This window comes from Musca vetustissima, unplaced genomic scaffold, assembly GCF_032173495.1.
Source record: "Musca vetustissima isolate MV318-11 ecotype Yass unplaced genomic scaffold, APGP_CSIRO_Mvet_v1 utg60257, whole genome shotgun sequence".
Taxonomy (NCBI): domain Eukaryota; kingdom Metazoa; phylum Arthropoda; class Insecta; order Diptera; family Muscidae; genus Musca; species Musca vetustissima.
This window is the reverse complement of record NW_026884124.1, coordinates 14,423-86,511: the sequence shown is the minus strand read 5'-3', so window position 1 is coordinate 86,511 and position 72,089 is coordinate 14,423. Positions and strand designations below refer to the sequence as shown.

The 72,089-nt window shown below is 34.0% G+C and overlaps 1 protein-coding gene across 1 annotated transcript; it reads right to left on the bottom strand.

Annotated features, from left to right (window-relative positions):
* Window positions 1-48,035: 48,035 nt before the first annotated feature.
* Window positions 48,036-50,259, bottom strand: LOC133331146 (uncharacterized). The gene is made up of 4 exons (XM_061539541.1): window positions 50,086-50,259; window positions 49,899-50,008; window positions 49,045-49,369; window positions 48,036-48,972 (listed from the first exon to the last, which is right to left on the bottom strand). Exons 1-4 carry the CDS (start codon window positions 50,257-50,259, stop codon window positions 48,040-48,042), a joined length of 1,542 nt encoding a protein of 513 aa, XP_061395525.1. The 3' UTR covers window positions 48,036-48,039.
* Window positions 50,260-72,089: the final 21,830 nt, after the last annotated feature.

The window sequence follows — 72,089 nt, the reverse complement described above, 5'->3', positions numbered from 1 at the left end:
CCCTATATATCTTTCGATTTGCACGAAATTTGACATAACGTATTGAATTGAGCCTAGAGTGATGTCTGCCAAGTTTCGTGAAAATCGGTCCAGATTTAGATATAGCTCCCATATATAGTTTCGTCCGATTTTATGTAAATGGTGCACCAAAGTCCCTATATATACTTCGATTTGCACGAAACTTGGCATAACGTATTGAATTGAGCCTAGAGTGATGTCTGCCAAGTTTCGTGAAAATAGGTCAAGATTTAGATATAGCTCCCATATATAGTTTCGTCCGATTTCATGTAAATGGTGCACCAAAGTCCCTAAATATCTTTCGATTTGCACGAAATTTGGCATAACGTACTGTATTGAGCCTAGAGTGATGTCTGCCAAGTTTCGAGAAAATCGGTCCAGATTTAGATATAGTTCCCATATATAGTTTCGTCCGATTTTATGTAAATGGTGCACCAAAGTCCCTATATATCTTTCGATTTGCACGAAATTTGGCATAACATACTGAATTGAGCCTAGAGTGATGTCTACCAAGTTTCGTGAAAATCCGTTCAGATTTAGATATAGCTCCCATATATAGTTTCGTCCGATTTTATGTAAATGATGCACTAAAGTCCCTATATATCTTTCGATTTGCACCAAATTTGGCATAACGTACTTAATTGAGCCTAGAGTGCTTTATGCCAAGTTTCGTAAAAATCGGTCCAGATTAATATATAGCTTCCATATATAGTTTCGTCCGATTTTATGTTAAAGATTCACAAAAGTTCCTATAAATCTTTCGATTTGGACGAAATTTGGTATAGCATACAGGATTGAGCCTGGAATGATGTGTGCTGAGTTTCGTGAAAATCGGTTCAGATTAAGATATATATATTTCCGTCAGATTTAATGTAAATAATGTACCAAAGTTCTAATATTGCATAGATCGATTGATTTTAAGTAATTGACGATCCAAGGAACCAATATATGGTTGATAGGAACAAAACGTACTGAAATTAGTATAACCCAACCTGTGACAAGTTTTGTTGAAATCGGTTCATATTTGGATATAAATTCCACATATATTTTCGTCCGATTTTAAGTAAACGGTGCAAATGGTGTTTGTCAAATTGACATGAAATTTTGCACAACGCACAAAATTGAGCATAGAATAACGTAGTTGGGTTTTCTAGAAGTACAGACATAGCCCAACGGCCCAACATTTGTCCCATTGTAAGAAACAAATGACATGCAAATAGATTGATATATTTTGATTCACATAAATATCACATATTTTAGTTCATCCAATTTCATGTTAATTGTTCTGGTGAAGATAGTGGTGAAGGGTATCATATAGTCGGCCCCGTCCGACTTTACTACTTTCCTTACTGGTTTTATTTTGAGAATTATTCTATGCACATATCTTTGTAAATGAATGTTAGACAGTTGCTATTATTGTCCATGTGTGTGTAATTTTGGTTAGATTGTATTGGGTATAGAATAAATAAATACTAGGAAGTGGATTAATATGACGCGACGAACATTGTTATTCTTAAAATAGACTTTGTCTTAATAAGGAGTGATGGTCCTGTCCATCAACTAAGAGAAAAGGCTGATAAATTGAAATGGGCAAAGCACACAAAATGAATATTTATAAAAAAACTGTAGATGACACTGAATAGGCGTGATTCATTAAAGACTTTTTAAAGAGCCCTAAAAAGGCGTGGATTTATTAAAGAATATTTTTTGAGGAGCTCAACAAGGCGTGGATTTATTTAAGAATATTTTTTGAGCACCTCTACAAGGCGTGGATTTATTAAAGAATATTTTTTGAGGACCTATTTTTTGAGGACCTCAACAAGGCGTGGATTTATTAAAGAATATTTTGGATTTATTAAAAAATATTTCTTGAGGACCTCAAGAAGGCGTGGATTTATTAAAGAACATTTTTTGAGGACCTCAACAAGGAGTGGATTTATTAAAGAACATTTTTTGAGGACCTCAACAAGGCGTGGATTTATTAAATAAGATTTTTGCAAGGCCTATCCAAAGCGTGGGTTTATTAAAGAAGACATTTTTTCAAGGCCTATCCAAAGCGTGGATTTATTAAAGAAGACATTTTTTCAAGGTCTATCCGAGGCGTGGATTTATTAAAAAAGACATTTTTTCAAGGCCTATCCAAGGCGTGGATTTATTAAAGAATATTTTTCAACAGAATGCATCTTCTTCCAAATTTCCAACATTAAATTTTGGAAATTGCATCCTTTCAGCTTAGATATTAACTGTCCACACACACGCACATTAGAACAGTTTCCCTGAAATCCTTGCTGCACCTGCACATACATTTTTGGTCAAACTAGTCGGACGCATGTTGTACTGGACCAGAATCCCAAAGTCGCATCACATGTGGACAGACAATGTCAGAGGAACAGGAGCACAGCTGAATTGTTTGGAAATGTTGTTAATAGTATGTAACCAATTGCCTCAGACCACCAACCCCCTAGCACATAATTCCCATGTGATGTGATGGAGATGATATCCTCGGTTAGCTTGATTTAGGCTATGGCATGGTCGGAAAGACATTAACAGAAAGGCATTAGAGGAACATTTGGTAAATGTTCTAAGCTCGAACGTCACAATGTGACTGCTGGCGTTTGAATTTGAATGGATACCTTCTGCAGCTGCCCACTCAATTCCACACATCTGCATCAGGATTTGGGGTATTGAGGGTGGTGGTTTCAATCATCATCGATTTGATGGCTGATGTTGTTATGCCTGTTAGACTGGTAAAATATTCTCCAAATATAGATAAAATGATGGTTCTCTGCAGATAAAATTCTGGTCTTATGCATATAGAATGCTGGTATCCTCGCATCCCTACAAAGTAATTATTCTTGATCAGATGAAAATTCAAAAATATTTTTTTTATTCTCGCTTTATTATGGTGCTTGAAAAAATATATTTTTTTAATACACGCCCTGGTAAGGCATCGAAAATTATATTTTTAATAAACATTCGTCTTTGCTGTAGGTCTTGGAAATACGTTTATTTCAAATTACTGTATAAACTACATTCGATTTTTTTTAATTCCCAATTACTGTCATTTTCAACAGCTCATTACGCCAAAACGTAGAGAATAAGATTAATTTTTGGTAATGATCAAACTATTAGGTTGTCATAAATTCGGGAGACCAAAATGTATTTTAGAAAGCATTTGAGGAAGGAAATGTTAAAAATATGTATAAAAAAACTTCTTGCTGTCAGGGAGGCAATTTTAAAGTTTTTGGGAAAAAGTTATGTTTTTATGAAATTTGGGAACAGGTTCGCAGTATTGGCAATAAGTGCCAAATACAAAATTTTTCAGAGACCATTAAATTCAAATAAAGTTTAAATTTGTTTTTTTTTCTGATTTTAAAATAAAACAAAAATTTTAAAATTTTTATTTTTTCCGAAAGTCAAAAAGCAGGGAGAGCAGAAAATTGGACAGCATACACTGCTGTCAAATTTTCCAATTTTTGCTAACATGATTTTTCAATTTCTATAGCCATGAGATAGGTGATGGTGTTTAAATTTTTAATCCCCTAAATTTAGTTTTTTTTATCAAAACATCTTCAGAAAGGCATTCATTTGTATTTTTATTTTATTTTTGGGGAAATAAAACATCTTTGTGTTTTTTATCAGCCAAAAATCGGGATAAAATGATTTTTTTGAAACATTTATCGACCAGGTTAACAGAAATCTCAACAAGCCCTAATGGATGTTAGCATTTTGGCAATGCCAAAAGAAAAACTACACATGTGAATGGTGGCAAATATATGGAAGGGGTGATTTACATCAGGGCCTCGTTATACACATTTGGTAACAAGTACAACACCATGCGAGGATTTCTTAAACACTTTAAATATTGTTTCATGGATCCTAACAAGACATGAATGGATTTATTAAAAACATTTTTTCAAGGGTCTCAAAAAGGTGTGAATTTTTAAAAAAATATTTTTAAGGGTCCTTATCAAGGCGCTGGTTAAAAAAAATTAAGGGTCTTAGTAAGGCGCGGATTTACAAAAAAAAAACCAGTAAGGAAAGTAGAAAAGTCGGGCGGGGCCGACTATATGATACCCTTCACCACTTTGGGTATATTCAACAGATGAATGCTAATAGACGTCGAATTCTGCAACCTATACTAAATTTTTCATTTGTTCAGATATACGGTTGCTTCTTACAATGGGACAAAATTACCAAAACTCGGCAGAAAATATATATAGAAGCTCTATCAAAATCTGAACCGATTTCTACACTTTCCAAATTTCAAAACTTTAGTACGTTGTGCAAAATTTGTGTCAATTTTGTGTAAAATTGGACGAAAATATATATGTAGAAGCTATATCAAAATCTGAACCGATTTCAATGAGAATGGCAGAGATTATCTTATATTAACTTCTGTATTGTACATAATTGTGTGGCAATCGGACAAACTTTGGGTCTTTAGTGCACAATTTACATAAAATCGGAAGCAAAAATATATAGGAGCTATATATAAATCTCATTACACTTAAATCTCCAGACTCATTTTAGTACACTATGCCAAATTTTGTGCAAATCGAAATATGTATAGGGACTTCGGTACACTATTTACATTAAATCGGACGAAAATTTATATAGGAGCTATATTTAAATCCAAACCGATTTTCGAGAAACTTAACGTGCACTATTCTAGACTTAATTAAGTACGATATGCCAAATTTCGTGCAAATCGAAGGATATATAGGGACTTTGGTACAGCATTTACCTTAAATCGGACGAAAATATATATGGGAGCTATATCTAAATCTGAACCGATTTTCAGCAAACTTAACACACATAAATCTAGACCTAATCCATTTCGCTATGCCAAATTTCGAGCAAATCGAAGGATATATAGGGACTTTGGGGCACCATTTACATCAAATCGGACGAAACTATATATGGAGCTATATCTAAATCTGAACCGATTTTCTCGAAACTTCGCAAACATCACTCAAGGCTTAATTTAATACGTTATGCCAAATTTCGTGCAAATCGAAAGATATATAGGGAATTTGGGGCACCATTTACATGAAATCGGACGAAACTATATATGGGAGCTATATCTAAATCTGAACCGATTTTCTCGAAACTTGGCAGACATCACTCTAGGCTTAATTTAATACGTTATGCCAAATTTCGTGCAAATCGAAAGATATATAGGGACTTTGGTACTCCATTTACCTTAAATCGGACGCAAATATATATGGGAGCTATATCTAAATCTGAACCGATTTTCAGCAAACTTAACACACATCAATCTAGACCTAATCCATTTCGCTATGCCAAATTTCGAGCAAATCGAAGGCTATATAGGGACTTTGGGGCACCATTTACATGAAATCGGACGAAACTATATATGGGAGCTATATCTAAATCTGAACCGATTTTCTCGAAACTTGGCAGACATCACTCTAGGCTTAATTTAATACGTTATGCCAAATTTCGTGCAAATCGAAAGATATATAGGGACTTTGGGGCACCATTTACATGAAATCGGACGAAACTATATATGGGAGCTATATCTAAATCTGAACCGATTTTCTCGAAACTTGGCAGACATCACTCTAGGCTTAATTTAATACGTTATGCCAATTTTCGTGCAAATCGAAATATATATAGGGACTTTGGGGCACCATTTACATGAAATCGGACGAAACTATATATGGGAGCTATATCTAAATCTGGACCGATTTTCACGAAACTTGGCAGACATCATTCTAGACTTAAATGATTACGCTGTACCAAATTTCGTGCAAATCGAAAGATATATAGGGACCGTTTACATTAAATCGGTTAAATATATATATGGGAGCTATATCTAAATCTGAACCGATTTTTCCCAATTTCAATAGGGTTCGTCCTTGGGCCGAATAAGTGACCTATGCCAAATTTCATCCAATTCGGATCATAAATGCGACCTGTACTTTGTTTACAATTTAACATGGACAGACAGACGGACAGACGGACGGACGGACATGCTTAAATCGACTTAGAAAGTGATTCTATGCATATTCTCAAAAGGAACCATGTGTCTATCTCGTTTCCTTTTGCCTGTTACAAACATATGCACAAAGACATAATACCCTGTACCACAGTGTGGTGAAGGGTATAAAAAAAAAAAAAAACAAGTGAAAAGTGTTAAGTTTAGCCGAGCCGAACTTTGGATACACTCCATCATAGATATACTGACAGGTACTAAAAATGAAAATATATGGAGCATACCAAAAAGTGGACCTATAGCGACATTTCTAAAAATGGATTATTTAAACCATAATATAATCTATAATACAAATTTTAGAAATTTTTAATGGATAATTATTCTATCAGCCTTATGGCTAATGAGGATGTATACACTTTAACATGGGGAAAATGTGCCTCATCGAAATATTGATTCTAGACCCCATGTTTCTTTGGACCAAATCCGTTTCAGAAAACTAAGATTTCATCCAAACTGTGCCCATCTTATTATTTCTTCCAAGCATAGTTCAAATTCGAAGATGGGGAATATCGGTATACTCCTTCTGGAACTTCGCTATCCTCCTCAGGCTAAATGATTACAACAGAGTCTTAGAACCAAACTCAAAACGCGGAACAAATATTAATAATTTTTGGTAGGGAGATTTGTTACCATATACGACTACAAAATACCAAATTGCAGCAAATTCGGTTCAAAATCGCGCTCAAGAACCCCAAAATACCGAAAATTTAAGGTACCCTTCTATGAGGGCTATCCGTAAAAAATGGACCTATATTCATAATTTTCTGTAGAGAGATTTGGTACCTATTAACAACTCAAAATACTAAATTTCGGCTAATTCGGTGGAAAAATACGATCAAAACCACCTAAATACTGCAAATTAGGAGGTACCGTTATATGGGAGCTACCAGAAAAAGTGGACCTATATTTATAATTTTTTTGTGGAGACATTTAGTACCCCAGAAGAACCCAACGTAGCAAGCGAATTCGGTTGAAAAACGCGCTCAAGAAACCCAAAACGCCTAAAATGGGGGGTACCCTTATATGGGAGCTATGCCTAAACGTGGACCGATAAAGTCCATCTTCGAATTTAACCTGCCTGCAGACAAAAGACGGACATACAGAAGGACATGGCTATATCGTCATAGAATTTAACTATGATCGAGAATATATATACAAAGTTAAAACCAGTAAGGAAAGTAGTAAAGTCGGACGGGGCCGACTATATGATACCCTTCAGCACTATGGGCATATTAAACAGCACTATTAACATGAAATTGGAACAAATAAAATATATGATATTTATCTAAATGTGAATCGACCTAGATCTATACATAAATATATCATTCGTTTGTAACAATGTGACAAAAGTATGTAAATCGATATTTGTTCGAAATATCAATAGGTCATCCGTTGGGCTATGTCTGTACTTCTAGAAAACGCAACTACGTTATTCTATGCTCAATTTTGTACTAAATCACAACTGATTTTCACGAAACTTGCCAAACATCATTCGAGGCTCAGTTCAGTACGTTATGCCAAATTTCGTGCAAATCGAAAGATATATAGGGACTTATGTGGACTATTTACCTAAAATCGGGCTAAATTATTTATGGGAGCTATATATAAATCTGGAACGATTTGCTTGAAACTTGGCAGACATCATTCCGGGCTCAATTCAGTACGTTATGCCAAATTTCGTGCAAATCAAAGTATATATAGGGACTTTGGTGCAGCATTTACATGAAATCGGACGAAACTATATGTGTGAGCTATATCTAAATCTGGACCGATTTTCTCAAAACTTGGCAGACATAATTCCATGGATTTCTTAAAATTAATTTTTAAGGATCTCAACAAGGCGTGGATTTCTTAAAATTAATTTTTAAGGGTCTCAACAAGGCGTGGATTTCCTAAAAAATTAATTTTTAAGGGTCTCAACAAGGCGTGGATTTCTTAAAATTAATTTTTAAGGGTCTCAACAAGGCGTGGATTTCTTAAAATTAATTTTTAAGGGTCTCAACAAGGCGTGGATTTCTTAAAATTAATTTTTAAGGGTCTCAACAAGGCGTGGATTTCTTAAAATTAATTTTTAAGGGTCTCAACAAGGCGTGGATTTCTTAAAATTAATTTTTAAGGGTCTCAACAAGGCGTGGATTTCTTAAAATTAATTTTTAAGGGTCTCAACAAGGCGTGGATTTCTTAAAATTAATTTTTAAGGGTCTCAACAAGGCGTGGATTTCTTAAAATTAATTTTTAAGGGTCTCAACAAGGCGTGGATTTCTTAAAATTAATTTTTAAGGGTCTCAACAAGGCGTGGATTTCTTAAAATTAATTTTTAAGGGTCTCAACAAGGCGTGGATTTCTTAAAATTAATTTTTAAGGGTCTCAACAAGGCGTGGATTTCTTAAAATTAATTTTTAAGGCTCTCAACAAGGCGTGGATTTCTTAAAATTAATTTTTAAGGGTCTCAACAAGGCGTGGATTTCTTAAAATTAATTTTTAAGGGTCTCAACAAGGCGTGGATTTCTTAAAATTAATTTTTAAGGGTCTCAACAAGGCGTGGATTTCTTAAAATTAATTTTTAAACAAGGCGTGGATTTCTTAATTTTTTTAAGGGTCTCAACAAGGCGTGGATTTTTTAAAATTAATTTTTAAGGGTCTCAACAAGGCGTGGATTTTTTAAAATTAATTTTTAAGGGTCTCAACAAGGCGTGGATTTCTTAAAATTAATTTTTAAGGGTCTCAACAAGGCGTGAATTTTTAAAAAATATTTTCGGATTGTGTCCGTTAATAAAGACCTTAGTGTAGTATTCCAAACACATTTGCACTCTATGCCCCCAAATCACATACGATTTGTTATGCCGATTAAATCAACCTACCAAAATTCCATACCTTATACCACTCCAACCCTCTCACTCTCTCCCGCAGCCTAGCAGACATGTATAGTTTACCAAGTCCATATAGTGGTTGGTTGGCATGTTTCATGCCTTCTACATGACAATTGATGTATATTCCCAAAACACACACTTTCACTCACAAACATATGTATGTGTTTATTTTATTCACATCAGATACCCATTCACCCATCTCTTAGTGTAATACTAACATGTGCCTCTATGAATGTTTGTGTGCATGTGTGTGTTTTCCATAGACTAACAATCTCTTACCAATCTTTGCCAAGTTTTTTTTTGCCACATTCACAATGGAACATAACCGAATGTTTCATTCAGTCCATACATGACCGAATCATTCGCCATCATCATCATTATTAACAACCAAAGCCTCTAATATACATTTTGCCAAACACGCACACACACCCTTACATACATACACGTCTGCATGTTATACAATAAAATGGGAATCGAATTTTTGGGAGTTCATAAGCCAACAAGGCTTTTTGACTAGAAAATGAATGTCAACGCCACACATGGAATATATGGATGGGTAAAGGTATGTGTGTGTGTGAGTGTTTGCGTATGGACGACATGTACCTCTGTTGGTATTAATGGTATGATAAGGAGTCTAACAGCCATAACAAACAACATCCATTCTCCAACCACCACGACTACTCCGATTGAAACCACCCACCCATTACTCACAGAAAACCAGCAACTACCCTCAATACCCTCAAATCCTGATGAAAATGTATGGCATTGAGTGGGCCTCGGCAGCAGGTATCCATCCGCCTTAAATCGCCAGCAGTCACATTGTGACTTTCAAGCTTAGAAAATTTGCCAAATGTTCCTCTAATGCCTTTCTGCTAATGTCTGTCCAACCATGCCATAGCCTAAATCAATCTAACCGGGGATATCATCTCCATCACATCACATGGGAATTAGGTGGTGGAGCAGGATGGTTTAAGGCAACTGGTTACGTACTATTAACAAAATTTCCAAAAAATTCAGCTGTGCTCCTGTTCCTCTGACATTGTCAGTCCACATGTGATACGACTCCGGGTTACTGGTCCAGTACGGATGTTGATCCGTCCGTCCAGTTTGACCAAAATCCATCTGCTACTGCCACATGGATTTTAAGGAAAATTTGTTAAAGTGAGTGTGGGTGTGTGTGTGTGCAGAGTAAGATCTAAGCTGAAAGGATACAACTTGCAAAGTTTAATGTTGGAAATCGTTAAACGAGAAGGATGAACAAGAAAATCTATATTGCAAGGAGAGAATATAATTTCAATATTTGAAATGAATTACGCACAATGCAACCGAGGAGAAGCTACAATCAACCTCCAGATGATGGCAGATCCTTCAGGATAGGCTTGGATTTATTAAAGAATTTTTCTTCAAGGACTGTAGACAAGCGTGGATTTTTTTAAATATATTTTTTTAGGCTCATTAGAGGCGTAGATTTGCATCACCTACAACAAATATATAGAGTGGCGTAGTGGATGATAGATACCAAGCAACGGCTTTGACTGGCGAAGTCCAGGCTTATCTTGGTCCCTCTTTCATCTCAATTGTGGACATTGACCTCCCAGCGGTGCCATCTCGGGAGCTACATTAATCACCCGATGCCGCGAGTTCACCCATAAGAAAGAAAAAGAAAACCAAACCCCCCTAATGTTGACGACCTCAGCAAACGTATAAAGGACCACGACCTGCGAATCTACACTTGGAATGTGCCCACGTTGTACAAAACAGGCGCAGTGCTCCCTTTGGCGGATGTACTCAAGAAGTACAAAGTCGATATTATTGCCTTACAGGAAATGCGATGGAAGGGGACTGGCGTAAGTAAATCAGATGATTACGGCCTGTATTATAGCTGTCATGAAACGAGATATGAATTTGGATGCGGATTTATGGTAAACAGGAGAATAAAACATCTCGTCTCCAGATTCACTCCAGTAGATGAGCGAATTGCTATAACCGTATAAAAACGAAGTTCTTCTACATCAGTCTCATTTTCGCCCATACTTCGACCGAAGATAAAGATGAACAGACCAAAGACATACTTTACGAGCGCCTAGAAACAGCATATGATCGTTGCCCTGGCCATGACATTCAAATTCTGCTAGGAGATTTAAATGCAAAAATCGAAAGGGAAAATATCTTTGGCCCCACCTTCGAAAAATTCAGCCTCCATGAAGAAACATCAGACAACGGCATGAGGTTGATTGAATTCGTGGCAGCAAAAAACATGGTAGTTAGCAGCACCAGATTACAAGCACTCGATATACAAGGCCACTTGGATTTCTCCCGATCGATCAATGAGAAATCAAATAGACGGAACGCATTCATCCAGTGTTCTAGACGTCCCATCGATCCGGGGAGGGAATATCGATTCGGACCATTATCTTGTGGCAACCAAGGTACGCACATGTCTTAATTTAGCAGGAAAGATGCGATCTCATGTAACACGGAAATTTGACGTCGAAAAGCTGCAAACACAATAGATAGCAGAAGCCTACTCCGCTCAACTTACCAACTGCTTGACGAAAGCACAATGGCAGAGAATTGCCCACTCCCTACAAACTGCAGCAAAAGCAACACTTGGGTACCAAAGACCACCACCAAGAACCCCATTTTACGATCAGGAGTGTCGTAATGCTACTGATATGAAAAACGCAGCGTATAGGGTAACCCTGCAGACAGTAGCAACACGTAATGCGATGGAGAACTATCGGGAGAAAAGGAGAGAGGAGAAAGGTACTGTCAGAAAAAAGAAGAAAGAGCAAGAAAAACGTGAGCGTGAGCAAATCGAGATGTACAGGAGCCATAATGAAGTCCGAAAATTCTACCAACGGGTAAAACACCAAACCGAAGGCTTTGGTGCAGACACATCCTCCTGTAGGGATAAAGAAGGAAACCTGGTGACAGATACAGACAGCGTGCTGAGGATTTTGAAAAGCTTCCAGAACCAATAAGAGATGACGGCATAGAGTGTATACCACCTAGCCAAGATGAAGTCAGAATAGCAATCAATCGAAGAAGAATAATGAAGCAGCAGGTGCCGATAGGTTACCGCCCGAACTATTCAAGATTGGTGGTCAGATGCTGGTAAGGAGCATGCACCAGCTGTTCAGTACAATTTGGGCAGGTGAATGCATGCCCAATGATTGTAACATCAGCATCCTGTGTCCCATGCACAAAAAAGGAGACAAAACGATATTTGCTAACTATAGAGGAATAAGTCTCCTTCCCATCGCATATAAAGTTCTATCCAGGGTACGGTGTGAACGACTTAAGCCAATGGTCAATGACATTATTGGACCATACCAATGTGGCTTCAGACCTGGCAAATCCACCATTGACCAGATTTTCACTCTGCGCCAAATCCTGGAAAAAACCCACGAAAAACACATCGACACATTTCACCTATTCGTCGACTATAAAGCCGCATTCGAATGCCCTATCCATTCAGAGGTGTATAAAGCCATTGCCGCATTTGGCGTTCCTGCAAAATTAATTCGGCTATGCAGGATAATTTTAACCGGCACAAAATCAGCAGTTAAAGTCGGAAAGGACCTCTCCTAGCCCTTTAATACAGAACGAGGGTTCAGACAATGTGACAGTTTGTCGTGTGACCTTTTTAACATCCTGCTAGAAAAGGTCATACGAGAGGCAAAAGTGAACAGAAATGACACTCTGTACACCAAACAATTCTCGCCTACGCCGATGACATCGACATAATGGGTCGAACATTGAGAGGGATAACAGCCACCTTTGACCAAATTGAGAAGGAGTCTGCCAAAGTGGGTCTGGAAGTAAACGGCGAGAAGACAAAGCTGATGGTATCAACGCGCAAGGCGTCCAGTAGACTCGGACCAACTGTGGAACTTGAGAACTACAGCTACGAGGTAGTCAAACATTTTATATTCCTTGGTACCGCCATAAATAAAACGAATGACATCAGTTTTGAAACTCGGAGAAGGATAGTGGTGGATAAAAAATATGCTATTATGGTCTAAGTAAGCAGTTTCGAAACAAGGCCACCTCCCTCCAGACCAAACTTACAATCTACAAGACGCTGATATTACCCCTGCTGTTATGCGGATCTGAAGCATGGGTACTTGCGCAGGCAGATGAGGCAGCTCTTGGGGTGTTTGAAAGAAAATTTCTCCGAAAGATCTACGGTCCGATGTGCATCGACGGTGAATATCGGTGACGAATGAACCAAGAGTTATACCAGCTATTCTCGGACATCGACATTGTTAGACGTATTGAGCTGCAGCGACTACGTTGGCAAGGCCATGTTGTGAGAATGGATGAAGATGCCCCAGCCCTGAAGGCATATAAAAGCGAACCAGCTGATGGTTCGCTCAGAATACGTTGAAAAGATCAAGTCGAAGACAACATCGCCGAAAATGGTCTTTCAATTTGGAAAAACTGCGCAAAAGACCGACGCGCCTGGAAATCTTTTCTAAGCTCGCCTTAAGATCAAAGTTCGACAAGCCACAAGCTAAAATAATATAATATATAAATATGCATATAAAAATATATTTTTAAGTGAGAGACAGAAAGAATATTTGTATTTTATGTGATGTAAAGGAGTGATCCTTCTTCCTTTTTTCGAAGTTTCAAACTTCATATATACCCTCTTCATTATGATGATGAATAGCCACCACCACCCTGACCAGAATATTTTCTCTAGGCAAGTTCCGCCCTTTCAACGGAAAACAGCAACATATTATAAAATATTTTCCTGGAACATTGCTCCAAAAGGACCGCCTGCATTGCATGTCCTTGGAAACAAAAATGTTCAACATATTATATGAATTAATATGAAATTATAAAGAACTTTTTCCCAGAATATATTTGTATTGGAAAATATACACAGTAAGAAGAGTTAATATAATCATATAAATTATTAATAATCTCCGATCCGTTTTTTCTTTTTGTTTCATTGTTAATGTTAACAAGCAACGAAGGAGAAAAAAACAAAAATTCTGATACCAAGAGAAACAAAAAGACTGCAATGAAAACAAAAAATAAATTGTTTTGTTTGTTCATGATGAGCTTAAGGACATTGCATATTATGCGAAAGAAAACAGGAAAACTCTTAAAAATTGAGATGTGGAGGAAGTTTGCTGACGATAAGGACAGTGGGTACCAACGAACAAAATCAGGAACCACAACAAGGCGTAGAAATTAAATAAAAATATTAAAATTATTTTTTCAAGGTCTCAACAAGGCGTGGATTTATTAAAGAATATTTTTTCAAGGACCTTCAACAAGGCGTGGATTTATTAAAGAAGACTTTTTTCATGGACCTCAATAAGGCGTGAATTTATTAAAGAAGATTTTTTTCAAGGACCTTCAACAAGGCGTGGATTTATTAAAGAATATTTTTTCAAGGACCTCAACAAGGCGTGGATTTATTAAAGAGTATTTTTCAAGGGCCAACTGAGGCGTGGATTCATTAAAGAATATTTTTTCAAGGACCTCAACAAGGCGTGGATTCATAAAAGAATATTTTTTTCAAGGACCTCAACAAAGCGTGGATTTATTAAAGAATATTTTTTTCAAGGACCTCAACAAGGCGTGGATATATTAAGGAATATTTTTTCAAGGACCTTCAACAAGGCGTGGATTTATTAAAGAAGACTATTTTCAAGGACCATCAACAAGGCGTGGATTTATTAAAGAAGACTTTTTTCAAGGACCATCAACAAGGCGTGGATTTATTAAAGAAGACTTTTTTCAAGGACCATCAACAAGGCGTGGATTTATTAAAGAATATTTTTCAGGGCCAACTGAGGCGTGGATTTATTAAAGAATATTTTTCAAGGGCCAACTGAGGCGTGGATTCATTAAAGAATATTTTTTCAAGGGCCAACTGAGGCGTGGATTTATTAAAGAATATTTTTCAAGGACCTCAACAAGGCGTGGAGTTATTAAAGAATATTTTTCCAGGACCTCAACAAGGCGTGGAGTTATTCAAGAATATTTTTCCAGGACCTCAACAAGGCGAGGAGTTATTAAAGAATGTTTTTCAAGGATATTTTTTCAAGGACCAAGGCGTGGATTTATTAAAGAATATTTTTTCAAGGACCTCAACAAGGCGTGGATTTATTAAAGAATAGTTTTTCAAGGATATTTTTTCAAGGACCAAGACGTGGATTTATTAAAGAAAATTTTTTCAAGGACCTCAACAAGGCGTGGATTTATTAAAGAATATTTTTTCAAGGATATTTTTTCAAGGACCAAGACGTGGATTTATTAAAGAAAATTTTTTCAAGGACCTCAACAAGGCGTGGATTTATTAAAGAATATTTTTTCAAGGACCTCAACAAGGCGTGGATTTATTAAAGAATATTTTTTCAAGGACCTCAACAAGGCGTGGATTTATTAAAGAATAGTTTTTCAAGGATATTTTTTCAAGGACCAAGACGTGGATTTATTAAAGAATATGTTTTCGAGGCCTATCCAAGACGTGGATTTATTAAAGAATATGTTTTCGAGGCCTATCCAAGACGTGGATTTATTAAAGAATATTTTTTCAAGGACCTTCAACAAGGCGTGGATTTATTAAAGAATATTTTTTCAAGGACCTCAACAAGGCGTGGATTTATTAAAGAAGACTTTCTTCAAGGACCTTCAACAAGGCGTGGATTTATTAAAGAAGACTTTTTTCAAGGACCATCAACAAGGCGTGGATTTATTAAAGAAGACTTTTTTCAAGGACCTTTAACAAGGCGTGGATTTATTAAAGAATATTTTTTCAAGGACCTCAACAAGGCGTGGATTTATTAAAGAAGACTTTTTTCAAGGACCTCAACAAGGCGTGGATTTATTAAAGAATATTTTTTCAAGGACCTCAACAAGGCGTGGATTTATTAAAGAAGACTTTTTTCAAGGACCTCAACAAGGCGTGGATTTATTAAAGAATATTTTTTCAAGGACCTCAACAAGGCGTGGATTTATTAAAGAATATTTTTTCAAGGACCTCAACAAGGCGTGGATTTATTAAAGAAGACTTTTTTCAAGGACCTCAACAAGGCGTGGATTTATTAAAGAAGACTTTTTTCAAGGACCTCAACAAGGCGTGGATTTATTAAAGAATATTTTTTCAAGGACCTCAACAAGGCGTGGATTTATTAAAGAATATTTTTTCAAGGACCTCAACAAGGCGTGGATTTATTAAAGAATATTTTTTCAAGGACCTCAACAAGGCGTGGATTTATTAAAGAATATTTTTTCAAGGACCTCAACAAGGCGTGGATTTATTAAAGAATATTTTTTCAAGGACCTCAACAAGGCGTGGATTTATTAAAGAATATTCTTTCAAGGACCTCAACAAGGCGTGGATTTATTATTTTTTTTCAAACCACTGTATCCTAAGTATATGTTACCATACATCTCCAATCCTTTTTGTTTCAACTTTTATTTCCTTTTGCTCTACCCTGCCTTGGGAAGATTTATCCTTTTTCCGTTTTACGCTATGTCAACAAATCTGCGTAAATATTTGTACCGCAGCTAAGGCTATGGAATTCCAGATTTCTGTTAAACAGCGAACCATTCGAGCATAGATTATTGGTCATATTAGTAGACATGTGCACATTTCGGGGAGCGTGATTTTTTTCATAACCAAATACAAAGCCAGAGAAAAAAGATCAACAACAACAAAATGAATACAAATAACAACAACAAAGTTTCATAATGGGATTTTCAGATACAATTTTCGCCACACAGCTTCCATATGAAAAACCCCATTGACATTGATTGAGTGAGGGAAGGGGGAAATGCGGATATCGAAAAGGGATCCTGGTTTGTTTACGTGATACCCTTCGGGCAAACTGCGCCAAATGAAATATTCACGTTTCGACGATATTAGAAATCGTTGCTGAAACATTTGACAGGAACGTGTCAAAATAGTCAATAATGTGTTTTGCCATCTTTTGCGAACATATGTTTTTCCCGGTGCTACCCTAAAGGCTTGTAACCTGCTACCACCCTCCCGCAAAAAAGCAATTCACTAAAATGTCAACTTAGATTCAGGTGTAGATGCAGGCTGATGTGCTTCATCAGCAGTTTATGGATAATTTGGAAATTAGAACACACACTCTCGCACACACACACGCACACGTGATCTGATTTTATGGCAGGAAATTAAAATTAAAGCGAACAGTCATTAATGTGATGATAAAGTGTATGACTGAATTTAAAGGATATGTTTCCCGACTAATAGCTTTTACGTGATTTTGTAGTTCGCAACAACAACAATGCCATACAACAAGAATCAATTTCTAATATCTACTTAATTAAAACGAAGGCAATCAATTTTAATTGAAATTCAAATCAATTAGGGAAGAGACATTTTTCAAAGGGTGGATTTTTTTAAATTGAGGCACAAATTTGAAAAAAAGGTTTTTGAAGATCTAACTGGGTCATGGATTTTTTAAATAATTTTTTCCAACACCTATATAAGGCGTGGATCTATTAAAGAAGACTTTTTTCAAGGCCTATCCAAGGCGTGGATTTATTAAAGAAGACTTTTTTCAAGGCCTATCCAAGGCGTGGATTTATTAAAGAAGACTTTTTTCAAGGCCTATCCAAGGCGTGGATTTATTAAAGAAGACTTTTTTCAAGGCCTAACCAAGGCGTGGATTTATTAAAGACGACTTTTTTCAAGGCCTGTCCAAGGCTTGGATTTATTAAAGATTAATTTTTCAAGGCCTATCCAAGGCGTGGATTTATTAAAGATTAATTTTTCAGGGACCCAAACAAGGCGTGGATTTATTAAAGATTAATTTTTCAGGGACCCAAACAAGGCGTGGATTTATTAAAGATTAATTTTTCAGGGACCCAAACAAGGCGTGGATTTATTAAAGATTAATTTTTCAAGGGTCCCACAAGGCGTGGATTTATTAAAGATTAATTTTTCAAGGCCTATCCAAGGCGTGGATTTATTAAAGATTAATTTTTCAAGGCCTATCCAAGGCGTGGATTTATTAAAGATTAATTTTTCAAGGCCTATCCAAGGCGTGGATTTATTAAAGATTAATTTTTCAAGGCCTATCCAAGGCGTGGATTTATTAAAGATTAATTTTTCAAGGCCTATCCAAGGCGTGGATTTATTAAAGATTAATTTTTCAAGGCCTATCCAAGGCGTGGATTTATTAAAGATTAATTTTTCAAGGCCTATCCAAGGCGTGGATTTATTAAAGATTCATTTTTCAAGGCCTATCCAAGGCGTGGATTTATTAAAGATTCATTTTTCAAGGCCTATCCAAGGCGTGGATTTATTAAAGATTCATTTTTCAAGGCCTATCCAAGGCGTGGATTTATTAAAGATTAATTTTTCAAGGCCTATCCAAGGCGTGGATTTATTAAAGATTCATTTTTCAAGGCCTATCCAAGGCGTGGATTTATTAAAGATTCATTTTTCAAGGCCTATCCAAGGCGTGGATTTATTAAAGATTAATTTTTCAAGGCCTATCCAAGGCGTGGATTTATTAAAGATTCATTTTTCAAGGCCTATCCAAGGCGTGGATTTATTAAAGATTCATTTTTCAAGGCCTGTCCAAGGCGTGGATTTATTAAAGATTCATTTTTCAAGGCCTATCCAAGGCGTGGATTTATTAAAGATTCATTTTTCAAGGCCTATCCAAGGCGTGGATTTATTAAAGATTCATTTTTCAAGGCCTATCCAAGGCGTGGATTTATTAAAGATTCATTTTTCAAGGCCTATCCAAGGCGTGGATTTATTAAAGATTCATTTTTCAAGGCCTATCCAAGGCGTGGATTTATTAAAGATTCATTTTTCAAGGCCTATCCAAGGCGTGGATTTATTAAAGATTCATTTTTCAAGGCCTATCCAAGGCGTGGATTTATTAAAGATTCATTTTTCAAGGCCTATCCAAGGCGTGGATTTATTAAAGATTCATTTTTCAAGGCCTATCCAAGGCGTGGATTTATTAAAGATTCATTTTTCAAGGCCTATCCAAGGCGTGGATTTATTAAAGATTCATTTTTCAAGGCCTATCCAAGGCGTGGATTTATTAAAGATTCATTTTTCAAGGCCTATCCAAGGCGTGGATTTATTAAAGATTAATTTTTCAAGGCCTATCCAAGGCGTGGATTTATTAAAGATTAATTTTTCAAGGCCTATCCAAGGCGTGGATTTATTAAAGATTAATTTTTCAAGGCCTATCCAAGGCGTGGATTTATTAAAGATTAATTTTTCAAGGCCTAGATCTATGGCGTGGATTTATTAAAGATTAATTTTTCAAGGCCTATCCAAGGCGTGGATTTATTAAAGATTAATTTTTCAAGGCCTATCCAAGGCGTGGATTTATTAAAGATTAATTTTTCAAGGCCTATCCAAGGCGTGGATTTATTAAAGATTAATTTTTCAAGGCCTATCCAAGGCGTGGATTTATTAAAGATTAATTTTTCAAGGCCTATCCAAGGCGTGGATTTATTAAAGATTAATTTTTCAAGGCCTATCCAAGGCGTGGATTTATTAAAGATTAATTTTTCAAGGCCTATCCAAGGCGTGGATTTATTAAAGATTAATTTTTCAAGGCCTATCCAAGGCGTGGATTTATTAAAGATTAATTTTTCAAGGCCTATCCAAGGCGTGGATTTATTAAAGATTAATTTTTCAAGGCCTATCCAAGGCGTGGATTTATTAAAGATTAATTTTTCAAGGCCTATCCAAGGCGTGGATTTATTAAAGATTAATTTTTCAAGGCCTATCCAAGGCGTGGATTTATTAAAGATTAATTTTTCAAGGCCTATCCAAGGCGTGGATTTATTAAAGATTAATTTTTCAAGGCCTATCCAAGGCGTGGATTTATTAAAGATTAAATTTTCAAGGCCTATCCAAGGCGTGGATTTATTAAAGATTAATTTTTCAAGGCCTATCCAAGGCGTGGATTTATTAAAGATTCATTTTTCAAGGCCTATCCAAGGCGTGGATTTATTAAAGATTCATTTTTCAAGGCCTATCCAAGGCGTGGATTTATTAAAGATTAATTTTTCAAGGCCTATCCAAGGCGTGGATTTATTAAAGATTCATTTTTCAAGGCCTATCCAAGGCGTGGATTTATTAAAGATTCATTTTTCAAGGCCTATCCAAGGCGTGGATTTATTAAAGATTCATTTTTCAAGGCCTATCCAAGGCGTGGATTTATTAAAGATTCATTTTTCAAGGCCTATCCAAGGCGTGGATTTATTAAAGATTAATTTTTCAAGGCCTATCCAAGGCGTGGATTTATTAAAGATTAATTTTTCAAGGCCTATCCAAGGCGTGGATTTATTAAAGATTCATTTTTCAAGGCCTATCCAAGGCGTGGATTTATTAAAGATTAATTTTTCAAGGCCTATCCAAGGCGTGGATTTATTAAAGATTAATTTTTCAAGGCCTATCCAAGGCGTGGATTTATTAAAGATTCATTTTTCAAGGCCTATCCAAGGCGTGGATTTATTAAAGATTCATTTTTCAAGGCCTATCCAAGGCGTGGATTTATTAAAGATTCATTTTTCAAGGCCTATCCAAGGCGTGGATTTATTAAAGATTCATTTTTCAAGGCCTATCCAAGGCGTGGATTTATTAAAGATTCATTTTTCAAGGCCTATCCAAGGCGTGGATTTATTAAAGATTCATTTTTCAAGGCCTATCCAAGGCGTGGATTTATTAAAGATTCATTTTTCAAGGCCTATCCAAGGCGTGGATTTATTAAAGATTCATTTTTCAAGGCCTATCCAAGGCGTGGATTTATTAAAGATTCATTTTTCAAGGCCTATCCAAGGCGTGGATTTATTAAAGATTCATTTTTCAAGGCCTATCCAAGGCGTGGATTTATTAAAGATTCATTTTTCAAGGCCTATCCAAGGCGTGGATTTTTTAAAGAGGACTTTTTTCAAAGCCTATCCAAGGCGTGGATTTATTAAAGATTCATTTTTCAAGGCCTATCCAAGGCATGGATTTATTAAAGATTCATTTTTCAAGGCCTATCCAAGGCGTGGATTTATTAAAGATTCATTTTTCAAGGCGTGGATTTATTAAAGATTCATTTTTCAAGGCCTATCCAAGGCGTGGATTTATTAAAGATTCATTTTTCAAGGCCTATCCAAGGCGTGGATTTATTAAAGATTAATTTTGCAAGGCCTATCCAAGGCGTGGATTTATTAAAGAAACAATTTTTCAAGGCCTATCTAAGGCGTGGATTTACTAAAGAAGCAATTTTTCAAGGCCTATCCAAGGCGTGGATTTACTAAAGAAGCAATTTTTCAAGGCCTATCCAAGGCGTGGATTTATTAAAGATTCATTTTTCAAGGCGTGGATTTATTAAAGATTCATTTTTCAAGGCCTAACCAAGGCGTGGATTTATTAAAGATTAATTTTTCAAGGCCTAACCAAGGCGTGGATTTATTAAAGATTAATTTTTCAAGGCCTATCCAAGGCGTGGATTTATTAAAGATTAATTTTTCAAGGCCTATCCAAGGCGTGGATTTATTAAAGATTCATTTTTCAAGGCCTATCCAAGGCGTGGATTTATTAAAGATTCATTTTTCAAGGCCTATCCAAGGCGTGGATTTTTTTAAGATTTACTTTTAAAGTCTATCTAAGTCGTGGGTGTAATAAAGAATATTTGTTTAAGGATTTCTACTTATGTCCCTTTTTGTCAGTTATCTTCCTTAACATTCCATCGGTTTGTTTGTCTGTTCAAAATACAAGAAGCAACAGTCGAAACCCATCTGATGGTTATGCTCGATAAAAATTCGGTCTATTAAACATCACACCAAAAAATTTTTGTAGCAGTTCTTTTTTCTCCGAATTTTATCCTTGAAAAGAAAACAAAAAACGGCCCACACTTAAAATAATGGAATTCTGTTGATATCGAGCCATTGGTGCGCCCGGCCATTCCGGCCAAACATTTGTCCTTAACACAGTTGGCTTACACAATGTCCTTCTTGCTTAACTATGAATACGGTAGCCAGTTTTTTTAGGGTTTTATGGATTTTTTCCATTCAATTTTTGTTTTTTGGGATAAGAGTATCCCTTAGCCAATGTCAGTCATACATCCATCAATCATTTTGCATCTCTTCAATTCTTTTGGATAAGCTTCAGTTAACCACACGCATACAATTGCCTCCCAGTAAAACATGGATATGAATTGAAGGATATACAGTTTTTTTTTTTTTGTTTTTTTTAATGAGAAGGCAATTTATTGAACGCAGAACCCATCAACTTAATCAATATTGAAGGGAAAAAATATTGGACATTATAGCCATTAAAGCCATCAATGATTTCCAAGAAATATACAACATCTGCAGTGATTATCTTAAAGAAGAAAGTGTACAATAAAGTATCATTTTTTACATTTCCTTTTGTTGGGGGCTTCTTTCTAAGTCCCTTTGTTGTGAAAATTATTTAAATAGAAAATCAATCAATGATTTCAAATTGCAATGACATAAGCTTTCCAAAATCTGTGCCGTCAATTATTATTTGAAGGTCTTAACAAGGATTTATTAAAAATTATTTTTTAAGGGTTCCAACAAGGCGTGGATTTATTAAACATTATTTTTCAGTGGCGAGATCCGAAACTATAGTCTTCCCTGCCTTACCCCTCGGCGGACAATGCCATACATTCCCCACTAATAAATAGTTGTTTTTTATAAAAACAACAAACTGGGATTAAGCCTGACTATTTTGCAAAAACAAAATACAAATGGTATCCCAAATAACCCGCTGAAACACTACTGAAATTTTTCAAGTTCCTTATTTTTTTATACCCTTCACCACACTGTGGTACAGGGTATTATGTCTTTTTGCATATGTTTGTAACAGGCAAAAATAATCGAGATAGACCCATGGTTCCTTTTGAGAATATGCATAGAATCACTTTCTAAGTCGATTTATGCATGTCCGTCCGTCCGTCTGTCTGTCCATGTTAAATTGTAAACAAAGTACAGGTCGCATTTATGATCCGAATTGGATGAAATTTGGCATAGGTCACATATTCGGCCCAAGGACGAACCCTATTGAAATTGGGAAAAATCGGTTCAGATTTAGATATAGCTCCCATATATATATTTTACCGATTTAATGTAAACGGTCCCTATATATCTCTCGATTTGCACGAAATTTGCTACAGCATAATCATTTAGGTCTAGAATGATGTCTGCCAAGTTTCGTGAAAATAGGTTCAGATTTAGATACAGCTCCCATATATAGTTTCGTCCGATTTCATGTAAATGGTGCACCAAAGTCCCTATATATCTTTCGATTTGCACCAAATTTGGTATAACGTACTGAATTGAGCCTAGAATTATGTCTGCCAAGTTTCATGAAAATCAGTCCAGATTAAGATATAGCTCCCATATATAGTTTCGTCCGATTTCAGGTAAATGGTGCACCAAAGTCCCTATATATCCTTCGATTTGCACGAAATTTGGCGTAACGTACTGAATAGAGCCTAGAGTGATGTCTGCCAAGTTTTGAGAAAATCGGTTCAGATTTAGATGTACCTCCCATAAATAGTTTCGTCCGATTTCATGTAAATGGTGCCCCAAAGTCCCTATATATCTTTCGATTTGCACTAAATTTGGCATATCGTATTGAATTAAGCCTAGAGTGATGTCTGCCAAATTTCGAGAAAATCGGTCCAGATTTAGATATAGCTCCCATATATAGTTTCGTCCGATTTCATGTAAATGGTGCCCCAAAGTCCGTATATATCTTTCGATTTGCACGAAATTTGGTACAGCCAAATCATTTAGGTCTAGAATGATGTCTGCCAAGTTTCCTGAAAATCGGTCCAGATTTAGATATAGCTCCCATATATAGTTTCGTCCGATTTCATGTAAATGGTGCCCCAAAGTCCCTATATATATTTTGATTTGCACGACATTTGGTATAACGTACTGAATTGAGCCTAGAATGATGTCTACTAAGTTTCGAGAAAATCGGTCCAGATTTAGATATAGCTCCCATATATAGTTTCGTCCGATTTCATGTAAATGGTGCACCATAGTCGCTATATATCTTTCGATTTGCACGGAATTTGGCATAACGTACTGAAATAAGCCTAGAGTGATGTCTGCCAAGTTTCGAGAAAATCTGTCCAGATTTAGATATAGATCCCATATATAGTTTCGTCCGATTTAAGGTAAATGGGTCTCCAAAGTCGATATATATCTTTCGATTTGCAGGAAGTTTGGCATAATGTACTGAATTAGGTCAAGAATGACGTGTTCCAAGTTTCGAGGAAATCGGTTCAGATTTAAATATAGCTCCCATATATATTTTCGTCCGATTTAAGAGAAATGGTGCACCAAAGTCCCTATATATCTTTCGATTTGCACGAAATTTGGCATAAGGTACTGGATTAAGCCTAGAGTGATGTCTGCCAATTTTGGACAAAATCGGTCCAGATATAGATATAGCTACCATATATAGTTTCGTCCGATTTCATGTAAATAGTGCCCCAAAGTCCCTATATATCTTTCGATTTGCACAAAATCTGGCATAACGTACTGTCTGCCAAGTTTCGTGAAAATAGGTCAAGATTTAGATATAGCTCAAATATATAGTTTCGTCCGATTTCATGTAAATGGTGCACCAAAGTCCCTATATATCCTTCGATTTGAACAAAATTTGGCATAACGTACTTAATTGAGCCTCGAATGATGTCTGCCTTGTTTCGTGAAAATCGGTCCAGATTGGGATATAGCTCCCTTTTATTATAAATTGATTTTAAGTAATTGACGTACTAAGGAACCAATAGGAACAAAACGTTCTGAAATTAGTATAACCTAACCTGTGACAAGTTTGTTTGAAATCACTTAATATTTGGATAGAGCTTCCATATATATTTTCGCCCGATTTCAAGTAAATTGGGCATCAAACTCCTCATGTTAGTCAGATTGACATCAAATTTTGCACAACGTACAAAATTGGGCATAGAATTACGTAGTTGCGTTTTCTAGAAGTACCGACATAGCCCAACGGATGACCTCTTTATACTTGTTTGAATTCGATTGACATACTTTATGGATAGATCTAGGTAGATTCACAGTTAGGTAAATATCACATATTTTTTTTCATCCAATTTTATGTTAATAGTCCTGTTTAATATACCCATAGTGGTGAAGGGTATCATATAGTCGGCCCCGTCCGACTTTACTACTTTCCTTACTGGTTTTTATATGCCTTTTGGGCTGGGGACTTTTCATTCATAAGCACAGCCACCGTAGTCGTTGCAGCTCAATACGACTGACTATGTCGATGTAAAGCTCGTGGTTCATTCGACGCCGATATTCACCGTCGACACAGATCGGGCCGTAGATCTTTCGGAGAATTTTTCTTTCAAACACCTCAAGAGCTGCCTCATCTGCTTGGCAAGTACCCATGCTTCTGATCCATATAATAGCACGGGTAGTATCAGCGTCTTGTAAAGTGTGAGTTTGGTCTGGCGGGAGGTGGCTTTGTTTCTAAACTGCTTACTTAGACCATAGTAGCATCTGTTGACCATCACAATCCTTCTCCGAATTTCAAAACTGATGTCATTCGTTTTATTTATAGCAGTACCAAGGTATATAAAATCGTTGACTACGTCGAAGCTGTAGTTCTCAAGTTCCACAGTTGGTCCGAGTCTACTGGACGTCTTGCGCGTTGATACCATCAGCTTGGTCTTCTCGCCGTTTACTGCCAGACCCACTTTGGCCGACTCCTTTTCAATTTGTTCAAAGATGGCTGTTACCGCTCGCAGTGTTCGACCCATTATATCGATGTCATCGGCGTAGGCGAGTAACATGCGTTGTTTGGTGTACAGAGTGCCATTTCTGTTCACCTTTGCGTCTCGTATGACCTTTTCCAGTAATATGTTAAAAAGATCACACGACAAACTGTCACCTTGGCTGAATTCTCGTTCGGTATTGAAGTGCTCCGATAGGTCCTTTCCTACATTAACTGCTGACCTTGTGCCAGTTAAAGTTATCCTGCATAGCCTTATTAATTTTGCAATAGTGCCGAACGTAGACATGGCTTTAAACAAGTCTGAACGGATGGGGCTGTCGAATGCGGCTTTATAGGCGACAAATAGGTGGTATGTGTCAATGTGTTTTTCGTGGGTCTTTTCCGGGATTTGGCGCAGAGTGAAAATCTGGTCAATGGTGGATTTGCCAGGTCTGAAGCCGCATTGGTATGGTCCAATGATGTCATTGACCATTGGCTTCAATCGTTCACACAGCACACTGGATAGCACTTTATATGCGATGGGAAGGAAACATATTCCTCTATAGTTTGCACATATCGTCTTGTCTCCTTTTTTGTGCACGGGACACAGGATGCTGATGTTCCAATCATTGGGCATGCATTCATCTAGCCAAATGGTACAAATTAGCTGGTGCATGCTTCTGACCAGCATCTGGCCACCAGTCTTGAATAGTTCGGCTGGTAACCCATCGGCTCCTGCTGCTTTGTTGTTCTTGAGCCGATTAATTACTTTCATGACCTCATCATGGCTAGGTGGTATACACTCTATACCGTCATCTCTTATTGGCTCTGGGGTATCTTCTTCAACGCCACTATTTGATATCAGAAGCATTTCAAAATGCTCCTTCCAGATCCTCAACACGCTGTCTGTATCTGTCACCAGGTTTCCTTCTCTACAGGCACCAAAGCCTTCGGTTTGGTGTTTTACTCGTTGGTAAAATTTCCGGACTTCATTCTGTTGTTCTTGTTCTTGTTCTTTTTTATTTTTTCTAAAAACACGTTTCTCCTCTCTCCTTTTGTCCCGATAATTCTCCATCACGTTACGTGTTGCTACTGTCTGCGGGGTTGCCCTATACGCTGCGTTTTTCACATCAGTAGCATTACGACACTCCTGATCGTGTCATGGGTTTCTTGGTGGTGGTTTTTGGTACCCAAATGTTGCTTTTGCTGCAGTTTGTAGGGAGTGGGCAATTTTTTGACATTGTGCTTCTATACTATTATCGGGACAAGAAGTGTTTTCTTCAAGCAGATGGGTAAGTTGAGCGGAGTAGGCCTCGGCTATCTGTTGTGTTTGCAGTCTTCCGTCTATCACAATTTGATTTCTCGTTGCTTGATTAGGAGAGATCTAGGTGGCCTTGTGTATATCGAGATGCTTGAATCTGGTGCTGCCGCGAAGTCAGTCAAACTCATGCCGTTGTCGGATGTTTCTTCATGAAGGCTGAATTTTCCGACGGTGGGGACAACGATATTTTCCCTTCCGATTTTTGCATTGGAATCTCCTAGCAGAATTTTAATGTCATAGCCAGGGCAACGGTCATATGCTGTTTCTAGGCGCTCGTAAAATATGTATTTTTCCTTGATATAAGCATTCCTTGAGATAAGCATTCTCAAAAAAATCCCCACAACCATTTTCTGTGCAGGACAATAGAAAAGCGTTATCCTTCATCATTATTTCTCCTTCTCTCTTTCCGTGGCAAAACATCCCATTGGCAAGCGCCTGCTAAGAAGGATATAAACAAACTCATCAACTATAAGTACTTTTTAATTAATCATTATTTCAAGAGTGTTTATTATCATCTTCCTCCGTCCGTCGGCATCAGCAAGCAATCAAAAGAACTGCAACAGGACAAACACTATAACTGATAAAAGGATAAAAGTTTCCAGTTGTTTATTGTTTCGGTTTTTGTTTGTTTTGAATTTTTTCATTTGTGGAACGAACGGTATAGCAACAGGAGTCTAGCCATTCGAAGATTAAATCATCAAGAGAAACAACAGCAGGATGACCATATAACATAAAACAATAAAAGGATTAAGAGGGGACGGGGGTTAAATATGATGAAAGTGCAGGAGAGCTACCATATGGAATCAGGATGGGGTAGGGGAAATTGTCAATTGCATGGAGGAGAAATTATTCTTTCAGCTTTAAGATACATTGTTCACTTTCCACCATCTTAATAAGGATGAGGTCCTGAATGATTAAGCCCATATTGGCACGTAAGGATTATACTACGATTTTTTGGACCAATTTCAGGGCTTTAATTTTCCAAGAGAAAAAAATAATTTTTCAAAAATTATTGGTTGGCTCATTTGGCATTTCACGTGGCTCTACTTAAACATCTTTCATATATCACTATTTGCCCCATGACCTCAATATTGTTTTCTTTTGTTCATTTAAGCCTTTAATAAAAAAAATTCTTCAATATATTTCACTTTCATCTATTTAAAAATTCTCCGCACACCATCTGATACAGCAAAATGTGTTCCCTTGACTTTAGTTATAAAATTTTCAAACAAAAGCAAAAAATTCGCCACAACAACAAAATTGTCGCCTCAGACCTTGAACTTGAACTGTTGGAATGTGGAGTGTCCTCCACATCATCATCATCATTGATATACGAGTACGAATTCGTTTAATGTTTTTATATTCAATATTGAAAGAATAAAACAAACATCAGAGTCATCAAAAAAGAGAGCTTTAAGAATAACATCGATGACTGTGGCATCAAACATAAACTTCAAACCAGAAGTTCGTGGCACACGTATTTCATGACCCATTTTACTCAAGCCAGCGGCATGGCAGTGTGTCATCAACCAGCAGCCACGGGGAATTAAAATTAGAACAAATATTGGTAACGAACACCAGCAGTGGCTGGTGTCAGGACAAAAACAACATCCTCCTGCTGAGGAAAAAAATCCAAGCCTTAGGGCAACTTTGAAAACATATTTCTAATAAATCCACGCCTTGGGAGGACCTTAGAAAACATATTTCTAATAAATCCACGCCTTGGGAGGACCTTAGAAAACATATTTCTAATAAATCCACGCCTTGGGAGGACCTTAGAAAAATATTCTTTAATAAATCCACGCCTTGGGAGGACCTTAGAAAAATATTCTTTAATAAATCCACGCCTTGGGAGGACCTTAGAAAAATATTCTTTAATAAATCCACGCCTTGGGAGGACCTTAGAAAAATATTCTTTAATAAATCCACGCCTTGGGAGGACCTTAGAAAAATATTCTTTAATAAATCCACGCCTTGGGAGGACCTTAGAAAAATATTCTTTAATAAATCCACGCCTTGGGAGGACCTTAGAAAAATATTCTTTAATAAATCCACGCCTTGGGAGGACCTTAGAAAAATATTCTTTAATAAATCCACGCCTTGGGAGGACCTTAGAAAAATATTCTTTAATAAATCCACGCCTTGGGAGGACCTTAGATGGACCTTAGAAAAATATTCTTTAATAAATCCACGCCTTGGGAGGACCTTAGATGGACCTTAGAAAAATATTCTTTAATAAATCCACGCCTTGGGAGGACCTTAGAAAAATATTCTTTAATAAATCCACGCCTTGGGAGGACCTTAGAAAAATATTCTTTAATAAATCCACGCCTTGGGAGGACCTTAGAAAAATATTCTTTAATAGAGGCCTTTGAAAAATATTCTTTAATAAATCCACGCCTTGGGAGGACCTTAGAAAAATATTCTTTAATAAATCCACGCCTTGGGAGGACCTTGAAAAAAGTCTTCTTTAATAAATCCACGCCTTGGATAGGCCTTGAAAAAAGTCTTCTTTAATAAATCCACGCCTGGGATAGGCCTTGAAAAAAGTCTTCTTTAATAAATCCACGCCTTAGATAGGCCTTGAAAAAAGTCTTCTTTAATAAATCCACGCCTTGGATAGGCCTTGAAAAAAGTCTTCTTTAATAAATCCACGCCTGGGATAGGCCTTGAAAAAAGTCTTCTTTAATAAATCCACGCCTTGGATAGGCCTTGAAAAAAGTCTTCTTTAATAAATCCACGCCTTGGATAGGCCTTGAAAAAAGTCTTCTTTAATAAATCCACGCCTTGGATAGGCCTTGAAAAATATTCTTTAATAAATCCACGCCTTAGATAGGCCTTGAAAAAAGTCTTCTTTAATAAATCCACGCCTTGGATAGGCCTTGAAAAAAGTCTTCTTTAATAAATCCACGCCTTGGATAGGCCTTGAAAAAAGTCTTCTTTAATAAATCCACGCCTTGTGTGGATGTACCTTGAAAAAAGTCTTCTTTAATAATTCCACGCCTTGGATAGGCCTTGAAAAATATTCTTTAATAAATCCACGCCTTGTTGAAGGTCCTTGAAAAAAGTTTTCTTTAATAAATCCACGCCTTGAATAGGCCTTGAAAAAAGTTTTCTTTAATAAATCCACGCCTTGGATAGGCCTTGAAAAAAGTCTTCTTTAATAATTCCACGCCTTGGATAGGCCTTGAAAAAAGTCTTCTTTAATAATTCCACGCCTTGGATAGGCCTTGAAAAATATTCTTTAATAAATCCACGCCTTGTTGAAGGTCCTTGAAAAAAGTCTTCTTTAATAAATCCACACCTTGGATAGGATAGGCCTTGAAAAAAGTCTTCTTTAATAAATCCACGCCTTGGATAGGCCTTGAAAAAAGTCTTCTTTAATAAATCCACGCCTTGGATAGGCCTTGAAAAAAAGTCTTCTTTAATAAATCCACGCCTTGGATAGGCCTTGAAAAATATTCTTTAATAAATCCACGCCTTGTTGAAGGTCCTTGAAAAAAGTCTTCTTTAATAAATCCACGCCTTGTTGAAGGTCCTTGAAAAAAGTCTTCTTTAATAAATCCACGCCTTGGATAGGCCTTGAAAAATATTCTTTAATGAATCCACGCCTTGTTGAAGGTCCTTGAAAAAAGTCTTCTTTAATAAATCCACGCCTTGGATAGGCCTTGAAAAAAGTCTTCTTTAATAAATCCACGCCTTGGATAGGCCTTGAAAAAAGTCTTCTTTAATAAATCCACGCCTTGGATAGGCCTTGAAAAAAGTCTTCATTAATAAATCCACGCCTTGGATAGGCCTTGAAAAAAGTCTTCTTTAATAAATCCACGCCTTGGATAGGCCTTGAAAAAAGTCTTCATTAATAAATCCACGCCTTGGATAGGCCTTGAAAAAAGTCTTCTTTAATGAATCCACGCCTTGGATAGGCCTTGAAAAATATTCTTTAATAAATCCACGCCTTGTTGAAGGTCCTTGAAAAAAGTCTTCTTTAATAAATCCACGCCTTGGATAGGCCTTGAAAAAAGTCTTCTTTAATAAATCCACGCCTTGGATAGGCCTTGAAAAAAGTCTTCTTTAATAAATCCACGCCTTGGATAGGCCTTGAAAAAAGTCTTCTTTAATAAATCCACGCCTTGGATAGGCCTTGAAAAAAGTCTTCTTTAATAAATCCACGCCTTGGATAGGCCTTGAAAAAAGTCTTCTTTAATAAATCCACGCCTTGGATAGGCCTTGAAAAAAGTCTTCTTTAATAAATCCACGCCTTGGATAGGCCTTGAAAAAAGTCTTCTTTAATAAATCCACGCCTTGGATAGGCCTTGAAAAAGGTCTTCTTTAATAAATCCACGTCTTGGATAGGCCTTGAAAAAAGTCTTCTTTAATAAATCCACGCCTTGGATAGGCCTTGAAAAAAGTCTTCTTTAATAAATCCACGCCTTGGATAGGCCTTGAAAAAAGTCTTCTTTAATAAATCCACGCCTTGGATAGGCCTTGAAAAAAGTCTTCTTTAATAAATCCACGCCTTGGCTAAGCTTTGAAAAAAGTCTTCTTTAATAAATCCACGCCTTGGTTAGGCCTTGAAAAAAGTCTTCTTTAATAAATCCAAAAATTGTTAGCCTTAAAATTTTTTCTATCAAAATGTTTGCTGGGATATAATATCTCATACATTATTTTAGTGTATGTTTTATTAATTATTTAATTCCTCCTCTAACATCAACAATGACAAACATTTTGATTTAAGATTTTAATTCATTAGCCTAAGCACATTTGAGAATCCTTGTGGGCATTTGAAAATTTGTAAATCAATCGTTTGAAATAATTTGCATAAATCGTATGAAGAGATTACTTTAATTGTGTGTGTGCACACACACAAACACATAAGTGTTTAATTAAATGATATGACAGTTTGTGTAGGAAATGGAATACATGAATGCATTATTAAGATAAGAGAATGAGTTTGACTTTGTGTCAAGGAATAAGGATGGGGAATTAGTGGTGGAATCCTTGAGGAGATTATGTATATAAATGGTGTTAGAAATTAAAAAAACATTTTTTTTTTTTTTGAAAGAATATGAATTGATCCTTGAAAAATGATATTTAAAAAATCCGCGCCTTATTATAGTCCTTTGAAAAAAATTATTTAAAAAATCCACGCCTTGTTATAGTCCTTTGAAAAAAAATTATTTAAAAAATCCGCGCCTTATTATAGTCCTTGAACAAATTATTTAAAAAATCCACGCCTTATTATAGTCCTTTGAAAAAGATTATTTAAAAAATCCACGCCTTGTTATAGTCCTTGAAAAAATTATTTTAAAAATCCACGCCTATTAGTAGGCCACGCCTTTTGCTGATCCTTGAACAAATTTTTTAAAAAATCCACGCCTTATTTAAAAAATCCACGCCTTTGGTAGTCCTTGAAAAAAATTATTTAAAAATTCCACGCCTTTATAGACCCAGAGACCTTTGAAAATTGGTATTTAAAAAATCCACGCCTTTGGTAGTCCTTGAAAAAAATTATTTAAAAAATCCACGCCTTATTATAGTCCTTGAAAAAATATTCTTTAAAAAATCCACGCCTTATTATAGTCCTTGAAAAAATATTCTTTAAAAAATCCACGCCTTATTATAGTCCTTGAAAAAAATTATTTAAAAAATCCTCGCCTTATTATAGTCCTCGAAAAAAAATTATTTAAAAAATCCACTCCTTATTATAGTCCTTAAAAAAAATTAAAAAATCCACGCCTTATTATTGTCCTTTGAAAAAATTATTTAAAAAATCCACGCCTTATTATAGTCCTTGAAAAAAATATTTAAAAAAATCCACGCCTTATTACAGTCCTTTGAAAAAAATTATTTAAAAAATCCACGCCTTATTATAGTCCTTTGAAAAAAATTATTTAAAAAATCCACGCCTTATTATGGCCCTTGAAAACAATTATTTAAAAAATCCACGCCTTATTATAGTCCTTTGAAAAAATGTTTTTAAAAAATCCACGCCTTATTATAGTCCTTGAAAAAAATTATTTAAAAAATCCACGCCTTATTATAGTCCTTGAAAAAAATTATTTAAAAAATCCACGCCTTATTATAGTCCCCAAAAAAATTATTTAAAAAATCCACGCCTTATTATAAAAAAAATCTTTAAAAAATCCACGCCTTATTATAAAAAATCCACGCCTTATTATAAAAAATCCACGCCAAAAAAATCTTTAAAAAATCCACGCCTTATTATAGGCCCCAAAAATAATCTTTAAAAAATCCACGCCTTATTATAGGCCCCAAAAATAATCTTTAAAAAATCCACGCCTTATTATAGGCCCCAAAAATAATCTTTAAAAAATCCACGCCTTATTATAGGCCCCAAAAATAATCTTTAAAAAATCCACGCCTTATTATAGGCCCCAAAAATAATCTTTAAAAAATCCACGCCTTATTATAGGCCCCAAAAATAATCTTTAAAAAATCCACGCCTTATTATAGGCCCCAAAAATAATCTTTAAAAAATCCACGCCTTATTATAGGCCCCAAAAATAATCTTTAAAAAATCCACGCCTTATTATAGGCCCCAAAAATAATCTTTAAAAAATCCACGCCTTATTATAGGCCCCAAAAATAATCTTTAAAAAATCCACGCCTTATTATAGGCCCCAAAAATAATCTTTAAAAAATCCACGCCTTATTATAGGCCCCAAAAATAATCTTTAAAAAATCCACGCCTTATTATAGGCCCCAAAAATAATCTTTAAAAAATCCACGCCTTATTATAGGCCCCAAAAATAATCTTATTATAGGCCCCAAAAATAATCTTTGAAAAATCCACGTCTTATTATAGGCCCCAAAAAATATTCTTTGAAAAATCCACGCCTTATTATAGGCCCCAAAAAATACGCCTTATTATAGGCCCCAAAAATACTCTTTAAAAAATCCACGCCTTATTATAGGCCCCAAAAATAATCTTTAAAAAATCCACGCCTTATTATAGGCCCCAAAAATAATCTTTAAAAAATCCACGCCTTATTATAGGCCCCAAAAATAGGCCCCAAAAATAATCTTTAAAAAATCCACGCCTTATTATAGGCCCCAAAAATAATCTTTAAAAAATCCACGCCTTATTATAGGCCCCAAAAATAATCTTTAAAAAATCCACGCCTTATTATAGGCCCCAAAAATAATCTTTAAAAAATCCACGCCTTATTATAGGCCCCAAAAATAATCTTTAAAAAATCCACGCCTTATTATAGGCCCCAAAAATAATCTTTAAAAAATCCACGCCTTATTATAGGCCCCAAAAATAATCTTTAAAAAATCCACGCCTTATTATAGCCTTATTATAGGCCCCAAAAAATATTCATTAAAAAATCCACGCCTTATTATAGGCCCCAAAAAATATTCTTTAAAAAAATCCACGCCTTATTATAGGCCTCGAAAAATATTCATTAAAAAATCCACGCCTTATTATAGGCCCCAAAAAATATTCATTAAAAAATACACGCCTTATTATAGGCCCCAAAAATACTCTTTAAAAAATCCACGCCTTATTATAGGCCCCAAAAATAATCTTTAAAAAATCCACGCCTTATTATAGGCCCCAAAAATAATCTTTAAAAAATCCACGCCTTATTATAGGCCCCAAAAAATATTCTATGAAAAATCCACGCCTTATTATAGGCCCCAAAAAATATTCTATGAAAAATCCACGCCTTATTATAGGCCCCAAAAAATATTCTTTAAAAAATCCACGCCTTATTATAGGCCCCAAAAAATATTCTTTGAAAAATCCACGCCTTATTATAGGCCCCAAAAACAATCTATTTAAAAAATCCACGCCTTATTATAGGCCCCAAAAACAATTATTTAAAAAATCCACGCCTTATTATAGTCCTTGAAAAAAATTATTTAAAAAATCCACGCCTTATTATAGTCCTTGAAAAAAAAATATTTAGAAAAATCAACGCCTTATTATAGTCCTTGAAAAAAATTATTTAAAAAATCCACGCCTTATTATAGTCCTTGAAAAAAATTATTTAAAAAATCCACGCCTTATTATAGTCCTTGAAAAAAATTATTTAAAAAATCCACGCCTTATTATAGTCCTTGAAAAAAATTATTTAAAAAATCCACGCCTTATTATAGTCCTTGAATTTTTTATTTCCATATTGATTTCAATTCCCAAAAAATTATGTTTTTAGCATTTTGATCCTCTTATGCTGATAATTCTATTTCATTGACTCAAAGCTCGACCAGACATTGTAATCCGAAACCCAATAACCAAGAGCCAAAGCAAAATAAACCGATTCTTTGACATCAATAATCAAATTCCAGAAAATTTATTATTGAATTTACCAAAGGACGAATAATGTGAATCCTTGAATCCTTAAAAAATATATTAACAGAAAACTTAAAGACACCATTAAAAAAGGACACACATTATGTCTCGCTGGCATTCAATAAAGCTTAGGAGGACAGCTGCTGCTGCTGCAGCAGCAGCTATGTATGTATGAATGTAGCTACGTGGGTAGCTTAAGTTAATGGAATTTTGTCAACATTTTTCCCCGTTTGACTGAAATGGAATGTCAACAGAAATTATTTCTAACAAGATATTGGAATAACAACAACAATTACAAGAAGAAGCAGAAAAGTCAACCTACCTGTCACATAGTTTTCTGTACAAATATTTTGATTTAATACTCCCACTTAGGGTTCGAAATGGTCATCACTGCCATTTTAATTTATAATGACCTTTTTCTGGCATGGAATTTAGAGAGAGAAAAAAAATTACAACGAAGGATGTACTTAAAAAACACGTGTCATTTTGTCGCATTTTACAAAAAGGCCAGAAGTAGAAAAATACACGACAACAACACCACCACACATTAAAAGTCAAACACATAAACCCATACACAGTTTCTATAAAATTCTGGCGAAATGGATCATCAGACATTTTTGAGGGGGCTTTATGGTACGAAAAGGGCAATTAATAATGGGAAAGGCAAAACATTATCATTTTTTTAAGACTTATTTTTTTCAAGGCCAACACAAGGCGTGGATTTTTTAAATAATTTGTTTCTAAGGCTAACAAAAGGCCGGGATTTTTTAAATAATTTTTCTTTCAAGGCTAACAAAAGGCGTGGATTTTTTAAATAATTTTTTTTCAAGGCTAACAAAAGACGTGGATTTTTTTAATAATTTTTTTTCAAGGCTAACAAAAGGCGGGGATTTTTTAAATATTTTTTTTTATTTTTTATTATTCGAATTGGATGAAATTTGCCACAGCTTATTTATTTGGCCCAAGGACGAACCCTATTGAAATTGGGAAAAATCGGTTAGGTAAATAGTGCACCAAAGTCCCTATATATCTTTTGATTTGCACGAAATTTGGCATATCGTATCTAATTGAGTCTAGAATTATGTGTGCTGAGTTTCCTGAAAATCGGTCCAGATAAGCTCCCATATATAGATCTCCCATATATATTTTCGTTCGATTTAATGTAAATGGTGTACCAAAGTTGCACGAAATTTGGCAGAGCGTAATGAATTAAGCCTAGAATGACGTGTGCTAAGTTTCGTGAAAATCGGTTCAGATTTAGATGTAGCTCTCGTATATATTTTAGTGCGATTTTTTGTAATTGGTGCACCAAAGTGCCAATATATCTTTCGATTTGCACGAAATGTTGTATAGCGTACTGAATTAAGAGTAGAATGATGTGTGGTAAGTTTCGAGAAAATCGGTTCAGGTTTAGATATAGCTCCCATATATATTTTCGTCCGATTTTATGTAAATGGTGTACCAAAGTACCTATATATCTTTCGATTTGCACGAAATTTGGCACATCATAATGAATTAAGCCTAGAATCATGTGTGCTAAGTTTCCTGAAAATCGGTCCAGATTTAGATATAGCTCCCATATATATTTTCGTCCGATTCTAGGTAAATGGTGCACCAAAGTCCCTATATATCTTTCGATTTGCACGAAATTTGGCATAGCGGACTGAATTAAGTCTAGAACGTAGTGTGTTAAATTTCGTTAAAATCGGTTCAGATTTAGATATAACTCCCATATAAAGTTTCGTCCGATTTAAGGTAAATGGTGCTCCAAGATCCCTATATATCATTCGATTTGCATGAAATTTGGCATAGAGTACTGAATTAGGTGCAGAATGATGTGTGCCCAGTTTCCTGAAACCCGGTTCAGATGTAGATATAGCTCCCATATATATTTTCGTCCGATTTTAGGTAAATAGTGCACCAAAGTCCCTATATATCTTTTGATTTGCACGAAATTTGGCATATCGTATCTAATTGAGTCTAGAATTATGTGTGCTGAGTTTCGTGAAGATCGGTTCAAATTTAGATATAGCTCTCACCAAACTCCTAATGATTACCGTGTATTAAATTTGCTATAAATCGATTGTACGCAAACGACTTTAACTCTGCGCGAATGAAATGAAACTTAGCATAGGTTTCAGAATATATGTACCGATTGATGTTAGTCGGTTCACATATAGATAAAGATCACATACTTGAGTTCGTTCAATTTCAATGTTCCTTCGAAAAGGCGACGTCTATTACGATATGTATGTAGAATACACCAAAGTGGTGAAGGGTATTATATAGTCGGCCCAGTCCGATTTTACTACTCTCCTTACTGGTTTAAAAATTATTTTTTCAATGCCTACATATGGCGTGGGTATTTTAAAGAATATTTTTTTCAAGGCCTACATAAGGCGTGGATTTTTAAAGAATATTTTTTCAAGGCCTAGCCAAGGCGTGGATTTATTAAAGAATATTTTTTCAAGGCCTAGCCAAGGCGTGGAATTATTAAAGAATATTTTTTTCAAGGCTAACACCTCAAAATAATTTTAAATTTCCTCGACCTTGCTGGAATTCTCTTAACACACCAAATACAATAAAAACTTCAAATGTTCCATAAATTTAATTTATTATTAAATTTGAAAATGATTGAGGCGTGACACCGCAACACGACCCATTAAACTCTCCCCCAAACCATATTCAATAAATATCTGATTTTCACATCAATCAAACTGACATATTATTGCACACATATATGTATCTCAAAATTGAAAATGAGGTATTGGAAATTTTTATATTTTCTGTATTTATAGGAAAATTATTTTAATGTGGCTGTTAAATGGGGGGTTTTTAACAGCCACATTAAAATAACAATTTTCATGTTGAACATGAAAATCTGAAAAGACATTTCATGTACCGCACTCAATAAATATATCATTTGGCCCATGAAAGTATACTTTAAATGTCATAAAAATATTGCTATGGATGAATGTGTGAGTGGGTGTGTGTGATCTGGTGAGTACAAAAATCCAACATATTTTTGATATGATATGGGTTGGACATCCTTAAATACATACAAAGTACATATCAAGATATTTTTGTATTTACTCCAATGAATAAGGAAACATTCATGTTTATCACACGAAGATGACTACTGCTTCTGACAGCTGTCATATTATTATAATAGGATGTTTAGATTTTTCATATGTGTATGTCATGTAATTCTCAAATGGAAAAAAAATATTAAATAGCCGTGGATTTATTAAAGAAGACTTTTTTGAAGGCCTAGCCAAGGCGTGGATTTATTAAAGAAGACTTTTTTCAAGGCCTATCCAAGGCGTGAATTTATAAATGATTTTTTTTTTCAAGGCCTATCCAAGGCGTGGACTTATAAATGAATATTTTTTCAAGGCCTATCCAAGGCGTGGATTTATTAAAGAATTTTTCTCTGAGGCCTATCCAAGGCGTGGATTTATTAAAGAATTTTTCTCTGAGGCCTATCCAAGGCGTGGATTTATTAAAGAATTTTTTTTCAAGGCCTAGCCAAGGCGTGGATTTATTAAAGAAAACTTTTTTCAAGGCCTAGCCAAGGCGTGGATTTATAAATGAATATTTTTTCAGGGCCTAGCCAAGGCGTGGATTTATAAATGAATATTTTTTCAGGGCCTAGCCAAGGCGTGGATTTATAAATGAATATTTTTTCAGGGCCTAGCCAAGGCGTGGATTTATAAATGAATATTTTTTCAGGGCCTAGCCAAGGCGTGGATTTATAAATGAATATTTTTTTAGGGCCTAGCCAAGGCGTGGATTTATAAGTGAATATTTTTCCCCAACAATGCTCTGGTATATGTGTGTCATTGTGCTTTTGTCACAAATCTCTTGGTAATCCTTGAGGCCACACATTAAATAAATTCATACAATCTCATTTTGATTTAATTTACTTTACTTGACTGCCAAAATATTTAACTTTTACTCATCTGCACAATATTGTCGGACTGCTTATGCAGTCAAAAGGTCGGTCGGTTGTCTTTGTGTTAGATATTTGATTTAATTTTTGGCAAAAGTTTATATTTCCCATCCTTCATCCCAACCACACCTCCCCCTAATATGCATATACTTCCTAAAGTGTGAACTATTTTTGTGGTTATTTCAAGTGGAATAAATGAAATGGAAGAAGACGAGGAAAAAGTAAAACTAAAACACCTGCCTTATATGATATGATAATTTTGTTCGGTATAACTTCGTTATTCCACAAAAAAAAGTTTTCCTTTTTTTCCTTGGATATGAAACTTCCAAAAAAGATATTTTGATTTGGTTTAAAAGTGGATTTTCATCAACCGCAAAACTTCAAGAATCGAGAGTTTAAAAGCCATAAAAAAGAAAAAAACTTTTATTCTTGGCAACTTTATCAAAAAACGAAGTCAAGCAAATGAATAAAATATTAATGAATTTTTGGCAGTATGAACGGAAAACCTTTGCGGAACTTTATGTGAAACAATTTGCATTTCAATACAAATGCTGAAAATATTTTTAAGATTACTCAAATAAATAAAAAAATATAAATCCACGCCTTGTTGTTGAGGTTCTAAAAAAAGTCTTCTTTAGTAAATCCTCGCCTTGTTGAGGTCCTGAAAAAAGTCTTCTTCAATAAATCCTCGCCTTGTTGAGGTCTTAAAAAAAGTCTTCTTTAATAAATCCACGCCTTGTTGAGGTCCTGAAAAAGTCTTCTTTAGTAAATCCTCGCCTTGTTGAGGTCCTGAAAAAGTCTTCTTTAGTAAATCCTCGCCTTGTTGAGGTCTTAAAAAAAGTCTTCTTTAATAAATCCACGCCTTGTTGAGGTCCTGAAAAAGTCTTCTTTAATAAATCCACGCCTTGTTGAGGTCCTGAAAAAAGTCTTCTTTAATAAATCCACGCCTTGTTGAGGAGGTCCTGAAAAAAGTCTTCTTTAATAAATCCACGCCTTGTTGAGGAGGTCCTGAAAAAAGTCTTTAATAAATCCACCCCTTGTTGAGGAGGTCCTGAAAAAAGTCTTCTTTAATAAATCCACGCCTTGTTGAGGTCTTGAAAAAAGTCTTCTTTAATAAATCCACGCCTGAAAAAAAGTTTTCTTTAATAAATCCACGCCTGAAAAAAAGTCTTCTTTAATAAATCCACGCCTGAAAAAAAGTCTTCTTTAATAAATCCACGCCTGAAAAAAAGTCTTCTTTAATAAATCCACGCCTGAAAAAAAGTCTTCTTTAATAAATCCACGCCTGAAAAAAAGTCTTCTTTAATAAATCCACGCCTTTAATAAATCCACGCCTGAAAAAAAGTCTTCTTTAATAAATCCACGCCTTGAAAAAAAGTCTTCTTTAATAAATCCACGAAAAAAAAGTCTTCTTTAATAAATCCACGCCTGAAAAAAAGTCTTCTTTAATAAATCCACGCCTTGAATTGGTTGGTCCTTGGAAAAAGTCTTCTTTAATAAATCCACGCCTTGAAAAAAAGTCTTCTTTAATAAATCCACGCCTTGTCTTCTTTAATAAATCCACGCCTGAAAAAAAGTCTTCTTTAATAAATCCACGCCTTGAATTGGTTGGTCCTTGGAAAAAGTCTTCTTTAATAAATCCACGCCTTGAAAAAAAAGTCTTCTTTAATAAATCCACGCCTTTTTGAAGTCTTCTTTAAAAAACGTCTTCTTAAAAAAAGTCTTCTTTAATAAATCCACGCCTGAAAAAAAGTCTTCTTTAATAAATCCACGCCTGAAAAAAAGTCTTCTTTAATAAATCCACGCCTTGGTTAGACCTTGAAAAAGTCTTCTTTAATAAATCCACGCCTTCTTCTTTAATAAATCCACGCCTTGGTTAGGCCTTGAAAAAGTCTTCTTTAATAAATCCACGCCTTGGTTAGGCCTTGAAAAAGTCTTCTTTAATAAATCCACGCCTGAAAAAAATTCTCCTTAATAAATCCACGCCTGAAAAAAAGTCTTCTTTAATAAATCCACGCCTGAAAAAAGTCTTCTTTAATAAATCCACGCCTTGTTGAGGAGGTCCTGAAAAAAGTCTTCTTTAACCAGTAAATCTACGTAAAGTCGGACGGTCCCTTCACCACTTTGGGTATAAAGTGAATCTTCAGACGTCGCATTTTTGAAGGACCAGTAAAAAAGAAATTGGATCCACATGTCATTTTGTTTTTAATTTGGTCAGATAGGTCTTCTTACAATGGGAAAAATTATGTACATCAATTTTAAAAAAACACTCCTTGTTATTTGGTAAATATCTGATAAAAAGGAGTTTGGTGCATTATAATAAATCCACGCCTTGTTGAGAACCTGATTTCAAAAAGTGATTAGTTTATATTAACTCCACGCCTTGTTGAGGTCCTGAAAAAAGTCTTCTTTAATACTTTGGGGTCTTTTGTGCACAATTTACATAAAATCGGAAGAAAAATTATGTAAGAGCTATATCTAAATTAAACCGATTTTCAGGAAACCTAAGACACATCACACTAGACTTTATTCAGTACGCTATGCCAAATTTGCTGCAAATCGGAATATATGTAGGGACTTTGGTACACCGTTTATCATAAATCGGACGAAAATATATATGGGAGCTATATCGAAATGTGGACCGATTTTCCGGAAACTTAACACACAAAGTTCTTGACCAAATTTATTACGCTATGCCAAATTTCGCGCAAATCGAGGGATATATAGGGACTTTGGTGCACTATTTAAATCGGACGAAAACATATATGGGAGCTATATCTAAATCTGTACCGATTTTCAAGAACTTTTACACACATCATTCTAGACCTAATTTAGTGCGCTGTGCCAAATTTCGTCCAAATCGAAAGATGTATAGGGATTTTGGTACACCATTTTCATTAAATCGGACGAAAATATATATGGGAGCTCTATCCAAATCTGAACCGATTTTCAAGAAACTTGACATACATCATTCTAGACATAATTCATTACGCTATGCCAAATTTCGTTCAAATTGAAATATATATATATATATATATATAGGGACTTTGGTACATCATTTACATTAAATCGGACGAAAATATATATGAGAGCTATATCTAAACCTGAGCCGATTTTTCCCAATTTCAATAGGGTTTGTCCTTAGGCCAAATAAATGACCTAAGTCAAATTTCATCTAATTCTAATCATAAATGCGACCTGTACTTTGTTTACAATTTAACATGGACAGACGGACGGACGGACATGCATAAATCGACTTAAAAAGTGATATTCTCAAAGGAACCATGTGTCTATCTCGTTTCCTTTTGCCTGTTACAAACATATGCACATACCTCAGTCTGGTGAAGGGTATAAAAATATTTAAAACCTGTGAGCGGAGCAGTATAGTCGGACGGGGCCGACCATATGATACCCTACACAACTACCACAGAACTCTAACTCTCTGCGAATGTTTATTCTGAGAGGGTAACATTATATTTGTCCGATTAGAGGTCAACAGCAACTCTTCCTTACATTTTCGAATATCCAATACAGCCCTTCTAATTACTTATCCAAATTCCCTTCACGATGGGTTGTGTTGTGATTTTCGGATTATATTCGACTCGAAAACACACAAAAAATTAAGTCTTCGGTCCATTTCATTCCGATACTGTGATATGTGATAATCACCGAAAATTGTAGGTGTTGTCCTTGACCATAACTGGAACCTCATGGAACATTTCAAAGCGATCAACGCGATATTTTCGCCCTCTAATGTGGTAATGGGATACTAAATAATATCTGAGTACGTAAGCACCAGTAAATATTTAAATATAACTCCCACATCCGAGTACATACGACAATATAGTGGGTATCAATTTAAAGGTCAACCACTCCTCTTGGATATACTATCAACTTCTCGGCTCAATGTCATTCAGGAGTAAATATATACGCTACAGAATACAAATTCTGTCATTTTTTCACACAAAAGTAAAGGTCCATTTGACCACCTAATAATTGACCGATCTTTATCAAAACCGGCATGCATATTCTTTGGCCCAATCTCCTTCTCCATGTAGAAATTCGTGATGTTTGGGCCATAATTGCGGCCTCTAGAGCGACCAGAAAAACGGACAAAAATTTAGTTTTTGGTCCATTTCATCCCCTAAATATTAACCGATCTTTACCAAAAACAATAGGGATCTTCATTGGACAGAACCCATCCTACATGCAAAATTTCGTGAAGATTGGTCCATAACTGTGGCCTGTATCAGGTTTACAAATTATAACGGACAGACGGACGGATACACATGTCGAAATATCAAATTGAGACGTTTTGTTGAAATTGATGCAGATGCAGCCATAGCTTCAGTATGTATTTCGAACGGGTGCCTAATTGATATTTGTCCCATGGTACGCAGACGACTCTAAATCTGCCCGAATGAAATTAAATTTATCATAGGGTGCAGAAAGACATGCGTATGTTCCTTCGAGGTAACATTGACATGCAATTGTAAGGATACATATGTACAATATACCCAAGTGGTGAAGGGTGTCATATAGTCGGCCCAGTCCGATTTTACTACTTTCCTTACTGGTTTTTTTTTAGTAAAAATATATTATTTTGAAAAAATATTTAAAAAAATAATATTTTTTTAAATCCTCATTTCAAATAAAAACTCATTTACTTTTTTTATAAAATATTTATTTTTTAAGACAATTTCTTTGTTGTTTGTTTTGCTCATTTAACATATATAACACACATACATATTTTATATAAATATTGAAGAAGTGTTTGATATTTTCGAATCTATTATCATGACTAAAGCAAGTGCATTGGTGTGCGTTTTCGGGGTTGGCTTAAAATAAATGTGTGCTTTATGTGTTTGATTGATTTTTAAATTTCTTTTATTTACAAAATGTCGATATTTTTTGTTTAATATTTTTTTATATATAAATGTAGATAAGGCATAACAGTATAATTATAATAAACAATATAGAATTTAATTAATATGTTTGTTTTGTGTGTGTGTATTTTATTTTATAAACTAAAGCCAATTTTGTTGGTTTTAAAAAAAATATATAGGGGATAATAATAGCAGGGTCACAGAATTGAAGAGGTTATGGTATGTTTACTACTATACTATTCCCTAATTTGTGTTAAAGTTGGTTCTTTGGTTTTGGATTTCAACTAATAACTAAGTGAAAACAATGCTTTTTTGGATTTAAAAAAAAAAAATTGAAATAGAAAATAAATTTAAAGATTTCTTTACAACAAAAAAATAATAATAAAGAACAAAATATAATTCTTTACACATTAAAATACAAAAAAAAAAATTAAAAAAAAATATTTAAAAAAATTTTTAATTAAAAAAAATATTTTGAAAAAAATTTTAAAATAAAAATTAATTTTTTTTAATTAAAATTATGTTTAAATTTTTACAGAAAATTTATAAAAAATGGAAAATAAAAATTAAAGATTTTTTTCTTTTGACTTATATATTCTATATACAATATATAATAATATTTTATATTTTTAATTTATTAATTTTATTTTTTATTTGAAGGCCACTTGGTTTTTGTGTAATTTTTAATTTTGGTCAAAATTATATAATATATATTATTTTACATTTTTATTTCTAATTACTTATTTTTTATTTTATAATATATTTTTTATATAAAAATTGCAAATATTGAAGGCCACTTGATTTTATATTTTTAATTATAATAATATTTTTTTTTTAATTTATAAAATAATATATATTTATACATTTACTTTGGATTTCTTTCGTTTATAATAATGCCTCTAATGCAGGATTTTTTAAGATTTTTTTCTTCAAATAATTTTAAGATCAATTTCCAATCGGTTTAACCGATGACTAACTAGCTTGGTTAGCGGAGAATGGCAAAAATTTTTTGGATTTGTGTCCCAGGAAATCTTTAAAAAAAGTGCTATGGAGCCTATATGAGATTTCTAGATTTAAAAAAGCTCATTTGATTCTCATTCTCTAAACATCACTTCTTTTTCAAATTTTAACTATTTCCCTTTGAAAAATGTCCAGAAAATTTTCTTCTATATTTTCGAAGGGAACCTAAATTATTTCCTCGAAAAAAAAAACAAATTTCACAAAAACTTATTAAATTTTTCCCTGTTTTTATACATTTAAACTTCTTCTTTTACCATTTACATACGGAAACAAAATTTCCTTCAAAAACTTATTTAATTTATTTTTGAATCATCCTGTTTTTATACGAGTTTTAACTTCTTCCTTTGACCACCTAATTTGTTTCCACATACACCTTGCAAGGAGAACATCAAATTTCCCTTTATTAATTTAATTATTAATTAATTTAAATTATTTTTGAACCACCCTGTTATTCATGATTATCAGTAATTGTCATTTATCGTATCCAAAAAATTAGGATTTCTGCTTTTTTCCCTCTGTGAAATTTATTTCCCCAATCTCTAGGGAGGGATAACCGCATATTTCCCTTCATAAATAAATTTAAATTATTTTTGAGTCATCCTGTTTTTTTTCGGAAAAAATGCCCCCATAATTCAATAATGTGTCCAAAGAACTTATAATTTTTAATTTCTACCCCATTGACAATATTTCCCCTACAAGATTGAGCAAGGAGAGTTCAAAATTATCCATTACAAAATTAAATGACAATTTTTTGAATCATCCTGTTTTCTTCATTAAGCTCTGAAATCTTTCAGCTCCTAGGGAGTTCGAATAGATATTTTATTCACACAGTTTTCCCTTAAAGCCCCTACATGAAGGAGCTTTGCAGGGAGAAGCGTATAGTTTCCATTCAAAAAATTTATTTAAATTGTTTTTGAATCGTCCTGTTTGCTTCTTTAAACCCTGGTACTTTTCAGCTCTCCGGGAGTTTGAATAGATATTTTATTCACACAGTTTTCCCTTAAAGTTCCCACCTGCCTATCACTCATTTAAAATTATAAATATCCCGACAAAAAAATATAATTTCAAATGGATCATTCTATTCAAAAAATGAGAAAGCTTTGCAGGGAGAACCCTATTGTTACCCTTCAAAAAATTAATTTAAATGATTTTTGAATCGTCCTGTTTCTTTCATTAAGCCCCGGGACTTTTCAGCTCCCCGGGAGTTCAAAAGATATTTTATACACCAAGTTTTCCCTTAAAGTCCCCATGTACCTATCACTCATTTAAAATTATATATATCCCGACAAAAAATATAATTTAAATGGAACACCCTATTTTAAGGGGGTTTCCGATAGGTTTTAGATTGTGTCACCTTAAAAATAGCTAGCTGATATTTTCATACGATCTATTCTGCGGAAGTTTTACAAATATTTTAATTAACTGGAAAAAGAGCAACTTTAGCTTATGAAATCCTGCTCAGAACATTTATTTTCCTTGACCTATCTAATTTGAAAAATATTTTTTTGAGTCACCCTGCACGAAATCTACCACCCTGATTTAATCTTATTGATCAGAGTCAACCAATCACTTCCTGCCCAGGGATCATTTCCCTTCAATTTTATCACGAAATTCCCTAAACATTGGCGATTTAAAAAATACATATTTTTGAGTCACCCTGTGCAAAATATGCAACCCTGTATTGCTGTATCAGAATGCCAACCTTACAGAAATTCAATCAAGTCCTATGCAATAATTTTGTGTTCCTTACGCTCTGACAAATTTTATGAGAGTAATTCTCGATGTTTCAATCTTCATTGCCTCAAAAACCGTGGGGTTTCAGGTGAGAATTGTGCTGAGAACCTAAGCCGAGTATGTGCACCATATCAAAAGACGCCCCCCCTGGCCTCATAAAGCGTCTTTTGTCAGAGAACCCCCCATTGCTTGTTGAGGAAAACCCCGATCCCTTAATACATTTAGTTTTTGAAAACTATTATTGGAGTCACCCTATATTGTTATACCCATATCAAAATATGTACACAATCCGAAACCCCTAATACCTGTACTATCTGAACTGTCCATCGCATTGTTTTTGTAAAATACAACTTCAAAAACCTTCAAGGGTTTTTCATTTGCATAAAAACTTGTCTAACCAAATTTTATTTGCCCAGGTCAGCGAAGGACCAAATCATGTACCATCAGATTACAGGGTGTTCCTTACAATATAGATTGAAATTTCTCTATAGAAGAAATTAAATCCAGTCTTGAAGCATTGAAACATCTCTAATATATATTAACAATGGAAAATGTATATGGGATATATCAAGGATCTATAATTTTCCCTTCCAAAAAAATCAGGAAGATAAATCAGATGTTTGGTATAGGGTGTTCCAGATAATTTATTTCTCATCTTAATGTGCAGGAAAGGGAAACAGCTGTTTATACATGGTATTCCCAACAAAATATATTGATCGGCTGCTAACACAGGGTGTTGCGAACAATATAAGCAGGTAAATTCTATGCCAAGTGATCAGGACGATATAAGGTGTTATTAAAATTCGCATCATATTTTCCTTTAAAAGGAATTAAAACTTTCTTTAAGGGGATAAAGACTGGTGAAACTGATCTCTGAAAGACTTTACTATAACCGGAAAATGTGCCAATGAACAGAAAAGGATGATAACGAAATTTACTGGCATTTTGCAGACTTTAAGACAAAGCCTAACTAAAAGAAAGTCCCTAATGCTCCCCACAATTCAAAAAACCTATATCATCGACATTTTTTGCCATTCCCTTCTAACTTTTTTAGAGGAAAATATTCCAAAACTTTCCCGCGAAATTCAAATACTGTTCTGCAAAGAAATAACTGAGGAAAACAAAATTTCCCTCTAACTCCCTCCCTACTTATATATAGACAAAATGTCCCAAACCCTTCGAAGGATTATTGTTGACTTCCTCTCCACCCAATGTTGTGGTGGTGGCGGATTTCATTGGTGCCGCTGGCTTCGTCGCATGATTACCATTAACATCTTGTATTAAAACTGCTGCCGATGTGGTTTCTGTCGCACTGGTGGCATCCAAGATGACTCGAGGCACTGCTGGCCGATATACACTTTGTGGTCTCATACGACACGCTGTCGAAGGGTCAAAACGACCATTCAATTCCATATCCAACAGTTTCTTATCACTTCCCAGGCAAGAAAATGAATGAGATCCGGCACGTATCTCCCGAATATTATATACCGGACTATAGCTGGAGGGTGGTGAGGGAGTTTTCGCCGCGTTCTTATGACAAAAATCACAACTGGCAGGAGGGGTATTTGGACAATGACCACATGATTCAGAGGCAGGAGCTAATGAGGGTTTTGAAATCACCGTCAGTGTTGAGGGGGTACGTCTTATGCTCGCTGAACCCTCAGACGATGAACACGAGGAAGAGGTGTCTGTTGAAGAGCCTGATATTGAGGAGGCACATTCAACATCATCTTCATCACTTGTTGTCATTATGGATTGCAGATCATCCGACAAGGTTTCAATGGAAATGTCTAAAAGGCTGGAACTATCATCTAAAGAATTCATACTACAATCAGCATCAAAGGAGGAGGAAGATTTGGTGTTGTTGTTATTGGCAGCAGGGGAATTTGTGGAATTTTCTGAAACTTTATATGCCTGCTCTACTTCATCCAGGGCATTGAGAATTTGACGACGCCGGGCATAATTGGGATTACGTCTAACCAAGAAATGACATGTCTCGCCACGTTTGCAGCGTTCCGTTTGGGCACGCAGCGGAATGTCATCGGGATGCAATTTGCGCTGATATTCTTGGCCGGGACAAACCTGGAAAAAAGATACACATAAAAAATTAATATCGAATATTTCAAACCTCTTTTAAATCCTTTTTGAACTTACCTCATATATGGAGAATTGTTCCACAGGTTCCATAGAATTATAGCAGGACAATAACAACTGCAGTAACTCATCTGAGGTAGTCTCTTCGGAGATTACCAAAGATTTGTATTGTGATGAGGGCAGCAGGGCTGAGGTATGAACACGAATCAAACCACCAGGTTTCAATTGCAGGCAGAAACGTGATTCACCTTTGGGATGACAGGCTTGCAAAATGGCCGGACGGGTATCATCATCTAAGACCATGACGGTTTTGACGCCAGCTCGACGCACCGACACTTCCATGGATAGATAGAAGAGACGGGGATCACGGTGGCGCATTTTTAGGCTGGAAAGGAAAAAAGAAAGGGACAATTATTAGAAGGGGATACAAAATTTAAAAACTGTAAAAAATATTTTTTTTTGTACGTCAAGAGCAATCCGTGGAATTTTTAAAAAAATGTGGGAAAAGAAGACAGACTAATGGTTACACTGGGATCAAAATGTATGAATCTATACATTAGTAGGACATATATGGGAGCTCATCTAAAGAAAACCCATTAAAATTCCTCACGTAGTTAAGATGGCGTACTATTTTACTGTAGTTCAACCACACACCATATGTGGAGGACTGCAAAATACGACCGATAGCATAGACACGAACCAGAAATAGCTTTGATCGATAATAGCGTTGGTGAAGTACAGATGTCGCTCAATTATTGTTTGAACAGAAAGGTTTAAAGGTGAACTTTTTAAAAATTATTTGTAAGGGCCTACATCAAGGCGTAGATTTTTTAAAAATTATTTTTAAGGGTCTACCACAAGGTAGATTTTTTTAAACATATTTCAATATTTTAAAAAATATTTTGACTACTTACCGCCTTAATAATTGCGCAATGACTTCCTTACTGGTCGTATCCCATTGTATGCCCAAGGTCTTGTATTCAATATCGATTTTCAAACAGCTGGTGAATACTTTAATGGTGGTCTGCAAAATTAAATAAAATCATTCGTTTAAATCCTACTTCGAAAAAAAAAATTATCCAAACATCGCCACAAACTTACCTGAGGTAATTGTTCATTTAGGCTGGAATAGCTGGAGGCCCGCGATGGTGTACGCTGTAAATCTGTGGGCGGTTCGGGGCTGCCGCACATCGATGAGGCACATGATGTGCTTGAACGCAATGACACCGAATCGGAACGATTGCGTAGGGGTGATATTTGTACGTGTTTGAGCATCTGCAAAGAAAAAGAAACGGAGAAGAAGAAGACGATGAGAATAAGGATTTTTTTGTTAAAGGATTTCATCTTAAATTTATTGTTGTTGTTTTTTTTTTCTTGGAAATCTATTTTTAGTTATTGTGTTGTGTGAAATATCTAAAGCAGAATGCTGATGACATTGAGAGGATTTTTTTGTTGTGAAATTTCTAAAGAGTTTATTTTTGTGTTTGTCGAACCGACCGGCCTGCCGTTTGGTCGGCCATTTGTCCCGACAAAATTTATGAAAGAAAGCTTAGCACTTAACAAATCCAACAACACGAACAATTCAATACACCATTGTTCCAAGCAATTGATTGCGGTATGAACGAAAAACTAAAAGGTAATGAAATATTGAGAAAAAAAAGAGTTCAGGCCCCCTCCACCTCTTCCTGCTCGCTCATCTCATCTTCGAACAAAAACCCAACAAGAAGATGTATCCGGTCTATTGAAAAAAATACTGCACAACAAAGGCCCTCATTCCAACCATTGAAAAAACCCCCCTACCATAGCCATCCGAAGTAAGGTAGGCATGTTTCAGAGCTTACTCTAGGCTAAAGATATAGGGGCAACAAAGCCTACAACAACACCAAGGTATTAAAATATAAGCACGTTCACAAAAATATGGGGGAAGATCCCCCACAACAACAACAATAGTAATAATGATTAATTATGGCCCTGTTTAAGTGGGTATTTATGTAGAGAGCTAAGCACACACCCACATAACCGGCTGGCTGACTACCAGGCGAATTGGCATAAAACAAGGGAAGTGGTAATCAAGCCTTCTCCTCCACCTCCAACAACTACTTAAAAATATATTTTTTTCGGTATGAATTGAAACTCAATGTTGCATAAATCCCTTCATGTATTTTTCAAAATTTTGTATTTTGAAAAAAATTAAAAAAAAAAAATTCGATCTCCACACAAAAAAATGTGCATTCAAATGCATCCGTTTCAGGTTTATTAACTGGCCTCTCTGCCTCTTTTGTGTTCACATTTGAAAAAAACAACAACAATTTAATTTGGAATTATTATTACCCACCACAACAACAGCAACAAAAAAATCTGCTGAAGTTCAAATGTTGGGTGTGGGTGTACATTGTCACATAAGCGGAACATATGGCCATAGCAGCAACCAAACATATCGATGGACGGACGGACATCTATGATAATATACACGTAACTGCAATCAGACACATTTTATGATATGGATGGCAGGGGTGGGCAAACATGAAATTGGGAAAAATCGGTTCAGATTAAGATATAGCTCCCATATATATTTACGTCCGATTTAATGTAAATGGGCCACCAAAGTCCCTATATATCTTTCGATTTGCACGAAATTTGGCAAATCGTAATGAATTAGGTCTAGAATGGTGTGTATTAAATTTCGTGGAAATCGGTTCAGATTTAGATATAGCTCCCATATATATTTTCGTCCGATTTAAGGTAAATGGTGCACCAAAGTCCCTATATATCATTCGATTTCCACGAAATTTGACAGAGCGTACTGAATTAGGTCTAGAATGATGTGTGCCAAGTTTCGTAAAAATCGGTTCAGATTTAGATATAGCTCCCACATATATTTTCGTCCGATTTAAGATAAAAGGTGCACCAAAGTCCCTAAATATCTTTCGATTGGCACGAAATTTGACACAGCGTACTGAATTAAGTCTAGAATGATGTGTGCTAAATTTCGTGAAAATCGGTTCGGATTTAGATATAGCTCCCATATATATTTTCGTCCGATTTAAGGTAAATGGTGCACCCAAAGTACCTATATATCTTTCGATTTGCACGAAATTTGGTATAGCGTACTGAATTGAGTCTAGAATGATGTGCGCCAAGTTTCGTGAAAATCGGTTCGGATTTCGTTACAGCTCCCATATATAGTTTCGTCCGATTTAAGGTAAATGGTGCACCAAAGTTCCTAAATATCTTTCGATTTGCACGAAATTTCGTAAAGCGTAATGAATTAGGTCTAGAATGATGTGTGTTAAATTTCGTGAAAATCGTTTCAGATTTAGATATAGCTCCCATATATATTTTCGTCCGATTTAAGGTATATGTGGCACCAATGACCCTAAATATCTTTCGATTTGCACGAAATTTGGCATAGGGTACTAAATTAGGTCGAGAATGATATGTGTTAAGTTTCGTGAAAATCGGTTCAGATTTAGATATAGCTCCCATATATATTTTCGTCCGATTTAAGGTATATGTGGCACCAATGACCCTAAATATCTTTCGATTTACACGAAATTTAGCATAGGGTACTAAATTAGGATGAGAATGATGTGTGTTAAGTTTCGTGAAAATCTGTTCGGATTTAGTTATAGCTCCCATATATAGCTTCGCCCGATTTTAGGTAAATGGTGCACCAAAGACCCTCTATATTTTTCGATTTCTGCAAAGTGGTTAAGGGTATCATATAGTCGGCCCAGTTTGGCTTTACTACTTTCCTTACTGGTTTAAAAATTATGTTTTAAGGGTCTACCACAAGGCATGGATTTTTTGAAAAAATATTTTTAATAGTCTACCAAAAGACGTGGATTTGTTGAAAAATTATTTGTAGGGGTATACCACAAAGCGTGGATTTTTTGAAAATTATTTTTTAGGGGTCTACCACAAGGCGTGGATTTTTTGAAAAATTATTTTTTAGGGGTCTACCACAAGGCGTGGATTTTTTGAAAAATTATTTTTTAGGGGTCTACCACAAGGCGTGGATTTTTTGACAAAATTATTTTTTAGGGGTCTACCACAAGGCGTGGATTTTTTGAAAAATTATTTTTTAGGGGTCTACCACAAGGCGTGGATTTTTTGAAAAATTATTTTTTAGTGGTCTACCTCAAGGCGTGGATTTTTTGGAAAATTTTTTTTAAGGGTCTAGCACAAGGCGTGGATTTTTTGAAAAATTATTTGTAGGGGTCTACCACAAGGCGTGGATTTTTTGAAAAATTATTTTTTAGGGGTCTACCACAAGGCGTGGATTTTTTTAAAAATTATTTTCAGGGTTCTACCACAAGGCCTTGATTTTTGAAAAAAAATATTTTTAGGGGTCTACCACAAGGCGTGGATTTTTTGAAAAATTATTTTTTAGGGGTCTAACACAAGGCGTGGATTTTTGAAAAATTATTTTTTAGGGGTCTAACACAAGGCGTGGATTTTTGAAAAATATTTTAAGAGTCAGGGGTTTTTTTATTTTATTTTTCATGTGCCTCGGCATTCCCATCCCTGTTCGTTTCGCCTGCAATATGTTGTTAACTATTATGATTATTTGCAATGTAGCATAAAGGAAATGCATAGCACCTTTTTCTGTTGTTGTTGTTGTAGTTGTTATTGCCATTCCATGCTCCCAGTAAAATATTTATTCTTTTGTTGTTGTTGCATTCTGTGCTTTATTCTTTTTTTCTTTCTATTCATTGTAACTTTATTGAAGCGATAGCTTATGGCATGTACGTGCCCAAGCATACCATCATGCACTGGTGCGTATTGGCCGAGTAGAACGACAATGACAATGTTTTTCTCCTCCTCTTCAACGGCACACTCAAAATGCATTGCATTGTAATGCAAATGTGGCATGCAACGTTACACGTTGCACACATTCGAGCACACACGCATACAAAGAGAGATAAAATCGTAAAGCGAAAGAGGAAGTCCACACTTGTGGATTGATAGGCAGCCATACATACATGGATGGATGAATGAAGAGATTTGAAAGGGAGGGGAAATTGAAGAGGTGGTGGAGGAGGAAGGGAAGAGGTGTGGATGTTCTCCTCTTGTACGTCAAACTAAATCAGTTATCAATTTTTTTTTGTATTTAAATCGATTGAAAATTTATTTTCCCTCTAAACTTCACAATCACAATTTTTCCAAACTTCGAAGTAATTTCATTTTCATAACTTCTTGGCAACAAAAACAACAACACGGAAAAAAAATTCCGCATTCCAGCTATTGAAGTTGTTTTTGTTTACTTTGCAGTTAACCTTAGCAGTTTGTCAACATTCCTAAAAGTATGCAAGTTTAGAGGAAGTTGTTGTCGTCTTCATCGATGGAGAAGAGGTGGAGGGGGAATTATTTAAATTTATTTTTTCATCCCGCCATGAAAAACTTGTGGAAAACTTCTTCTAAAAGTATTTGAAGTTGTTACGGAACCATGTTCTGTTAGATGGGCGTGACAACGAAATAAAAAAACTAATGTGCGTAAGTTTGGAAGTTTTGTTCATCTTGATGATTTATATCGGGAGAGTAGAAAAGAAAAACTATAAATTTTTAAATAGTTATGGAGGAAAATGTATATTGGGGAGGGGAGAGTAAAAAAAAATATATTTTATGGGACCTACATAAGTCGTGGATTTTTTAAAAAATATTTTGGGCACCTACACAAAGCGGGCACCTAAACAATGCCTGGATTTTTTTAAAGAATACTTTTGGGCACCTATACAAGCCCTAGATTTTTTAAAGAATATTTTTGGGCACCTATACAAGGCTTGGATTCTTTAAAGAATACTTTTGGGCACCTAAACAAGGCCTGGATTTTTTAAAGAGTACTTTTGGGCACTTACACAAGGCCTGGATTTTTTAAAGAATACTTTTGGGCACCTACACAAGGCGTGGATTTTTTAAAGAATATTTTTGGGCATCTATACAAGGCCTGGATTTTTTTAAAGAATACTTTTGGGCACCTAAACAAGGCGTGGATTCTTTAAAGAAGACTTTTGGGCACCTATACAAGGCCTGGATTTTTTAAGGAATATTTTTGGGCACCTAAACAAGGCCTGGATTTTTTAAAGAGTACTTTTGGGCACTTACACAAGGCCTGGATTTTTTAAAGAATACTTTTGGGCACCTATACAAGGCCTGGATTTTTTTAAAGAATATTTTGGACACCTATACAAGGCCTGGATTTTTTAAAGAATACGTTTGGGCACCTATACAAGGCGTGGATTTTTTAAAGAATATTTTTGGGCATCTATACAAGGCCTGGATTTTTTTAAAGAATATTTTTGGGCACCTACACAAGGCGTGGATTTTTTAAAGAATATTTTTGGGCACCTATACAAGGCCTGGATTTTTATAGAATACTTTTGGGCACCTATACAAGGCCTGGATTTTTAAAGAATACTTTTGGGCACCTATACAAGACCTGGATTTTTTAAAGAATACTTTTGGGCACCTATAAAAGGCCTGGATTTTTTTTAAAGAATACTTTTGGGCACCTATCCAAGGCATGGATTTTTTAAAGAAGACTTTTTTCAAGGCCTATACAAGGCCTGGATTTTTTTTAAAAAATGTTTTTGGGCATCTACACAAGGCGTGGATTTTTAAAAGAATATTTCTGGGCATCTACACAAGGCGTGGATTTTCTCAAAATTTTTTAAGGGTCCAACACAAGGCTTGGATATTTTCAAATTTTTTTAAGGGTCCAACACAAGTCTTGGATATTCTCAAAATTTTTTAAGGGTCCAACACAAATCTTGGATATTCTCAAATTTTTTTAAGGGTCCAACACAAGACTTGGATATTCTCAAATTTTTTTAAGGGTCCAATACAAGGCTTGGATTTTCTCAAATTTTTTAATGGTCCTACACAAGGCTTGGATTTTCTCAAATTTTTTAATGGTCCTACACAAGGCTTGGATTTTCTTAAATTTTTTTAAAGGTCCAACACAAGGTTATATTTTTTTATTTCATTTTCATCCCTCCCTAGTACCTGAACTTCCCCTGTACTTAGATTTTCAGTTCTGTTATTTATTTCTATAGGCCATTAAAAGTGTGTGTGTGCCAAGATCTTTTGCCTCACGTTGTATTGCCATAATTTTTATTTCCCAGAATATCCGTAAATTCCTGCCATAATACAAAACACAAAAAACGAAACGAACCAAATTATTCAAGTCTCAAGAGGTGTTGCAATTCAAACATATTTCATAAAAAATAAACAAACTTATATTTTTCCCAGAGCATACTTCAAGGGCGTTAAGTTAAGGGCGCTATACATTGTGTTAAGTGCATACTTCAAGGGGCCATTTCGGGGAATGTTTATGTAGATGAATGTGTAATATACAAAAAAAGTCAAGAAAAAATATGATATTAATAAACTAAGTTAGTTTTTTGACATTTGAAAAAATTATGTGATGCATACTTTTAGGATGATTATATTTGACAAAGGAAAAATAAAGTAAAATTTGAAGGAAAAATATTTTAAAAATTACATAAAATTAAGTGTATTAAACTAAAAATTGCAGCAGCTGCAATTTCTGTAACTTGCAATTTCCAAAGAAATCCCATTAGAAGAATAAAAGGATATGCGCTTTCCTGTTTGGAGATTTCCAGAAGTCATAGCAGTTTTTTTTAATTCTAGCCACCACTTTACTACACATATAAAACAAAGTTTTCTGCGGGAAATTGTTTTTAACTTCTTGTTTTAATTTTTGTGTTTGCGGAAAATTGTTTTTCCACAACTGTTATGAGCACATTAACTTTATGGTTTTAGTTGTTTCCTGTTCCGCCATATTTTTCTCTTCTTTTAGATTTTGTTTACGTCTTGATTTATTGGCCAATAATGGCAAGCGGGGAAAACGCATTAAAAACTAATTAAGCGGAAATTATTGCCATAGAACATATTTGGAAAAATGTACTTTTGCAAAGACATAGGAGATAAGAAGATAATGTGGAGTATAGTTTTAGGAGGGAAAATTTAAAAAAATATTTTGTAGTATTTTTAGGTGTGGGTTTTATAAAATATATTTATAGGGGTCAACAAGAAGTTAAGGATTGAAAAAAATATGTTTAAAAGACCAAACATGCGTGGATTTTTTTAAAGAATATTTTCAAGGCATACCACAAGGCGTGGATTTAAACAAAACATTTTCAAGGCATACCACAAGGCGTGAATTCTTTAAAAAATATTTTTAAGGCATACCACAAGGCGTGGATTTTTTAAAAAAATATTTTTAAGGTATAACACAAGCCGTGGATTTTTTAAAAAATATTTTTAAGGTATAACACATGGCGTGGATTTTTTAAAAAAAATATTTTTAAGGTATAACACAAGGCGTGGATTTTTTAAAAAATATTTTTAAGGTATAACACAAGGCGTTGATTTAAAAAAAAAAAAATATTTTTAATGCATACCACAAGGCGTTGATTTTTTAAAAAAATATTTTCAAGGCATACCACCAGGCTTGGATTTAAAAAAAAAACATTTTTAATGCATAACACAAGGCGTGGATTTTTAAAAAAAATATTTTTAAGGCATACCACAAGGCCTGGATTTCTTAAAAATATTTTTAAGGCATACCACAAGGCGTGGATTTTTCAAAGAATAGTTTAAGGCATACCACAAGGCTTGGATTTAAAAAAAAATATTTTTATGGCATACCACAAGGCTTGGATTTAAAAAAAAAATATTTTTATGGCATACCACAAGGCCTATTTTTTAATTATTTTTATTCCATCAAAACTAATAGCTCCTAAAATTATGCTTCATTTTTACACAAGGAATTACATTACAGAGAATTACATTACAGAGCTATGCCATTTACAATATCTATAATTTCTATCTTAATAATCCCACAAATGATCACAAAACCAACAAAGTTAAGCATAAGAAAAAAATTACAACAACACACAAAAACCATATGAATACAATAATGAAATTATTTATAATGGAGGGAAACAACAAGCACCAACAAAATATTCACACGCTTAATTAGATGTTCGTGGTGGCATCATCAGCGCCGGCTATGCTGCCATTACAAACTAACAAAAGCTACACCAACAACACAAAATTATGTCAATTAAAAAAACTCCGACTCAACATGAAGATGGAAAAGCGGAAAACGGCAGAGGCCCAGAGAAAAACAAATTACATAAACAAAATTAAAACAACAATGCGAAAAGACACATGACTTTTAAGTGTAATTAAAAATAAAATATATGAAATGCTATGCACGACGAGAAGGGGTAGGAGGAGGGGTAGCTGTAGGATGAGTCGAGTTTTTTTCTAGCGGAAAACCATTGCAAAGTTCCATTATTACATAGGAATTATAATCATGCGAACTAAGTCATCATCGATGATTACGAGATCATAAGCTGCTTGGGTGGGTTATGTTATTTGTGAATTGTTTTTTTCCTCTTTGCATGATATGCCATTTATTGGGAAAAAGAAAAAAAAAACAATCATAATTAATGATCGGGCAGATTCTCATGAGAATTTTCCCGATGACATTTGAAGTAGGTATTAGAAATAAAATATAAAATAAATTGAAAAAAATATAAAATAAATTGAAATTATGACACAATATGAAGCATACTTTTAGGTAAATTTTCTTGACATCAAGTCCACAAAATGTTCTTTTTGGAAATTTGTTGTAAGGCCTTAAAGGGCCATAACCTTGGAATTTTTTGTATAAAAAATAACAGCTTAATATATATATTGTTCTTCAATAATTTATTAATTTTAAAAAGTGATGCATACTTTTAGGAAAATCTTTAACTAAAGAAAACTTTTCACAGGAAATATAAATTTTTAATATTTTTTAAAAAATTGCCAAGGTATTTATTTTATTTTTTTTTTCTGGGAACAGACCCATACTGCAAGAATCTACTAATTTTTACTATTTTCTTCGATATCATAAAGGAAAAATTATTATCGTAGTAACAAATTTTACATTCTTGCACGTTCTGGAAGAGACCATTAATTAATTTTTTATCCACTTCGAATGACGAAAATCCAAAAAATACAGTTATTAAAATAAAAACAAAAAATAATTATCTATTTCCAATTGAATGCAATGATGATTCAATCCAAAAGAAACTGACAAAGTATTCCAATAATTTTCAAAATCACCCATCATGAAGACAAAACAATTTGTAAATTATTGTGCTAACTGCTACTAAGGGATTATTAGATACGATCATTGAATCAGAAGCCCTCCACCGCAGCACCCTTTGTTCCAAGAAAATGTTAATAAACTATTGGTGGTTTGGAAGGAAATATGGGTAAATTGAATAGAGTGGAAATGCTTTCATGCATATATCCAGTTATAGATTTATCTACCCGTTCCACAATCACATGCTCACACATACACAGATATTTCATTTAAAGCATAGCCGATCATTCATGCATGACACCGTTATTTGTTTTTGTACAATTAATGGGGGGAGTATTGAAGGTAAATGTTTTTGATGATGCAATTAGCTAGATATGCAACACGTGGTGCCAGGTCGGAAATTTTTTTGGATCCATAAACAGAATAAAACAATAGCAACACATGAACAAAAAATAAAGGGCCGGGCCAAACCAAAATATTTAAAAAATAGGGAATTTTTATAAAAAAAATCAAGGAAGACCACCAGACGTGGATTTATAAAAAATATTTTATGGGCCTACAACAAAGCGTAGAATTAAAAAAGTATATTTTATGGACATACAACTCAAAAGCAAGGCTACCTCACGCCAGACCAAACTCAGACTCCACAAGACGCTGATATTACCCGTGCTGGAGGCAGCTCTTGGAGTGTTTGAGAGAACAATTCTCCGAAAGATCTATGGGTTGATCTGCGTTGACGGTGAATATCGCCGTCGAATGAACCATGAGTTGTACCAGCCATTCTCGGACATCGACATTGTTAGACGTATTGAGCTGCAGCGACTACGTTGGCTAGGTCATGTTGTGAGAATGGATGAAGATGTCCCAGCCCAGAAGGCATATAAAAGCGAACCAGCTGATGGTTCACGCAGAAGTGGAAGGCCACGAATACGATGGAAAGATCAAGTCGAAGACAATATTGCCGAAAATGTTCTTTCAAATTGGAAAAACTGGTCGAAAGAATGACGCGCCTGGAAATCTTTTCTAAGCTCGACTTATGGAACGAAAGTTCTGTCACAAGCCAGCTAAGTAAGTGGACATACAAAAGAGTCCATTAAAAAATGTTGAGGGGCTTACAATAAGCTGTAGATTTTTTAAAAAATATTTTTTGAGGGACTTACAATAAGGCGTAGATTTTTTAAAAAATATTTTATAGATCACAAAAAGACATAGATTTAAAAAAATATATATATGGATCACAGCAAGGCGTAGATTTAAAAAAAAATATTTTTATAGATCACAAAAAGGCGTAGATTTAAAAAAAAATATATGGATCACAAAAAGGCGTAGATTTAAAAAAATATATGATTCACAGCAAGACTTAGTTTTTTGACAAAATATTTTTAGGGAGTATAAAAGGCGTTGTTTAAAAAACTAGATATTTTTATGGAGCACAGCAAGGCATAGGTTTAAAAAAATATGTGTCTTCATTAAAAAAGGAAGTTGTAAAAATGAAGCGTGGATATGAAAAATATATATCAGATTAGTAGATTGAAGCAAATGCCTCAAATGAATAAAACTTTATATAAGTAGGATATATGTGGGAGTTCAGCAAAACAAAACCCATTAAAATTCTAGTTCAGATATTTGTAGACCGATGGCGTACTAGTTTAACGCAGTTTAAACACACACCACTTGTTGAGAAATGTTATGTACTCTATTTGATCTGTAGCACAGGCACAAACCAGAAATTGCCAAAGTCGATAGTAATGTTGCTGATGTGCAGATGTCGCACTGGCATTCAGCAGACAAAATATAAACGGTTATTTTTTTTAAAGAAAATATTTCTATGAGCTCCAAACAAACGGGAATGTTTGTTAAAAAATATTTTGGGGCTATACAGAAAGGCGTAGATTTTTTTTAATATTTTGAGGGGCTTACAATAAGGCGTAGATTTTTTAAAGTATTTTTATTGATCACCACAAGGAATAAATTTAAAAAAAATTGTTTTATGGAACACACCAAGGCGCGGATTAAAAAAAAGAAAATATGAATCGCAACAAGGCGTAGATTTTTTAAAATATTTTTATGGATTACAACAAGGAATAGATTTAAAAAGAATTGTTTTATGGAACACAGAAAGGTGCGGATTTTTGAAAAATATAAAAATATATGAATCGCAACAAGGCGTAGAGTTTTTGAAAAATATTTTTATGGGGCACAAGTAGGCGTAGATTTCAAAAAAAAGGTTTTTATGGGGCACAAGAAGGCGTAGATTTAAAAAATATATTTTTATGGAGCACAAGAAGGCGTAGGTTTTAGAAAATATTTTTATGGGGCACAAGAAGGCGTAGATTTAAAAAAATATTTTTATGGGGCACAAAAAGGCGTAGATTTAAAAAAAAAATTTTATGGGGCACAAGAAGGCTTAGATTTTGAAAAAATATTTTTAGAAGACATGATTTCTTTAATAATATTTAATTTAATTAATAATTATTTATTCCCACTTAAATGTCATAATTTAAAACTATTATATTTGAATTCTATACAAAACAGCTGTTAAATTATCTGCACACCCTTAAAGTAGGCACCAGTAATTTTAAAGAGTATAACCTGACATTCTTAACTTAATAGAAAATTTCCCTTTAATATGGCATTCGCCAAATTTACAAGGACATTTATTCTAAAAAAAATTTATTTTTTTCTTTTTGGTAATGAACATTTAAATTACATTTTCTCCGCTCTTTTCCCCTCCCCCTCTCAATGGTGGGTAGTAAAACTTTAAACATTTCTTGCCATTACATTTACCGAACATGGCTTTCAATGGCAGCCTTTGTTTTAGAGTTTTTGGTGGTTTGGTTTTTCGCCACTATAATAGTGGTAATTAAATGAAACAATGTTAGAAAAAAGCAAACACGAAAAAGAAGAGTAAAAGGAGAGAGTGCAAATTTTATTAGCCATTTTCTGCTACAAAATAAAATAAAACACATAATTTACATAGCATTTCAGCTGCTGTCTGCTTTAGCCATTGTTCATGGAGCTGGAGCGTTTTTTGGTAACTGAGATTTTAGTATAATACAAATTAATTGTTTAGCATGGATTCAGGTAGTGAACCTCTGACCTGTTAGAACAAAGGATAAAGGCTCAATTCGTTTCATACATTTACAATGTCTAGGTTCAAAATGGATCTTTGTAGGTGTGTGTGAGAAAATTTTAAATTCCATTTAGTTATTGTAGTTTCTATTACCTTGCCACAGTTGTGTGTGGTGTAGCATATCTTTAGGCATAAAAAACAAAGTCCGGTTAGTTTTTTTTTCACAATGAATTTTTAAGCGCATTAACAAGTTGAGGTTTTGTATGCAAAAAAGGCATACATAAATAATACCTGCATGGTATTTGTGGTGATGAGGGCAGACATTTTTTGCAACTTGCAGAAGGACCTAAAAGTATGCTCCTGAAAACTCTAAATTGCTGTCCATAAAAATGCAATTATTTGTAATAATTTTTATGGACCAAAACAAAAGCGTGAATTTGGATTTGGATTTTTCAAAGCGTATTTTTAGGCACCTTAACAAGGCGTGGATTTTATAAAGCATATTTTTAGGCACCTTAACAAGGCGTGGATATTTTAAAGCGTATTTTTAGGCACCTTAACAAGGCGTGGATTTTTTAAAACGTATTTTTAGGGACCTAAACATGGCGTGGATTCTTTAAAGTGTATTTTTAGGGACCTTAACAAGGCGTGGATTTTTTAAAAAATATTTTTAGTCACCTTAACAAGGCGTGGATTTTTTAAAAAATATTTTTAGTCACCTTAACAAGGCGTGGATTTTTTAAAAAATATTTTTAGTCACCTTAACAAGGCGTGGATTTTTTAAAAAATATTTTTAGTCACCTTAACAAGGCGTGGATTTTTTAAAAAATGTTTTTAGTCACCTTAACAAGACGTGGATTTTTTTAGTCACCTTAACAAGGCGTGGATTTTTTAAAAAATATTTTTAGTCACCTTAACAAGGCGTGGATTTTTTAAAAAATATTTTTAGTCACCTTAACAAGGCGTGGATTTTTTAAAAAATATTTTTAGTCACCTTAACAAGACGTGGATTTTTTTAGTCACCTTAATCACCTTAACAAGGCGTGGATTTTTTAAAAAATATTTTTAGTCACCTTAACAAGACGTGGATTTTTTTAGTCACCTTAATCACCTTAACAAGGCGTGGATTTTTTAAAAAATATTTTTAGTCACCTTAACAAGACGTGGATTTTTTTAGTCACCTTAATCACCTTAACAAGGCGTGGATTTTTTAAAAAATATTTTTAGTCACCTTAACAAGACGTGGATTTTTTTAGTCACCTTAATCACATTAACAAGGCGTGGATTTTTTAAAAAATATTTTTAGTCACCTTAACAAGACGTGGATTTTTTTAGTCACCTTAATCACCTTAACAAGGCGTGGATTTTTTAAAAAATATTTTTAGTCACCTTAACAAGACGTGGATTTTTTAAAGCATATTTTTAGGCACCTTAACAAGGCGTGGATATTTTAAAGCGTATTTTGAGGCACCTTAACAAGGCGTGGATTTTTTAAAACGTATTTTTAGGCACCTTAACAAGGCGTGGATTTTTTAAAAAATATTTTTAGTCACCTTAACAAGGCGTGGATTTTTTAAAAAATATTTTTAGTCACCTTAACAAGGCGTGGATTTTTTAAAAAATATTTTTAGTCACCTTAACAAGGCGTGGATTTTTTAAAAAATATTTTTAGTCACCTTAACAAGGCGTGGATTTTTTAAAAAATATTTTTAGTCACCTTAACAAGGCGTGGATTTTTTAAAAAATATTTTTAGTCACCTTAAAAAATATTTTTAGTCACCTTAACAAGGCGTGGATTTTTTTAAAAAATATTTTTAGTCACCGTAACAAGACGTGGATTTTTTAGTCACCTTAATCACCTTAACAAGGCGTGGATTTTTTAAAAAATATTTTTAGTCACCTTAACAAGGCGTGGATTTTTTAAAAAATATTTTTAGTCACCTTAACAAGGCGTGGATTTTTTAAAAAATATTTTTAGTCACCTTAACAAGGCGTGGATTTTTTAAAAAATATTTTTAGTCACCTTAACAAGGCGTGGATTTTTTAAAAAATATTTTTAGTCACCTTAACAAGGCGTGGATTTTTTAAAAAATATTTTTAGTCACCTTAACAAGGCGTGGATTTTTTAAAAAATATTTTTAGTCACCTTAACAAGGCGTGGATTTTTTAAAAAATATTTTTAGTCACCTTAACAAGGCGTGGATTTTTTAAAAAATATTTTTAGTCACCTTAACAAGGCGTGGATTTTTTAAAAAATATTTTTAGTCACCTTAACAAGGCGTGGATTTTTTAAAAAATATTTTTAGTCACCTTAACAAGGCGTGGATTTTTTAAAAAATATTTTTAGTCACCTTAACAAGGCGTGGATTTTTTAAAAAATATTTTTAGTCACCTTAACAAGGCGTGGATTTTTTAAAAAATATTTTTAGTCACCTTAACAAGGCGTGGATTTTTTAAAGAATATTTTTTGAGAGACCTTAACAAGGCGTGGATTTTTTAAAGAATATTTTTTGAGAGACCTTAACAAGGCGTGGATTTTTTAAAGAATATTTTTAGTCACCTTAACAAGGCGTGGATTTTTTACAGCGTATTTTTAGTCACCTTAACAAGGCGTGGATTTTTGAAAGCGTATTTTAAGGGACCTAAACAATGCGTGGTTTTTTTGAAAGCATATTTTTAGGGCCCTAATCAATGCGTGGTTTTTTTGAATGCATATTTTTAGGGCCCTAATTAATGCGTGGTTTCTTTGAAAGCATATTTTTAGGGCCCTAATCAATGCGTGGTTTCTTTGAAAGCATATTTTTAGGGCCCTAATCAATGCGTGGTTTCTTTGAAAGCATATTTTTAGGGCCCTAATCAATGCGTGGTTTTTTTGAAAGCATATTTTTAGGGATATTTTAAGTATCAATTTTGCGCCAGTTTTCTATTCTTTCAATTTTTTGGAGCCATTTTTTGCAAAGATCTCCAAATTGCTGTCCACAAAAATTTAATTTTTTGCACATTTGCCTAAAAGTATGCCCTGCCAAAAATTATTTTAGTATCAATTTACAGCAATTTTTTTCAATTGTTTCAATTTTCTGCAAGCATGCCACGTTTCAATTAAGGAGGCCCCAATGTCTCCACTCATTTTCTCTGCCACATTTTTTTTGGTTTACAATTGTATGGGTTCCCCCGCAGCATCCCAAAATGTATGCTACAGTTTATTTGGTTTTTAAATATATTCCCTGCCTTGTTATATTTCCATAAACAACATTTGTCGACGTCGTCTCTTCATTAAGTTGAACGTTCGGGTTTTTTTCTCTCTGTCGGAAAAGTTCATTGAACGTCACCATGGAAGAACACAAATGAAATGCATATAAATTGGAGGGTTTTTTATTTTTTTGTATTGTGTGCTTTTCGGGGGAGAGCTCTCGCCGGGGGGTCCCTTGAAGTAAATTTGGGTAATTTTTGTCCCTTCAAAAAATACCCAGCAATTTAATTTGGCAAACAATTTAAACTGGCCACCAAAAAAATGGTTGAAAAATATATAAATTGCTGTCTGCTTATCTGCTTGTGTATTGTATTTGATTATCAGCCTTAAACTAGGCAATATTTTTTGATGTTATCACATGATTTTCCGTGCGGAAGGGGGGAAAGAGTTTTATAGCAATTTTTGTTGTATTTTTTGTGACAAAAAATTAAGATTTATTTTGTGGTTAAATTTAACAACTCATGTAGTTTTTGTGTGTGGTAAAAATATTATAAAATTATAGTTTGTTGTTTAAAGTTTATGGTGCCTAATTTAAGGGGCAACATATGGTCAGACATTTAAATGGGGTTTTGTAAATATTAAGAATTTTTTATATATTTTTTACGTGTGTGATTTATAGTCGTAAAACATTCCATATAGTTTTTATTACATTATGCGTAGGTTTATTAATATAAAAGTGCTGCCTAAAAGCATACTAAAATTTATAGTTGATTTTGAAGTTTATTATCGAACAGCAGACTAAATATTGCAGGGTGTTAATTTATATACGTGTAACTAATTGATTTTGTAATATAAGTGCCTCAAAATATTTGTAATTGGAAATTTGTGAAATTCCCATGCATAAGCACCAGCCTCCTAAATGTATGCTGCGTTTTGTATTGATTAAAGGCTGAAGGTTACTCCACCCATGTTCAATGCTAAATTCTGATGAATGATTTCTTTTTTTTTGCGAATAATTAATAAATCAAAATTCCTCTTCATGTCAATAGCCTTGAACAAATTCAATTCAATTTCAGCAAATTTGCATCAAAAATTATAAATTTGCCTAAATGTATGCCAGACACCCAGACAGGCAGAACATATGGCACAGTAATAAGCATTTCAAATGTTGTTTTCCATAGAAAATCAAACATTTTTTGCCTTCTGAAGTATTCAATTAACTAATACTGGAGTAACAAATCAAAATAAAAAAAAATTGGAAAAAAATCAAAATCTGAAAAATTAACATTTGTATAGCATACTTTTGGGTGGTAGGGGTTCTTTTAAAGGGCAAATGGTGTCCAATGGAAATGAAAAAAATATGCTCCAAATGTGATTTAGTGTATTATGAGTATTTGGATTAGATATTCCAGAAAAAATATAGCAATTGGAAAAATATTTAAATTGTATAGCCTACTTTTAGGAGCCTTTAAAAATCAATGGTATCACCATTTTAATAAAAAGGTACTTCAAATCTGATTTGGTGTATTATTATAAATTAAAAATCGAAAATAAAAATGTTTAAATTATACACATTTTGTAGCCTACTTTTAGGGGTCGGAAATTGCGAATTGCTCCAAATTTGCTTCAAAGGCAAATGGTTTCCAATTGAAATGAAAAACGTGCTCCAAATGTGATTTAGAGTATTATGAGCATTTGGATTAGAATTGCAATTTGAAAAATATTTAAATTGTATAGCCTACTTTTAGGAGCCTTTAAAAATCAATGGTATCACCATATTAATGAAAAAGTACTTCAAATCTGATTTGGTGTATTATAAGTCTGTGGATTATAAATTAAAAATCGAAAATAAAAATTTTGAAATTGCATACATTTTGTAGCCTACTTTTAGGGGTCGGAAATTGCGAATTGCTCCAAATTTCAATCAGCTAATTCAGAAGAGATGTTTGGTGCAGAAATTGGTGTTAAAATTTTAATTAAAGTACAATTATGGTCTGCCCTGCCAAAAATTTGTTTATTTCAAGCGTAATTGTAAATTAAAAAAATAGTGCATACTTTTAGGGGTTAAAATTTTTGAAAAATTGTATTTATATATTTTTTCGGACAATTTTAATGAACAGATTTATTAAAATTAATAATGTAAATAAATTATAAAACATGATTCAGTAGAAATTATCATATTATAATAAAAAATAGTGCCTACTTGTATGGGTACTTTTTGCGAAAAGTGAATCAAGGTAATTCAAAAGTGAGGTTTTGTGAAGAAATGTGTAAAAAAATTTTATAAAATACCTATTGAGTACAATTAGTTGTCCCCTGTCAAAATATGATAATTTCAAGTTAATTTATATTTAAAAAAATAGTGCATACTTTTAGGGTTCAAATTTGTGAAATATTGTATTCATATATTTCACTGACAATTTTAAAAGAAAAAAGTTATAAAAAATGATCCAATTGTGATTAGCATATTCTAATAAAAAAATAGTGCCTACTTTTAGGTGCGATTTTTTCGAAATATTTTTTTTTACTTTTTAATGAGGTTTTCTAGCATGGATTTATTGAAATGATAATATAAATAAATTGTAAAAATTATTAGATTTAAATATATTCATGAAATTATTATTAATAATAAAACTAAATAAAGCAGTGCATACTTTTAGGCCAACGATTTTACAAATCGATTTTTTTTAAATTTTTTTTTTTTAAATATTTTATTATTTTTATCGCACATAATAGCCATACCTCTCTGCTCCTACACACCAAATAAAAAAAACAAAATTCGCAAACAAATCCCATACACTTCATTGAATTCATGATTTTATTCCCAATATTTTTTGTGTCACATAAGTTCGCAAATAATTTTATATTTTCAGACACTTAAAATCATTCATTTACAATATATCAGCACAATTGAAAGCCAACACACTATATTGTGATTTTATTAATGTTTTTTCGAATAGCACTATTTTTTCAATGCCACAAAAAAAAAATTATACCTCGGACCATAAATTTTGTTCATAGTTAAATATTATATATACAGCTGTAAATGAAGTTTTGGCTGGATTCAGAATTGTTTTCGATGTTACCAGAAAACAACCTCAAAAAATGTATATATTATTTGCAAAATTAATGGCTATTTTATGGTGTTGTTTTTTATAAATGTATGCCCATAAAAGCAGTGGGGTTTAAAGTTGGAAAAATTGTATGGCATACTTTTGGGGTGGCAAGATTTGTAAAATCAGAAGAAGGGACAGGGAAAGTGAATTTTTAATAATATTGAAAAATGTGCAGAATACAGATAAAAATCTTTTTAAGGGTCTACCAGAAGGCGTAGATATTTAAAAAAATATTTTTAAGGGTCTAAACAGGCGTTGATTTTTTAAAAAAAGTATTTTTATGAATCAACAAGAAAGCGAGGATTTTTTGAGAAAATATTTTCTGGGTCAATAACAAGGCGTAATTTTTTAAATGTTTAAGGTTCTACCGCAAGACGTAGATTAAAAAAAGAAGTATTTTTAAAGGTCAACATGGCGTGGATTTTTAAAAATATTTTTAAGGCTCTTCCACAAGGCGTAGATTTTTAAAAAATATTTTTAAGGCTCTTCCACAAGGCGTAGAAAAATATTAAAAAAAAATATTTTTAAGGCTCTTCCACAAGGCGTAGATTTTTAGAAAAATATATTTAAGGCTCTTCCACAAGGCGGAGATTTTTTAAAAAAATATTTAAGGCTCTTCCACAAGGCGTAGATTTTTAAAAAATATTTTTAAGGCTCTTCCACAAGGCGTAGATTTTTAAAAAAAATATTTTTAAGGCTCTTCCACAAGGCGTAGATTTTTAAAAAATATTTTTAAGGCTCTTCCACAAGGCGTAGATTTTTAAAAAATATTTTTAAGGCTCTTCCACAAGGCGTAGATTTTTAAAAAATATTTTTAAGGCTCTTCCACAAGGCGTAGATTTTTAAAAAAATATTTTTAAGGGTCTAAACTACGTATTCGAACGAAAAAATCTACTTTTACACTTTTCAATTTTTGCCTCTGACCAAAAATTCGATTTTTGATTTTTGTCTTTGACTAAAAACTCGACTTTTCGATTTTGTCAAACCTGTTCAAAATCGATTTTCGACGTTTACCAGCTAAAGCAAAATCGACTAAAAATTACTTTTTTTATAAGAATTGTTGTCAACAGATGAAAAAAGTTCTGGAATCTGTTATTTTTGGACAAGTTCGACTTTGTGATAATAAATCATGAATTTATGATAAATCATGAATTTATGAAGAAAATCTAAAGTCGATATTGAAAAGTCGGCTTTGCGATTTTCCCAAAGGTCAACAGTCGACTTCGACTTTTAGACTTTTCAATACAAAAAGTCGATTAATCGAAAGTGTTCAAAAAAACATTAGCCGTGGAACATGTTCAAGGTCTACCATTAGCCGTGGATTTTTTAAAAAATACTTTCAAAAGTCCACAACAACACGTGATTTTTTTTTTTTTTTGGAACATATTTTAAAAATATTTTAAGGTTCCTAAAGTCCTGGATTCCAAATGCACTAAAATATATATTAGTAGGGTATATGCGGGATCTCACCAATACAAAAACCATTAAAATTCTTCATGTACTTCAGATGTTGTTTCTGACCGATGGTGTACTTTTTTACCGTGGTTCAAACACAAACCCTATGTACAGAAATTCAAATAACAACATAAGATCAATAGCTCAGACACTAACCAGAAATGGACAAAGTCATTAATAATAATGGTGATGTGTAGGTGTCGCTTTGCAAATTTTATAGGAACCTATTTTTGTGTGTCCCCAACAAGGCGTTAAATTTAAGTATATATTTTTAAGGTCCCGAAACAGCAAAAAATTTTAAAATATATTTTTAAGGGTCAAACTAATTTTTTTTAATATATTTTTTAATATTTTTAAGGGTCATAAATAAGGCATAGCTTTTAAAAAATATTTTAAGGGTCTAGAACAAAGCGAAGTTTTTTAGAAAATATTTTTACGGCCAATTTTACAGGGTCAGCTGGGCAAAAATACATAAACCTCTTTATTCGTAAGATATATTTGGGAGTTCACCAACACCAAAAACCATTAAAATTCTTCACGTAGTTCAGATGTTTGCTGATCGGTGGCGTACTTTTTATCATAGTTGAAACCCACAACAAATGTGGAGAAATGTACATAAGATCGGTAGCATAGACACAAACCTGAAATTGAAAAGGCGATAATAATGTTGGTGAAGTATAGATGGCTTTTTGCCATTAAGTGGCAATCGCTGACTTATGGTCTATTAAAGGCTTTGGTTAAAAAAAAATATGTTCGGGGGTCATATGGATTTTTTGCAAAATATTAAGGGTTAACAAAAAGTGATGATTTTATAAAAAAATATATTAGGAGTTAATAATAAGGCGTGGATTTTGTAAAGAATATTTTTTATAGAGCCACTTACAAAAATATTTAAGGGTCTAGAACAGAGCGAAGTTTTTTAGAAAATATTTTTAACGGCTAATTTTACAGGGTGCCACACAATTGTACATTTTTAAAAAAATATTTGTTGGTGTCACCACAATGCGTGCATATTAAAAAATGTATTAATTTATCTACATACCTAGAAGTATGCAATAAATATGCCTTCATTAGTTGGAAATTTCTTTTAATAGAAATTTATTTGTCAATGAATTTTTTTGAGAATTTACATATATATATATATATATATATTTATATATGTGGGTGTACACTTCGTTTATTTGAATTCCTTTGTAATTTCCCTTTAAATGCATTTCCAATAAAATCTAATTAAAAATCAATTTTTTTCAGAATTATATTTTGCCTTGTATGTCTTCAGTTCAGTAGATAATAGTTGGCCTTTTGAAATAAAATTCCCTTGAAGTTTTTCTTCTACCCACTATATAATTTTTGTATGTATGTGAAAGCATGAGTGTGTGTGCAGGTTTATCAATAATTTAATAAATATTAAAATTACAATTAATTTTAAGAATTTGGTACGTTTTCGAAAAAGTCCACAAGGGCGAAGAAGAATAAAAATTAATTTGATAAATGGAATTTCTAAGGTTGCCGTGTGAATTCGAAAGTTCACGAAAAATAATTAAAGGAATTATAACGAAAAATATAAAATTGTGAAACTCATACTGTTAGGCAATATATTACAAAAGTGAAAAGTGAAGCATACTTTATGGGGTATATTACCTTAAGATACAATTTGAGATACATCAGTTAGCTATTTATGCAAATGAATTTCCCTATAATAAACCTTTCCTCATGAAGAGCGGAAAATGCTCCTGCATATTTTCCAGTTCCCACAAAATTATGCATCGTTATGCTCGGCAATGGGTGTCGGCAGATGGACATTATTATACTAGATTGCAGTAAAAAGAATATCATTATTATTATTTTAAATCCTAAATTCGGTTTGTGTAGAATCAACTCCGGGTTGTTGGTTGGGTATTATAATTTTTTCCTCCTATCACCTCCCTCAACCATAATTTTTTTTGGAACCAAAATTTCCATTTTTAAACAAAATTTTACAATTTTCATGGCGTAGAGCTCTTCCGTTTTCATTTTTTTGTGTGCTCACCAGAGGAACTGAACTACCAAAAACCCTAGTTTGTCTGCAAATGACACACTTCGTTCTCTTATTTTTTGGTGTGTGTTTGCTTTTGCTGCTTTTAATTTTAAGCCTCATAGTTTTTT

Excerpts from the sequence above, each read along its gene's own strand:
- LOC133331146 (XM_061539541.1), bottom strand. The coding sequence starts at position 50,259 with ATGCTCAAACACGTACAAATATCACCCCTACGCAATCGTTCCGATTCG. Across the intron at positions 49,370-49,898 it reads ATTGCGCAATTATTAAGGCG|CCTAAAAATGCGCCACCGTG; the intron begins GTAAGTAGTCAA and ends TTTCCTTTCCAG. Across the intron at positions 48,973-49,044 it reads AACAATTCTCCATATATGAG|GTTTGTCCCGGCCAAGAATA; the intron begins GTAAGTTCAAAA and ends TCTTTTTTCCAG.